This window comes from Somniosus microcephalus, chromosome 3, assembly GCF_052327205.1.
Source record: "Somniosus microcephalus isolate GS21.2 chromosome 3, FLI_Smic_1.0, whole genome shotgun sequence".
Classification (NCBI taxonomy): Eukaryota; Metazoa; Chordata; class Chondrichthyes; order Squaliformes; family Somniosidae; genus Somniosus; species Somniosus microcephalus.
In genome coordinates, this window is record NC_140989.1 from 364,491,449 (window position 1) to 364,552,396 (window position 60,948).

At 47.5% G+C, this 60,948-nt stretch overlaps 1 protein-coding gene and 1 pseudogene across 3 annotated transcripts in view; both read left to right on the plus strand.

Annotated features, from left to right (window-relative positions):
• spata1 (spermatogenesis associated 1) overlaps positions 1 to 4,189 on the plus strand; it is a 97,827-nt gene extending 93,638 nt beyond the window's left edge. Inside the window, exons 11-12 of one of the 2 annotated variants that reach the window (XM_085983514.1) lie at positions 787 to 885; positions 3,614 to 4,189. In XM_085983514.1, the coding sequence (XP_085839640.1) occupies positions 787 to 885; positions 3,614 to 3,742 (228 nt within the window). In that variant the 3' untranslated portion in view covers positions 3,743 to 4,189. The remainder of the gene's footprint in view (positions 1 to 786; positions 886 to 3,613) is intronic. The other variant, XM_085983515.1, reaches the window with a different exon arrangement.
• Positions 4,190 to 19,676: 15,487 nt separating this feature from the next.
• LOC147122393 (di-N-acetylchitobiase-like) lies at positions 19,677 to 60,463 on the plus strand (annotated as a pseudogene). The gene is made up of 7 exons (XR_015075709.1): positions 19,677 to 19,823; positions 32,286 to 32,424; positions 36,963 to 37,159; positions 38,669 to 38,840; positions 38,932 to 39,029; positions 49,208 to 49,369; positions 60,063 to 60,463. The product of XR_015075709.1 is annotated as a di-N-acetylchitobiase-like (transcript).
• The last annotated feature ends 485 nt before the right edge of the window (positions 60,464 to 60,948 follow it).

A 60,948-nucleotide genomic window follows, 5' to 3' on the forward strand; every position in this document is an offset into this window, starting at 1 on the left:
GGAAATGTGGCCTACCTGGAAGTCCAGGGCATGACTGGAGCCAGGACTCTAAAGATGAGGGAAGGCTGGGCTGGGGGTAGGGGAGGGGTTGGGGGAGAGGGTGGCTGAGTGGGGGGAGAGCGGTGGGGGGCTGGGGATGGGGGGGGGCGGCGGGTGTGTTGGACACCGCAGATGTGCCGCACCCCCTCTCCATTTCCAAACCACCAAAGGCCCGCTGCTGACGGCCTCTGCCTTCGGCCTGCAAATTTTGGTGGGATCAGCAGTGGAGTTGCACAGTGGGCGCAATCCTAGATTAATGGATGGCAATTACGCTCCCGCGGATTTTCGCAGCCCTCTATTGTGTTAGCAGCATTCAGTAATGTCGCAGCAATCACAATCGCGTCTAAGATTACTGCGAACAGCGAGGAACTGGTAACCAGATAATAATATGCGTGTGTTCCTGTAAGTATTGGGGTTGGAAATGCTGCGAATCTTCCATTGCTCGAGTGTGCTAAAAGTGGCAGAACTTACGTTGGGGAGGGAGTCCGCGACTTTTTTAATAAGGGGGTAGAGTCTCTATCCCGTCCCAAATAAGACCATTGGCACTAGAGGGTGTGAGGCCAGGCCCTTCCAACGCTGTTTGTGGGATCTGGCTGTGTGGAAAATCACTGCCAAGATTGCCTGTCTAATCAGGGTTACTGGAACTCTCTGCAGAAGCAATTCTTTGTCTGTGAAGCTCTTTGTGATGGTTGGGGAGAAGTGATGAGCAACTATATAAATGCAAACACTAATGACGTTCTGTTCCAGAATGAGTTAATTATTCAGATTACAACACTCGAGCATGAAATTGATCACCTTTATAGAAGAGTGGAAAATGCCAGAATGAAGCTAATTACTGAGATCAAGGTACAGTATTACAGTAATCGACAGAGAGTGACATGAAGGCTTTAAAATGACTTTTATCACTGATTGAAATAATTTCCATGAACACACAATACACTTGTAACACTAGGAATATGTAGTTTAGGTATCTGTTCTTCAATAGGTTTGGTATATACATATTTTTTTTACATGTATCAAATATCTGTAGCTATCTCCAATATATCAAACAATTAGCACAAATCAGTGCATGATTTGATCCGTTGAATAAACAAATCGAACTTGTAATTTCCTTGTCTGATCCATAGAATCGTAGACGCACAGAAGGAGGCCATTGGGCCCATCGTGCCTGTGCCGGCTCTTTGTAAGAGCTCTCCCATAATCCCGTTCCCCCGCCCTTTCTCCGTAGCCCTGCACATTTTGTCCCGCTTCAAGTATTTATCCAATTCCGTTTTGAAATTGCATTTTACTGTTTCGGTTTCAGAGCTTTAGCACATTTTCAGAGAATACTAGAAAATGAATCATTTTTGTCTCTGTGTACTTTCACCATTGTGATATTTCTGATGTGAAATTTGTAGAAGTTATCTGGGCTAATTTCTTTTAACAAAATGTTGTACATACAAGTACAGTACGAACTTTTAACATTCTTTGTGAAATTTTCTGTTTATCAAGGTTAGTGCTGAGGAATTTTCTATATGAGGCATCCAGTGTCAGCATCAAGCACTCCCAAAGTCCGATATAGGACAATTGGATGCAGAGTGTTGTACCCCAACGTTCAAAACAGCACCCCTGCTGTGTCGTTCCCCACACCCGCCATCCTATGGCCTTTGAACGGGATTGCCAGTTTAGTGCTAGTTTTCTCCTGTGGGGCTCACATCGAACAGCAACAACAACTTGTATTTATATAGCGCCTTTAACGTAGTAAAATGTCCCCAAGGCGCTTCACAGGAGCTTTGTCAAACAAAATTTGACATGTATATGGGGGCAATTTTAACCCAACTCTGTGTGGGGGAAACCCACGGGATCAGGTGGAATGCCGATTTTTATACCCTGCCCAATATTACTCTCCAATGGAGCGCCAGCCAATAGAGGAGCCTTTCATCTGGATTTGAACTCAGATTGCAGAGAAGAAAGTCTAACACTGCATTACCAAGTCCAAACATGCACTAGGCGACAAGTACTGGAACAGTTATCATGGAATGATATATGCAGGAGGAGGCCACTGGGCCTATCATGCCTGTATAAAACTTACAGTTCAGCGAAGGTTCACGAGGTTGATTCCGGAGTTGAAAGGGTTGCCTTATGAGGAAAGGTTGAGCAGGTTGGGCCTATACTCATTGGAGTTTCGAAGAATGAGAGGTGATCTTATTGAAACATATAAGATTCTGAGGGGGAGTTGACAGGGTAGATGCAGAGAGGATGGGCTGGATTTTCATTCAGAAGTGGGTTGGAGGCGGGACTACAACTTTCGGGGTTGTAGTCCCGCCTCCATTGAGATGCGGCCAAACCACGCGATTTTAACTTGAGTGACCTTGTTGAGCCCACCCAGCGGGCTCAGCAGGCCAATTAAGGGCCACCCGGCAACAGGTGACGTCACAGACTGAAATTTCATGTCAAGACGTTTTGACAGATGAAATATCGTGTTTCACAGCTGTTTGAAGCTGTCAAACACTGACAGTCTTACTTCTAACCTGAGTCCTTCTACGCAGACTCAGTTAGAAATCTCTCCTGCACAGAAAGCTGCAGGCTGTCACTTTTGACAGATCGCAGCCATTCTGCTTTTTGTGCCGGTTAGATGAGGGACTCCCGAAACCTAGAGAAAGGAAGGCTAAAAAGGTAAGAAAATGTATGTAAAACTTCTTTAATCACTTTAGACACACCAAACACATTTACCTTTGCACTCATGCACCCATCACTCACCTGAACACCGACATCTCGACCCCTCCAAGTCCTTCAACCCGACGGCCCGACTCCTCTAACTTGGCGTGGTTTGGAGCCGTCGGGAATCCCACAGTTCAAGCTTCAAAATAGGGATTAGGCTAAAAACTGCCTGTTAACTACCTGTTAACAGGCAGTTAATTGGCACTAATCCCTTCCTGCCTTGGGGAGGCGGGTCCCAGTGCGGGGCGGGTACCCACCTCCTCTGAAACCGGCATGGAGGCGGGTTGGGTGCGGGATGGGGTCGGGACCACTGATTTCGGGAATTTAACCCCCTGCATGCCTCCAATCCCGACTCCACGGCCCAATGAAAATCGAGCCTGATGTTTCCCCTCGTGAGGAATCTAGAACTAGGGGGCATAGTCTCAGAATAAGGGGTCGCCCATTTAAGACGGAGATGAGGAGGAATTTGTTCTCTCAGAGGGTCGTGAATCTTTGGAATTCTCTACCCCAGAGAGCTGTGGAGGTGGAGTCAGTGAATATATTCAAGGTGGAATTAGACAGATTTTTGAAAAACGGGGGAGTCTAGGGTTATGGGGAGTGTGTGGGAAAGTGGAGTTAAGGCCAAGATCAGATGGGCCATGATCTTATTGAATGGCGGAGAGGCTCGAGGGGCCGAATGGCCGACTCCTCTTATTTCTTATGTTCTTACATTTTTGAATGAGTTGAGTTAGTGCTTTGGATTTCATTTCTGTTGTTGAGTCAAAATACCATATGGCTTCTTTTGAATGCTTGGCTGAGCTGGGTAGTTAAAGTTGGTATTCCGTATCCTAAGTTGACTTTCAAACAATTGTCGATATTTCTATTGCCTTTGCAGCTGAGGAAGCAGACATCGACAGACCTCCGAGCACTCCGCGCAGAACTGGCCCAGAAAAAGACCCAGTCAGCCCTGACACGCCTGCATGGTGCTCCAGTCCCGCACAGCCTGAAGATTTTAGCGACTTAGCCGATTACAGACTATCAGGTCATTTATCTCATCGCCGTTTGCCTGGAAGCTTGCTGTGCGCAAATTGGCTGCCGCGTTTCCCTACATTACGACAGTGACTACACTTCGAAAAGTACTTCATTGGCTGTGTTGCACGTTGGGATGTTCCCGAGGTCGGGAAAGCTGCTATATAAATGCAAGTTCTTTCTTTATCGGCGTCCAATTTTGACAAAGAGAAAAATCAAAACTGAGCGAACCACTGCTGACTTTCTTGCTTTTTTTCAACGGAGAGGCAAATTACTGTAAATTATTCTGTTTTTATTGTAATATATTTGATCCTTTAATATATAAAAGCAAAATCTTACCGTTTAGAATGTTATATTGTAAGCGCGGCCTCACCAATTGCAGCTGCTGAAAGACTGGAATTATTTTCGCCAAATAAGTAATACAGTTTTATTTTACATTGTTTCATTGAGTGTCACCCCCTTTAAGTTTTGTTGTATTGGCAGCTAGGCATGTACAGGAGGAATAGACTGGCCAATCCCAAAGGACAAAATATCTTGGGGGAAATTTTAACCTTAAAAAAAATGGGTGGGTTGGGGGCTCGGGGGTAATTAAAGTCTTAAAAATCTGAATCCCGACTGGAACCCACTTCCAAACCGCCCACATCCGGTTTTAACGGAGGCGGGACGGGGCGGGCAGCCAACCCGCTGCCAGGAGGCGGGTCGTCTATTTAAATATTATAATGAGGCTGGAAGCCTCTGCTTTAACCTCCATTTTCTATTTAACTTTAGCTGGTTGGGTTTTGCAGGCCTCGTGAAACCCGCCAGCTAATGCGAGGCAAGGCCTGCTGGATCCAAAGTCCCTACCGAACCCACCCCCCGTGATTGGAGCCCCCCCTCCGCTCGCCCCCAGGCCTCCAATTTCCACCCCCCCCGCCAAGGTCTTCGGTCCCCCCACGCAGCCTTCCCCCATGCTCCTCAGGCCCCAGCTCAGTGCTGCTCCCAGCCCCCGATCCCTTCAGACCCCCTTCCAATGCTGCTCCGGGCCCCCGATCTTCAGCGGCCGCCCCGGCTCTCCAGTTGCCCTGCAGCCCGCGATCTTCTTCCACCGCCACCACCAGCTCCTCCGCCAGCCACATGGCCCATGATCTTGTTCCGACGCCCCCCCACCACTCCTCCAGACTGCGATTGCTGATAGATTCACCCCCCCGCTCCTCCCAGCCCGTAATCGCGGATATACCCACCCCCCGCACCTGCAGCCATCCCCTCCCACGCGATCCCACCCTCCCTCCCCTGTGCCGCAGGCCTACCCGCTTGGAGTCAGCCAGGCTCTCAATCTGACTGGCTGCGGGTGGGAAACAGAGGCTTCCCATGTAAATCAGGCCCTGCTGTTAAATGAAGCAGGGCCTGCGGGAAAAACCCGGCCCAACCTGCCTTTCCCATTAAAAGTCAGCCCCTTGTGTTCCATTCCTTTTCAAACACCAGTATGCTCCAAAGTGAAAAGGAATCCATCAGTCGTTTGTTTTTATTGATAACACGGTCAAACACTTTGCAGGTGCACGATAAAGTTTGGATTTGTTGTGCGGCACAGTGGAGGAGAACAAAGATCAATTTCCTCCAATCACACTCGGTTCCTCACTTGATCCAGGCGGCAGCCACCGCCTTACGCCACAGGTGGCTGAGAAAAACTGCAAGAGTAGATAGTACCAAGTCACTGTTCCACTGTTTATTGGGCCCAGTCTAACGGGGCATTGGAAGGGGCATAGATGTGTTACCTGCCCCACCCTCCAATGCCACAGGCACAGCCTTCTACAGAGCAGCACCTCGATGTGCAACAGCGGGGGAATTTGAGCATAAGTAACCTTCGCTCAAGGGCCTCATTTCGAATTAAGCTGATCCAAATGTAAGGGTATGCCAACTGAACCCCATAGGGACATACCAATAAGAATTTGGGAGCTTGATTGGCTCATCCCAACCAGACATCCCAACCAGACGGACTTTAAACTGAAATGAACTAAAACAACAAACAAATTTCAAATGGTTCAGAGTCGGACATTCACTCGCGAGTCCACCTGCAGTAAATGACGAGGAAACAGACCACAATATCCTCATTAGGCTAGCTTCCTGTTTGTCAGCGGCTATGCTTCTTTTAAATGAAGAAACGATATTTTTATGAAGTGAACTAATCTTGAAGGCGGTAATTGGCAAAAGAACCAGAAGAGACCTGAGGAAAAATGTTTTTTACGCAGCGAGTTGGAACGCGCTGCCTGAAAGGGCTGTGGAAGCAGATTCAATAGTAACTTGCAAACGGGAGTTGGATAAAGCCCTGAAGAGGAAAATTTGCAGGGCTGTGGGGAAAGAGCAGGGACAGTGGGACTAATGGGAGAGCTCTTTCAAAGAGCCGGCACAGGCACGATGGGCCGAATGGCCTCCTTCTGCGCTGTACCATTCTATGATTCGATGAAGTCCCAAGCGAGGATCGCTTCCCCCATGAAATGTTCTGCTCTGAAATATCAGGAAGTAATTGATGCCCTAACATAGAGACAGAAACGTTCTGCATGAATATAAGTACAATACAGGGCATTGGGACAAAAGGACTAATACAGTTCATATCAAATACTACTTTTTATTTCCTGGCATGTACATTGCAAAAAACAATTTTTAAAAAGTCGACAACTACACAAAATTTGTAAATTTTTGTACAAAGTGGGGTAGAGTTTCCGCTTTGGGCTTGAAATTGTTTTGTTTTTTTCCGAACTGAAGTTATGGTTCATGTTTCCTCCCAAACTCATTTGCATAATCACAAACGTAAACTCGGTTCCAGTTATAGAACGCAGTTGTTTATTTTTCTCTCTTTGCATTAAAAATACTCCTCGGTGTATTTAAGAGCGGAAACCTGGTGCAGTTTGATTGCCACCGCTGCAAATGGGTTTAATCACCAAAAATAAGCATTTTTAATAAGAGTAGGACAGTGACAGGGTAACACAAAGAATTCGACCCAACACAATCGTCGCTAAGCAAAAGGAAAAATATCTGTCATATTGGGCAGAAACAACAAAAACCCAAAGCAAACTCAATTGCTACTTGGCCCTAAACAGACAATACAACATAGCTGATTACCTGACCATGGTAAAGGATAACAAACTGAGAAGAACCTTGACAAGGTACAGACTTAGCGAACATAGCCTGGCGATCGAAAAAGGCAGACACAGGCAGACCAGGCTGCCAAGAGAAGACAGGATATGCTCTCACTGCAGTCAGGGAGTAGTTGAGACAGAGATGCACTTCCTCACAGCCTGTGGAAAATATCAGGGCATCAGAGAGAATTTCTATCAAAAATTCTCACAAATATGCCCTGAATTCAGAAATCTGACTGACAACCAAAAACTCCCATTCCTACTGGGGGAGGAGAGAAGCTGTGTAACACTGGCGGCACACTATGTTACAGCTTGCCATGAACAGAGGGACAACCAGTAAACTAAGACAAGAGTATATATAAACAAGGCGAAAATATATTTATAAACTCAGGGATATACCTGTTTATACACTGTATGAATGGAACCGCGTTTATGTGTTCAACCATAAATGTATTTTGATGCTTTGGCAACATAAGATGTACCTTATCATGCCAATAAAGCGATTTGTATTGTATTGTGTTCAATCCCGATTAACCCGAGTAACCTGATTTAAAATCACCGAAACTTACTTAAAAAAGCTGCACTGAACCATTTAATAGTTTCATTGGTGTACACTAGTCAGCTTCTTAGCAAATTCAGTATTTTTTACCGTGTAAAAGCTTGAAAAACTTGCCGACTAGGTGGCATAAAAAAATGAGCTCAGTTTGAAGACCCTCCTCGGACGGCCGCGGTGGTTGGAAACTCGCCACCTCATTATTTCGATCTGGGGGCGTGGCCACTTATGTGGACGGCGTCGGCTTCGGGGGAAAAGATTTTTTAACCAGCATTAAAAATAGTGGAAACGCGATTTACGCTTGACGTAACTGACGTTTAGAACTCCCTGATCGTTTGCGTGGTTTGGCCGATTTCCCCTATTTTGTGCTGACAATGCCAGCTCAAGCCAGCGGAAACTCTACCCCAGTATCTATATTCGTATTTGAAAATAATTTTTTCTTTTACAGAAAAGTGTGTTCTGAGAAAATAAAGTTAGAATAGTCACTTAATGTGTTCGCAAATTATTTTTCTTCCTTTCCCGTTCCTTCCCCCATTTCAACTTTCACCCATTTCTGCATGCGCTTACGAAGGCTCCCAGACCTGAAACGTTGGCCCCGATTTTCCCCGAGCCGTCGGGCGGGGTTTCAGGCGTGTGGGGGGGGGGGGAAATCCCGAATTTGGGGGTCCCGACACCATCCCGCCCAAAACCCCGCCCTGCGCAACTTTCAGGGGCGGCGGGTACCCGCCCCGCACTGGGACCCGCCGAAACCAGGCAGGAAGGGATTAGTGCCAATTAACTGCCTGTTAACAGGTAGTTAACAGGCAGTTTTTAGCCTAATCCCTATTTTGAGGGGTTTCGTGTGGGATTCCCAAAGGCTCCAAACCACGCCAGGTTAGAGCAGGCGGGCCAAGGGGTTGGAGGGGTCGCGTTTTCGGTGCTCAGGTGAGTGAGGGGTGCATGAGTGCAAAGGTAAGTGTGTTTGGTGTGTTTAAAGTGTGTAAAAAACTTTTACTTACCTTAACAGCCTTTCTTCCTGTAGCCATCGGGAGCCCATCACTCAGCCGGAACGTAAAGCTGAACGGCTGCGATCTGTGAAAAGTGACAGCCTTCAGCTTTGCGTGCCGGTGTGAGTTCTAACTGAGTCTGTGCAGAAGGACTCATGTTAGAACTCAGACTGTCAGTGTTTCACAGCTTCAAACAGCTGTGAAACGCTGATATTTCATCTGTCACAGACGAAATTGCAGTCTGTGACGTCACCTGTTGCCGGGTGGCCCGCAATTGGCCTGCTGAGCCCGCTGGGCGGGCTTAACAAGGTCAATCAAGGGAAAATCACGCAGATTGGCCGGACGTCGATGTAGGCGGGTCAAAAACCCGAAAGTTGAAGTCCCGCCTTCTTCCCGACAGGTTCGGGAACATCTGCCCCGTTGACTCTGTTTCTCTCTCCATGGATGCTGCCTGACCTGCTGCGTGTTTCCAGCATTTTCTGTTGTTACTCTCTCTAATTGTTTTTTGGCATCACGCGGCCCCTTTAAGGGGCTGCGCGCCGCATGCGCAGTTTTTACATTGAAAAACCGGCTGCCCAGGTTCCCTGGAGCGCTGTGCGGCCACACACCTTACAGGGAACGTAGATCAAGAGTCCCTTGTAAACTGCACTTTTAACAGTTTAACAAGTTTGAGCGCGGAGCTGTTTTCGGTGGAAACCATTGCCAAGCACTTGGTCAAGTTGTTTGAAGCCGATACAGAAGCAAATAAATAAAAACAGAAAACGCTGGAAACACTCAGCAGGTCAGGCAGCATCTGTGGAGAGAGAAACCGAGTTAACGTTTCAGGTCGATGACCTTTCGATACCAATCCTAGCTAGTACAGAGTTATCACAGCTCCTGTAAATGGCCGGGTTACAGTTTGGTTTAGTAGGCTGTTATGGGGTTCAACTGGTCTTAACAGACCCCAGTGCCTCACTGTCGGTACGATACCTGCTTATAAACAAACATTCAGCTATCAGAAGGGGTACAGGGAGTTTTACTGTGGATTGTAAACCATTTGATTTCCTGAGAGTAAATTCTGCAAAATTTCTCTCCATTCGCAAAGATCGATACGGTCCCGATACATAAGCCTCGATATTTACTCGGAAACGTGTTGGGAGCGGGGAGTCGAGGGCTGGGGGTGGTGGTGGGGGTGGAAGAGAATTGGGTTCCGTTATTGTGCGGGAAACCTGGAAGAAAGTTCAGCAGGTCTCTCTGTGGCTTTTTAACTCAGCCAGCTCACTATCATTTTACATCTGGGTTCGGCGTCCGATGCGCGACGATGGGTGTGATGGTGACCCGCGTGACGCCATCTCAACTCCAGTATTTAAAGGACCAAGCCAAAGATGGAATTTGGAGGAGTTGGAGTTGGTAACAGCAGAAGAGGAAGTTTCAGAAATGGATCCCAGATGGGCAAAGGCTGCGCCACCCTTCAGTGACGTCTCCCTTGATGTGTTGCCGGGGGCTGTGAGGAGCCAGAGAGAGATACTTTACCCCAGCGATGGGAGGAAGAAACCTGCTGCTGACACCAAGAAGGCGTGGCTGGAGGTGGCCCAGGAGGTGAGCAGCAGGAGCGTAGAGCCACGCTCCCGGATTCAATGCAGCAAGCATAGCCTAACCAGGTCAGGAAAGGTGAGTCCAGTTGCACGTTCACCTACATCCTGCTGTGCGCATCACACCAACCCCTCACTCTGCCTTCTAAAGCCTGCTACCCACATCACTCCCCACACCCACTTACCTTACACGCCCACCCATCCTTCTCTTGTGTTGGAACATGGAGAAGGAAGAGGCAGAGAGCGTGATGGGATATTAAGTCTAGCCGAGCCTATAGTATTGGGAGCAAACACTGCAAGATAGTGCGCATTTGTTTATTAACGTATTTTCTTTCGATAGGTAATTACAATAAACTTTTGAGCCAAATGCAGAGAGCTTGCTGGGAAATTAGAAGTTAGCCTAACACACAAAATAAAATCAGATAACTGAGACGTTAAGATATTGGCCCAGAAATTCGGGTCTCCACAGGTGAGTACACGCGGGGTACTCGTCCGTAGGCCCAACGAATGTGCCGGTTTCATGCGTGCACTGCGCATGCGCGGGAAACCGGAACTTCCGTTCCCTTAAAGGAAGGGGTTCAGAGGTCGAGAGGCAGTGCGTGTGCCTGGAACCTCCGTGTTTTTTTTTTGCAGCTTTCTCCTCGTGCACAGTTTAATTGGCCTAAAGCCCGCGTGCACAGTTGCTGATTGGCTAATTCCCTATCTCCCGTCACATAATCATTTGCCTATAATTCTAGTCTAGCTGTGTAGCGTGAAGGTACCGCTTCCTTTATCAATAAAGCACACGATCTTTCAACTTGTAACCTTTACTCAACCCATATGCATTTCCACTTCTGCATTTTTGCCTCTATGCCCCGTGTGGTTTTTGTGGTTAATACCGCCTGAACACCATAGATGGTGTTCCTGAGCTAGTACCATCTAATCTTGAAAAGCAACGAGACCTTGTGGTCAGCATGTTTGAGCTGTCTCCGCCAGTCTCTGTCTCAACCGTTTCTGCGTTGTTAACCCCTTAATTCCTGAAGGACGCCGATGTTCCACTTCAACCTGCTAAGGCAGCACATTCCAGATCCTAACCAATCGCTGCATAAAAATGTTTTTCCTCATGTTGCCTTTGGTTCTTCTGCCAATCATCTTGGCCGGAATTTTGCGGGGGGTCAGCAGGCGTGATCGGTGGTGGGTCAGGTGGGAAAATGTTTTTTTTCCCCCAATGGGTCGAGACCCTGTTGTGAACCTGCCATCACGTGCCTTTCCCAATGTCGGGTCTGTCAGCGCTGAGCAGACCCGACACGCAGCGGTGGAGGACCCCATTCAGGTAATTAGTGAGATGTTTAGAACCACTTAAGAATGATTTTCAGCTTTTTGCATTTGACAGCTCGTCCACAGCGTCCACACTGGTCGTGGACCACATCTGTCAAGCTGATGCGGGAGTTCAGTGGCCATTGAATCAGCTGTTGAGTTGACGGCATCAAATGTACAGTAAAAGCTCCCACCACAGAGATATCTTCCCTCAGCCACAAGCTCTTCCTCACTGCATTTCCACAACATGCTGCAAGTCTTTACACAAGTCTCCATCCAGTCTGACCTCATTACCTCTCTCACCATTGACAGATTGCTTCAGTCATCTCTACTTCGCCTGCCATCTATTCCATCAGCATGGGTGCCCTTTATACTCTCTCACTTTGATCCTCAGAATCCTACCACAACCAATGTTTGCTCTCATAGAAGCATAGAAACATAGAAGATAGGAGCAGGAGTAGGCCATTCAGCCCCTCGAGCCTGCTCCGCCATTCAATGAGATCATGGCTGATCATCCAAATTCAGTACCCTGTTCCTGCCTTCTCTCCATATCCCTTGATCCCTTTAGCCTTAAGAAATATATCCAACTCCTTCTTGAATACATTTAATGAATTGGCCTCTACTGCCTTCTTTGGTAGAGAATTCCACAGGTTCACCACTCTCTGGGTGAAGAAATTCCTCCTCATCTCTGTTCTAAATGGCTTACCCCTTATCATAAAATAATCTACAAGTGCTTTTGTTTCGAAAAGTTTTTGAAGAATATGGAGGGAGTCGGGGAGAGCCTGGGTGCAGCCCTGCACCTCTGTGCAGTGCTTGTCAGCGTTGGCAGCACCACCGTGCTGTAGAACACTGACAGCACAAATGTCAGTATAAATTGGGACATGGTCCCTTTAAGGAAACTGGTTGATGACGTGCCATCAGACGATATCACCAGACCAGCTTCCTCTGATTGGCCGGGAAACATGCTGGGCGGGGCTTAGCAAGTCCTAGCAACTGAAAGTCATTTGCCAGAGCGGGCTGGAGCGAGCAGCGGGGCCGCGACCTGCTGCCACCATCGCCTGCCTCGGTAAGGAAAATCGTGGCCTTTGTGTCTGTCTTCTCGGAAGAAGACGCAAAAAACTTCCTAGAAATAGTGGAGAACCAAGGCTCTAACGAGAATGAGGAACTAAAAGAAATTAGTATTAGTAAAAAAATAGTACTGGAGAAATTAATGGGACTGTAAGCTGATGGCCTACATCCTAGGGTTTTGAAAGAGGTGGCTATAGAGATAGTGGATGCATTGGTTGTCATTATCCAAAATTCCATAGTTTCTGGAATTGTTCCCATGGATTGGAAGATAGCAAATGTAACCCCACTATTTAAGAAAGGAGGGAGAGAGAAAACGGGGAACTACAGACCAGTTAGCCCGACATCAGTTGTATGGAAAATGCTAGAATCTATTATTAAGGACGGGGTAACAGGGCAGTTAGAAAATAAGAATAGGATTGGGCAGATTCAACATGGATTTATGAATGGGAAATCGTGTTTGACAAATTTTTTAGAGTGTTTTGAGGTTGTGACGAGCAGAATAGATAAGGGGAACCAGTAGATGTGGTGTATTTGGATTTTCAGAAGGCATTCGATAAGGTGTCACACAAGAGGTTATTAAACAAGATTAGGGCTTGTGGAATTGGGGGTAATATCCTAGCATTTAGCTACAGATTTAGCACAGTGGCAATCTGCTCCCACTGCACTCTGGTCTGTTGCCTGGAGGGCCTCCTGGCCCACTATGGAAAGAGGTCCTCTCTCCTGGAGTTGACCTCCTGGACCAAGGCCTCCAGTGCTGCATCAGAGAACCATGGTTCATGCGCTTTCCCCTGTTATGCCAGCATTATAACTTTCTTGTCTACTGTCTTCACAGCCCCTTCAATCAGCAGTTACATGCAGAAGGCACCTCCTTTTTAAGAGGTGCAAACTGCCTTTAAGTGGTGCAGGCTATCTTTAATTGGAGCTAGCCGAGCACAAACTTAGGCCCCTGCTGATTGGTCAGCCACTCAGCAGTATATTCAGCGCGAGGCTGAACGCTACAATCATGAAAATGAGCAGGCAGCGCGGAGTTCGTGTGCTGCCTACAGTCCTCCGAACGGGCACAGGTTGCGATCTCATCACGATCCAGCGCCCATTCTCGGGGGCTTCCAAATTTCTAGGCCACAATCTTTAAACAGTAGACTCACAGAGAAATAAACGATATGGCTGTGTTTTCCTTCCCCGGGTAGAGAAGTTTTTGTTCTTCCTTTCCAATTCTTTTCTCTACAAATTGATCAGAAAAGCTTGAGATCTTGTCATCTGTTTCTCATGGAATACTGTTCGTGCTGATTGATTATAGCATGACAGGTGTTACTGTGGCAAGGCAGGTGTTACTGTGGCAAGGCAGGTGTTACTGTGGCAAGACAGGTGTTACTGTGGCAAGACGTGTTACTGTGGCAAGACGTGTTACTGTGGCATGACAGGTGTTACTGTGGCAAGACGTGTTACAGTGGCAAGACAGGTGTTACTGTGGCAAGACAGGTGTTACTGTGGCAAGACGTGTTACTGTGGCATGACAGGTGTTACTGTGGCAAGACGTGTTACAGTGGCATGACAGGTGTTACTGTGGCAAGACGTGTTACTGTGGCATGACAGGTTACTGTGACATGACAGGTGTTATTGTGGCATGACAGGTGTTATTGTGACATGACAGGTGTTATTGTGGCATGAAAGGTGTTACTGTGACATGACAGGTGTTACTGTGACATGACAGGTGTTACTGTGGCATGACAGGTGTTACTGTGGCATGACAGGTGTTACTGTGGCATGACAGGTGTTACTGTGACATGACAGGTGTTATTGTGGCATGACAGGTGTTACTGTGGCATGACAGGTGTTACTGTGGCATGACAGGTGTTACTGTGACATGACAGGTGTTATTGTGGCATGACAGGTGTTATTGTGACATGACAGGTGTTACTGTGACATGACAGGTGTTACTGTGGCATGACAGGTGTTACTGTGACATGACAGGTGTTATTGTGGCATGACAGGTGTTACTGTGGCATGACAGGTGTTACTGTGACATGACAGGTGTTACTGTGACATGACAGGTGTTACTGTGACATGACAGGTGTTATTGTGGCATGACAGGTGTTACTGTGACATGACAGGTGTTATTGTGGCATGATAGGTGTTACTGTGACATGACAGGTGTTACTGTGGCATGACAGGTGTTACTGTGACATGACAGGTGTTACTGTGGCATGACAGGTGTCATTGTGGCATGACAGGTGTTATTGTGGCATGACAGGTGTTACTGTGACATGACAGGTGTTACTGTGACATGACAGGTGTTACTGTGACATGACAGGTGCTCCTGTGACATGACAGATGTTACTGTGGCATGACAAGTGTTATTGTGGCATGACAGGTGTTACTGTGACATGACAGGTGTTACTGTGGCATGACAGGTGTTATTGTGGCATGACAGGTGTTACTGTGACATGACAGGTGTTACTGTGACATGACAGGTGTTACTGTGACATGACAGGTGTTACTGTGGCATGACAGGTGTTACTGTGGCATGACAGGTGTTACTGTGGCATGACAGGTGTTACTGTGGCATGACAGGTGTTATTGTGGCATGACAGGTGTTACTGTGGCATGACAGGTGTTATTGTGGCATGACAGGTGTTACTGTGGCATGACAGGTGTTACTGTGGCATGACAGGTGTTACTGTGACATGACAGGTGTTACTGTGACATGACAGGTGTTACTGTGACATGACAGGTGTTACTGTGACATGACAGGTGTTATTGTGACATGACAGGTGTTATTGTGGCAAGACAGGTGTTACTGTGACATGACAGGTGTTACTGTGGCATGACAGGTGTTACTGTGGCATGACAGGTGTTACTGTGACATGACAGGTGTTATTGTGACATGACAGGTGTTACTGTGACATGACCGGTGTTACTGTGACATGACAGGTGTTACTGTGGCATGACAGGTGTTATTGTGACATGACAGGTGTTACTGTGACATGACAGGTGTTATTGTGACATGACAGGTGTTACTGTGACAAGACAGGTGTTATTGTGGCATGACAGGTGTTATTGTGGCATGACAGGTGTTATTGAGAACAAAACCCTTACAAAGGATGTATTTCCTACAAAACAACAGATGCCAGCTTGTTTTTATCCTGTTCTCCATTGTCGAATCTCTTATCTCAAAACTGCCTTGGCTAACTGTTTCCCAATGTGGCCATGAAAATAAACGAATCATATATCATATAGTTTCAGCAAAAACGTAAACCCACAATGTCAGTTAAATAGTGCCCTGACACACCAAACCTTAAAACATCCTGGAAATGAGTATCTTTTAACCATTTCATTCAGTAAAAATAAACCAAAATCTATAATCACGACTAGGGTATCTTTCACCCACAGAGGTTGAATCTCCGTGTTCTGTATCTGTACCACAATTGGTAAGTTTACGACATGTCTGTTCTGTCAGGGTTAGTACAGCACTGTTCTTTATCAGTTGGATGGTTAACGACGTCACCAAGGGAGTTAAGGGGATGGGGAGAGAAGAACTTATGCGTGTGGCTCAAGGTCTGAGTAATTCATACTCTTATCTGTTGCCATCACTGAAGCTTTTCACAAACATTTCATTCTTTATGCTAGATACAAAATATACCAGTAAACTTTTCATTCATTATCTAATGCCATTTTGCATCAATGTGAAACATTTTCAGGAACATAACAACAAGGTATTACGTGCTTAGAATGTACAGCACAGAAACAGGCCAGTCCATGGTCCATGCCACATGAGCCTCAACCCACCCCTCTTCATCTAACCCGATCAGCATATTCTTCTATTCTTTCTCCCTCATGTGCTTATCTAGCTTCCCCTTAAATGTATCAATGTTATTCGCCTCAACTACTCCTTGTGGTAGCGAGTTCCACAGTAGTAGCCGTATAACTCAGATGTCAGGCCAGCAATCTGACTGCCAAAGGCACTAATTCAAATTCAAATCGCTTTATTGGCATGATAAGGTACATCTTATGTTGCCAAAGCATCAAAATACATTTATGGTTGAACACATAAACGCAGTTCTATTCATACAGTGTATAAACAGGTATATCCCTGAGTGTATAAATATACATTCGCATTGTTTATATATACTCTTTTCTTAGTTTACTGGTTGTCCCTCTGTTCATGGCAAGCTGTAACATAGTGTGCCGCCAGTGTTACACAGCTTCTCTCCTCCCCCAGTAGGAATGGGAGTTTTTGGTTGTCATTCAGATTTCTGGCAAGTAACGTGAGACACCGTGCGGTCCCCTCTTCCCCAGTCCTACAGACTGTCCCACACCAGCTTGAGTTGGTACGGGCTGCAATATCATTTCCACCTGATGTAAAACAGCATTTTAAAATCCCCGAGAACTTTCAACTTTGCTGTGAAATAATTTTAATGTTCGGAGAAGTCAGACGCTCCCATTCACTCCCTCCCTGTCATCCAACATTAGCTGGCAGAAAGTGGAGATCTGTACCAGCATCCATCCAGACATGCACAGTATTCATTCACGGCTGAGCTCAGTATAACTTTGGTGTGCCCGCTCAGTATCACACTCGGCAGAGACCGGGAGCTTCAGCATAACTGCAGCCTTAGTAACGAGATGTAAAGTAAGAGGCAAATTTAGCACTGATAGCAGGAAATTCAAAGAGTGATCAACATAGGGAATGAATTCCCAGATCCGATAATTGGGACAAAACTCTTGGAATCATTTAAGAAACAACTGGATACTAAACAGGTGGGGGGAATTTGTGGGTTTCTTGGATGGGCCGAGTGGCCGCCCTCATCTGTAAATATCTTGTTTGTGCATTAAATTGATAACATTGTACGAATGCTTCACGTTTGTATTGAATTCCTCTGACTGTCAGTCAACTGTGATATTAGCACACTTATTCTAAAAGGGTTTCATGCCTCTGTTAAAATAGAGCCAAATACATTCCAGAAAGAACTTGCATTCATATCGCATCATTCATGCATTCAGGACATCTCAAGGCACTATACAGCCAAAGATAACATCTTGAAGTGCAGTCACAGTCACTCTGTAAGCAAAATAATCCGGGGACGTGAGTTCAAATCCCACCGCGGCAGCTGGGGAATTTAAATTCAGTTAATTAAATAAATCTGGAATAAAAAGCTAGTATCAGTAATGGTGACCATGAAACTACCAGATTGTCGTAAAAACCCATCTGGTTCACTAATGTCCTTTAGGGAAGGATATCTGCCGCCCTTACCCGGTCTGGTGAATATGTGACTCCAGGCCCACAGCAATGTGGTTGACTCTTAACTGCCCTCTGAAATGGCCTAGAAAGCCACTCAGTTGTAACAAACCATTACAAGAAACACTAATAAGAATTAAACTGTACGGACCACCCGACATCGACCTCGGCACCGGCTTTAGATACGACAATGGCACAGTCGACCCTGCAATGGTCCTCCGCACTAGCATCTGGGGACTTGTGTCAAAATTGGGAGAGCTGTCCAACAGACTAGCCAAGCAATAGCCTGACATAGTCATACCAACAGAATCATACCTTTCTGCCAATGTCCCAGACCCCTCCATCACCATCCCTGGGTATGTCCTGCCCCATCGGCAGGACAGAGCCACCAGAGGTGGCGGCACAGTGGTATACAGCCGGGAGGGACTTGCCGTGAGTGTCCTCAACATTGACTCCAGACCCCATGAAGTCTCATGGCATCAGGTCAAGCAGAGGCAAGGAAACCTCCTGCTGTTTACCAGATACTGCCTTCCCTCAGCTGATGAACCAGTACTCCTCCATGTTGAACACCACTTGGAAGAAGCACTGACGGTAGCAAGGGCACAGAATGTACTCTGGGTGGGGGACTTCAATGTCCATCACCATTAGTGCCTCGATAGCACCACTACTGACCGAGCTGGCCGAATCCTGAAGGACGTAGCTGCCAGACTGGGAAAAACCTACTTGAACTCGTCCTCACCAATCTACCTGTCGCAGATGTATCTGTCCATGACAGTAGCTGTGACCAGCACACAGTCCTTGTGGAGATGAAGACCCATTTTCACACTGCGGACACCCTCCATTGTGTTGTGCAGCACTACCACCGTGCTAATTGGGCTAGATTCAGAACAGATCTAGCAGCTCAAAACTGGGCATCCATGAGGCGCTGTGGGCCATCAGCAGCAGCAGAATTGTATTCCACCACAATCTGTAACCTCATGGCCCGGCATATCCCTCACTCTACCATTAACATCAAGCCAGGTGACCAACCATGGTTCAATGAGAAGTGTAGAATAGCATGCCAGGAGCAGCACCAGGCGTACCTAAAAATGAGGTGCCAACCAGGAGAAGCTGCAACACAGGACACATGCATGCTAAACAACGGAAGCAGCATGCTATAGACAGGGCTAAGCGATCTTACAAGCAACGGATCAGATCAAAGCTCTGCACTCCTGCCACATCCAGTCATGAATGGTGGTGACAATTAAACAACTAATGGGAAGAGGAGGCCCCATGAACATCACCATCCTCAATGATGGCAGAGCCCAGCACACGAGTGAAAAAGACAAGACTGAAGCGTTTGCAACCATTTTCAGCCAGAACTGCCGAGTGGTTAATCCATCTTGGCTTCCTCCTGAGGTCCTCACCAAGACAGAGAAGAAGGTGTGTCGATGCCTCTTTAAAGAGTAGGTGTGGCCATGCGTTGTTCAAAAGAGTATCCATGTTTTATTTTAAGTATATGCAAGTTAATTTACAGGAGTTGAAGGAGATTACACAGAGCTCCTCATGTCTGCAGCCCAACCGATACATAGACAGGAGAGAGAGAGGACAAAGGGAAATCACGCGCAAGTCATGTGATGATGATGCAGACGCTACACACGTACAGCAAACGTGCGCCCCGCGTCACAGAAGGGGGAGAGAGTTTAAGGGTTGAATGTTGGCCAAGACAGGGAGGAAGTGAGGAGCGAGGTTCAAGGATGACTGTTGCCCAAGTTAGGGAGGATGAGGGGATGGGGATAGAGGTGTAGGGATAAATGGTGTAGAAGTTAAGGAGGAAGAGGGGAGGGGATGGAGAGATGTTCAGGGATGAATGTTGCCCAATGTTAGGGAGGAAGGGGGGAAGACAGGTTCAGGGAAGAATCTTGCCCTAGAGAGTTAGGGAGGGTGAGAAGAGAACATCCCTGCAAAGTTGCAATTCACAGTATGAAGCTTGTGTCAACATTTCACTATTACCACACATACCAAGAGAGAGATAGAGAGAGCTAGGAGATGTCATCATCAGTCACATGCCGGTCAGTATAAATACATTATCACGCTGCGTCTGATGGATTTCCATCTCCGGCGGAGAGGATGCGTTGGAGTTTGGCAGTGGCGCAGGCTCTGGCCTTGGTCGCGCTGTGGGTCGGTGGTGGCGGCGCCCAGCCCAGTAGCAGGTGTCCGTGCTCGAATGCGGATCTGTGCCAACCCCTGGCCGCGGACAATCAGGCTCAAGTCGAGGTGGGTTTCGTGGGCCTTTACATTCCCTCGTGAAAAGAGTTAGTTTACTTTAAGTTGTCTTTTGAAGTGTATTGAGCACCAACCCTTGGAATGGTCATTGGGACGTGAGCTCCTTCCTTTCCTCATGTTGTTGAATTCATCTCACCTGCACTGTGGTGGATGTTCTGAGAGATTCTCCTCTTTAGGATGTTCTTTTCCTGGGGGCCCACGTTCTTCACCCCCTCACCCCAGTACTTTCCCCTCAGGGGACCGTGTTGGGGGGCTCAGGCTCTGTTGTGTTGATGGCTCAGGCTGTGCTGGGTTAGATTAGGGGGCAATGGTTGGGTTTGTTTGGGTGTCTCGGGCTGGGGGGCTTGAGTTGGGTTGGGGGGCACAGGTTGCATTGGGGTTTGTTGGGTTGGGGGGTCTCAGGCTGGGCTGGTTTGGGTTGATGCTAGCGGGCTTGGGCTGGTTTAGGTTGGGGGGCACTGCCTGGGTTTGTTTGGGGGGCTCGGGTTGAGTTGGGTTGGGGGCACAGGCTGCATTGGGTTCATTTGTGGGGCTTGGGCTGGGCCGGGCTTGGCTGGGTTGTCTTGGGGGACACAGGTTGCAGCGGGTTGAGTATGGGCGCATTAGCTGGCTTGGGTTGGGGTCTTGGGCTGGGCTCGGTTGGGCTAGTGCTGGAGGGCTCGGTCTGGGTTGAGTTGGTGGGCTCAGGCTGGGCTGGGTTGAGTTGGTGGGCTCAGGCTGGGCTGGGTTGAGTTGGTGGGCTCGGGCTGGGCTCGGTTGGGGGGCTCGGGCTGGGCTCGGTTGGGGGGCTCGGGCTGGGTTCGGTTGGTGGTCTCGGACTGGGCTGGGGCTGGGTTGAGTTGGTGGTCTCGGGCTGGGCTGAGGCTAGGCTGGGTTGGTGGTCTCGGGCTGGGCTGAGGCTAGGCTGGGTTGGTGGTCTCGGGCTGGGCTGGGCTGCACTGGGTTCGCAGGTGACGGGCTGGTTTCAGCACACACACGCTGGGCTTGGGTGCACAGGCTGGGCTGGGCTGGGAAAGAGATGGCACTGGTCAAGCTCCAGCCTGGGGCACGGGTGAGAGGGGTCATTGACCAAGTATCCGGAACAGTGTGGGTTGGGGTTCGGGACAGGTGAAGCTCGTGGAGTGGTGCAAGGGTCAAGTCGGAATATTGTTGAAATGCAAAGAGTATCGTATTATAATCTGTATGTTAAAGTGTTAATATTAATGTTGGTATAGTTACAGCCTGTGTAAAATAGGATCATCCATAGTATCATCCATAGAGCAAAGATATTTTAGCAGGTGCAGCGTCCATAAAATGTGTTTTTTAAAATGTGCAGAGTCTTAAATGATTTGTGATCTAACTCTTAATGCCTAATACCATGGTTTAGGTTTGTGTTTTTCACTGAATATTGATCCCCAAAACACCAGTTAAAAATCCTGGAATCCCATGTAAACAAAATGGGATTTGACTTATTCAGTCATTGTAAAAGTGGGACCCTGGACATAATTAAACTGAATATAACTTATCAGATCTTTAAAAAAGAACATTGGTGGCAAATGACTATAACTGCGATGTAGTTGATGAGGTTAGTATTTACTTCAGAGTAATTACACAGGATTACATGGGATATATGGCACAGAAACAGGCCATTCGACCCAACCACTCCACGCTGACGTTTATGCTCCACACGAGCCTCCTCCCGTCTTTCCTCATCTAACTCTATCAGCATAACCCTCTATTCCCTTCTCCCTCATATGCTTGTCTAGCCTCCCCTTAAATACATCTATACTATTCACTTCAACCACTCCCTGTGGTAACGAGTTCCACATTCTCACCACTCTCTGGGTAAAGAAGTTTCTTCTAAATTCCCTATTGGATTTCTTGGTGACTATCTTATATTGATGGCCTCTAGTTTTGCTCTTCGCTACAAGTGGAAATATTGGCCTAGAAATTCAGTTGGGCGCTGCAAGCTTTGCGCCCAGTTGGCGCCTAAAGAGGGTTTCTGCGCCAGTATAAGAGGTTGCGCTGATATTCAGCGCTGCGGTAATGGCGGCGGCAGCCGGTAGCGCTGCGCCGACACCGATTACGTCATCGGTGTGCGCAGTGCCCCGGTACCGCCCCGCTTCCGGCCCAAACCCCATATTTAGTTGCGGCCGCCTCTTCTGCAGCGGCCGCAAACAACGTTCGTGAAACGGGGCCGTACTGCTGCGCTACTGGGGCGCTTTAAGGTGGAGGTGCGGCCGGCCGCTTTTTTGGCGGCCACCTGCCCGCACCTCCCTCCCCGACCTCCTCCACCACCCCCCCGCGGCATTGGTGGCGGATTCCCGTGAGTCCGGCACTTCTCCGTGGTGCTGGGCTCATTTGCTGGCAGAATCCAGCGGCGATCTCACGGCTGCAGGCAGCTCCTCCTTAAGAGAAGGAGGAGGCCTGCAGTACCCCAGCCTGCCGCACCGCATCGGGTGGCGCAGCGGCAGCTGGAGCGCTGAAATTCACTTTCAGCGCCCCAAGCGGAGGCGGACACACCCTGGAACAGCGCCCGGTTCCGAATTGGGGCGCTAAAAGTGAATTTCTGGCGGTCGCAACGGGCTCCGCGCGCAGCGCTAACTTTTGGGCGTTAGCCTGCTGGCGGGCCTTAACTGAATTTCTAGGCCATTCTCTCTGTAACCACTCTATCAAAATTTTTCATAATTTTAAAGACCTCTATTAGGTCACCCCTCAGCCTTCTTTTTTCAAGAGAAAAGAGATCCAGTCTGTTCATCCTTTCCTGATAGGTATACTGACATGAATCTTGTCATTCATGTGAAATGACTTATGAAATAATACTGGGAGGCCTGCTGGTGGCGCTGTCCAAGGAGAGTATAAATACGCGGGCATAGGCCCAGCTTGCTCAGGACATTCTTTAACAGGAACTAGTGAAGGACGCAACTAGATCTCCATGTTGAAAAACAGTTGATTAAAGCCTTGCTTAATACTCAGACCAAGTTTTCTTACGTCAATTTAAATTTTTTAATTTTTTATTCATTGATGGGATGTGGGCATCGCTGGCTAGGCCTGCATTTAGTGCCCATCCCTAATTGCCCTTGAGAAGATGGTGGTGAGCCGCCTTCTTGAACAGCTGCAGTCCATATGGTGTAGGTACACCCACAACGCTGTTAGGAAGGGAGTTCCAGGATTTTGGCCCAGCGACAGTGAAGGAACGGCGATACAGGTCCAAGTCAGGATGGTGTGTGGCTTGGAGGGGAACTTGTAGGTGGTGATGTCCCCATGCGTCTGCTGCCCTTGTCCTTCTAAGTGGTAGAGGTCGCGGGTCAACTGCAACCCACTCCACGCTCTGAGTGATTTGGGAACAGACAGCTATGATTCAAACTGCAGAAGGGAACTCGGACGTAGTAATCAATCCATCATGGAGAAACTACTCAGACCCGCCCGACTCGACCTGGACCCGAATTCACTTACAGCTGCTAAGGTATGGAAACACTGGTATCGTACCTTCAGCAACTTTCTCTAGGAGTGTGGTGAAAATGTTCCTAATAAGTTAAGAGTGCTTGCCAATTATGTATCCCCTCATGTGTTTGACTATATCAAAGACTGTGTAGACTATGGGGTCGATTTTACCTCAGGTGCGGGGAATTGTCGGGTTCCCCGAATTTAGAGTTTCCCACACGAATCTAAATGGGTGTGTGAGATTTATGCAATTTTAACTCAATTGGCCAATTGATTTCCAACGTGTGGGAACCTTTGGCAAATAAGTATTTCCAGTCAGAAAGTCGCATAATATGACGTCATTATTGCTGCTGCATTTAGGGTCTGCAACAAGCCTTGCTTCTTCTGCAGGCTGCCAACCTTTTGGCATTTGCTGATATACTGAGCTGGAAGCAGAATGGCAAGAGAAAGACCGCGGTCTGCACCCCGTTTTGACGACGTTGCCCTGCAGGCTTCAGTGGAGGGAGCAAGAGTTCACAAGGAGGTGCTCTTCCCTTCATCAGGGAGGAGGATGCCTCCCCAGCAGACAAAGGCTACGTGGCTGCAAGTGGCAGAGGAGGTCAACTCCTTATCGGCTACCCGCAGAACCTGGATACAGTGCAGGAAGAGATTTCATGACCTTCAGCACACTGGAAAAGTGAGTATGAAGTTCCCATCACTCTCAATCTGATCTCCATTGCCTCTCCTCACCAGCACTCAGCTTTAGCAATCTCTTCCTCCACATCCCACTTGACACTGACATCCATGCACCCTTACCCATTCCCTCTCTCCCCATGCTCACATTCACCTAACTATTCGACTATGCAGCCCTCACACTCCCTATCACTCTGATGCTATGAAAACAACTGACAACACACAGGGAGGGCCCTTGGTCTAGCTACCTCACTCCATTTTTGTCTCCTTCTAAGCATCTATGCTATGGATTCTCTACACTCACTCCTTCATTCTCATTCAAACTCCACTTGTCTCCCTCATTGCAGGAAAAGAGCGCTCACAATAAAAGAGAATGAGCGAGGACAGGAGGAGGGCCACCATCAGTAGCCCACCTCACCCCCTGGGAGGAGGCGGTCCTGGAGATCGTAGGACTGGAGGATGAGGCGCAAGTGGGGGACGGACAGATGGGTGCATCACAGCAAGCTGGTGACAGAATAGTTTTCCATCTCTCTCATTGACATTGCATGAGTCGCTGATAATGATTCTGAAGCTATACCATATGGACCTATGATCATGTGCATGTAACCATGACCTCACATAGAAACATAGAAACATAGAGATAGGAACAGGAGTAGGCCATTCGGCCCTTCGAGCCTGCTCCGCCATTCAATGAGATCATGGCTGATCTTCGTCTGAGATCATAGCTGATCTTACCAGTTCAGTACCCCGTCCCCGCCTTTTCTCCGTAACCCTTAATCCCCTTAGCCTTCAGAAATATATCCAATTCTCTCTTGAAAATATTTATTGAATTAGCCTTCACAGCCCTCTGTGGCAGGGAATTCCACAGGCTCACCACTCTTTGAGTGAAGAAATTCTTCCTCATCTCTGTTTTAAATGATTTGCCCGCTATTTTTAGACTGTGGCCCCTGGTTCTGTGCTCCCCGGCCATTGGAAACATTCTCTCTGAATTCAGCCTGTCCAGGCCTGCCATAATTTTATATGTTTCGATGAGATCCCCTCTCAATCTTCTAAACTCCAGTGAGTACAAGCCCAAACTATTTAATCTCTCTTCGTAGGTCATTCCCGCCATTCCAGGTATCAGCCTGGTGAATCGCCGTTGCACTCTTTCCATGGCAAGAACATCCTTCCGCAGATGGGGCGACCAAAACTGTACACAATACTCCAGATGCGGTCTCACCAGCACCTTGTACAGCTGTAGTAAGGTATCCCTATTCCTATACTCGAACCCCCTTGATATGAAGGCCAACATACCATTTGCCTTCTTAATCGCCTGTTGCACCTGCATGCTCTCCTTCAGTGACTGGTGCACAAGAACACCCAGGTCCCTCTGCACTTCCCCATCTCCCAATCTATTGCCATTTAGATAATAATCTACCCTCCTGTTTTTACCCCCAAAGTGGATAACCTCGCATTTATCCACATTATAGTGCATCTGCCACGTATCCGCCCATTCCCCCAACCTGTCCAAATCGCACTGTAGCCTCCTGACATCCTCATCAGAGCCCACCCCTCCTCCTAGTTTAGTGTCGTCAGCGAATTTGGAAATATTGCATCCAATTCCCTGATCCAGATCATTTATCTCTAACTCTTTCCTTTACTCCCCCACAGGACCATCGAGAGCCCCCGTCCGCACTGTCCAGGAGGAAGAGCCTGAGCTTCCAGACTCCTCAGAGGAATTTGCAACCTCTGAGGGCACAGCGTCAGCAGAATTCAGCGCACCCAGCACCAGCGCAGACACTCACACCTTGGTGGGACCTTCGGGACATAAAGTAGTGTTGTCACCTGGTGTATTACAGCTCACAAGTGAGCATCAGCAGATTGTGGAGACAGGGACAGCAGTGGAGAGTGCTAGTCGGAGGGCGCAGGACTCTGCCAGCTCGGCTCAGCTGCCTCTGGGTCCATCCATAAGATCAGCAGGGCTGGAACTCCAGGAACAGATGCAGGAGTCTCTGGCAGGTTTTGTCTCCAGGGTCGATGTGAGTGTGGAGCGAATGGAGGAGTCCATAGCGAACATGAGCAGAGCCTTTGTGGAGTCATTGGTGCATGAACGCATCACCATGGAAAGGATGGCAACCTCCATCGAGGAGATAAGTCACCAGGTTATGGAAAACATGGTGAGTGTTCATAATAGAATGACATCTCTTGAGGAGCGATGGGCATCTATTGAACAGAGAAACCAGACCTTCATGGAAGTCCTTCTGAGTAGGACTGCCAGTGCAGATACGGGTCTCCATGGCCCCCTGATGTGCAGCAAGGTGCTCTCAAGCCACTTCCAAGCGCTGGCCCCTTCTGGCCTGTGCAGCTTCAGGTGGGTGAGCAGCAGCCTGGTGCTCCTGTTGCTGCTGCTGTTGTTCCTGGTTCTGCTGGTGCCGCGGCTGGTGTTCGAGCTCATCTAATGCCCAGAAGGGAAGGAAATAAATGGCTCCCATGCTTCTGGTATATGCCTCCGTTGAGGAAGCGCTGAGTAAAGGTGGTGAGCGGGGTTTCCCAGGCGGTCACACTGGAGATGTGTGTGAGGCTCCAACCTTCCACAGGTGTGGTTAAGCCTGGTAAAAGTTGCCCCAGGCCTGAAACAACAAAGTCCTGCCGCCTGAAAATGATGACTGATCAAATCTCCTCTTTAATGGTTGACCTGCAGCTGATAGTCAGCAAGCCAATAGTGCTCACGCCAGGTTTCACAGGCGTGATCCCCACCAGGCGTGTTTTACGTGGGAAAAGGGTTAAAAGTGCAAAGGCCTGTTGAAATGGGATTATAAAGGCCAATTATTGCTGATTAAGGGCCTTAAAGACCAGTCCCGCCTGTTGGAGGCGGGACTGATTCGGGACCATCAGACACACCTGGGTTAAAATGGCTTGGGGTCAGGAACCAGGCCGGGGGGGGGTCCCGACCCCCAGTTTTTGTGATTTTAACCCCCCACACACCTCAAAGCCCGCCTCACGGCTGAGTTAAAATCAACCCCTACGACTCCGCTATCCAAACACTACAGCAACTATATGTTAAGGCCCCAAATGAAATTTTTGCTCGGCACCTACTGGCCACAACTCAACAACAACCCAGGGTATCACTTGACGAATTCCTTCAAGAGCTTCGCAGGCTCAGCAAAGATTGTAACCGCAAAGCTGTTTCAGCTGAGCAGTACCGGGAGGAATTAATTTGTGACTCTTTTATTAACGGAATTGCTTCTTCCCTCATATGCCAGCATCTGTTGGAAAATAAAACCCTCAGGTTACCAGCTGCCTATAACCAGGCATATTCTCTGGACTTAGCTGAAAAAAATTCAGATGCCTATTTTTTACCATATGCACGAACTGCTGCTACCACTTTTAGTGACTCCCCCGGTAAGCCTCAGGCAGAAGCCCTCACTGATGATGACCCTCCCCTAGCAGCATCTTGGCAATCTAAAAAGAAGTGTTTCTTCTGTGGAGGTGCATTCCATTATAGGAAATTTTGTCCTGCTCGTTATGCAACCTGCAATCATTGCAGTAAGAAAGGTCACTTTTCTAAAGTATGCCGGTCAAGAGCCACTATTAGTGTTACAGCAGCTAACTATAAAACTGCTCCTCCCCCAAGAGCCGCTACTAGTGTTACAGCTGCTATCTATAAAACTGCTCCTCCCCCAAGAGCCACTATTAGTGTTACAGCTGCTATCTATAAAACTGCTCCTCCCCCAAGAGCTGCTATTAGTGTTACAGCTGTTTTTCCACAAAGCCTGTCCCATGCAGCCATGAGGGTTTTGGTAAATGGACACATTTTGAGTACATTAATTGACTCATGTAGCTCTGACAGCTTCATCAGTGAGCGGGCTGTCAGTAAGTTAAAACTGCTTATTTACCCCTCGGACAGGGAAATTATAATGGCTCTGATGACACTGACCACCAACTCTTCCGGCTTTTGTCTTATTGATCTTATTCTCAATGGCCGCACTTATTTTTCCATCCAGCTCGGGGTGCTCAAAAACCTATGCAGTGATGTGCTCCTGGGACAGGATTTCCAGAGTTTGGAGGGCCAAAGCCGGAGTTTACTGTTTCCAAAGTACTGTTTTGTGCGCTTTCGGCAGCTTCGCTCGACGAGCCCTCCTTGTTTGCCAATCTTTCCCCTCTGATGTAAGCCCATAGTCACTAAATCATGACGTTTCAGCCAAGATGATCTATCCTTTATCGAGGCAGAAATCTCTCGCCTTCTAGCTGATGGTATCATTGAGCCATGTTCATCTTCCTGGCGGGCTCAAGTCGTCGTTGTTAAAAATCCTCTGAAGCAACACAAGAAACGTCTTTGCATTGATTACTCGCAAATTATTAACCAGCATACTGACCTGGATGCCTACCCACTACCACGCATCGATGACATGGTCAATAACCTTGCCAAATACAGGGTATTTTCAACTTTTGACCTAAAGAGCACATACCATCAAGTACCGTTAAAGGACTCTGACAAAAAGTATACGGCCTTTGAGGCCAATGGTCGGCTTTACCAGTTTTGTCGCCTTCCATTTGGGGTCACCAATGGGGTGGCCATCTTTCAATGGGCAATGGACAGCCTAGTCAAACAGGAGAACTTAACGGACACTTTTCCATATCTGGATAATATCACCATTGCTGGTCATGACCAGAAGGAGCATGATGCCAACCTCCAGAAATTTCTTGACGTTCTCCATCGTCGCAACTTAACCTTAAATGAGTCCAAATCTGTGAAATCAGTACCATTAGTCAACATCCTTGGCTACTGGGTGGGCAATGGTGTCACCAACCCGGATCCGGAGCGACTTCGACCGCTTCAGGAGCTCCCTCCTTCTACGAATCTCGGCTCTCTTCGCAGGCCCTCGGCATGTTTGCCTATTATGTGAAGTGGATACCCCACTTTTCTGACAAGATCCAGCCCCTGTTTCACGCGAAGTCATTTCCGTTGGACGTGATGGCTATTTCAGCTTTCGACCTCCTCAAGCAACAATTGGAAAAAGCCACACTTCATTCCGTCGATGAAAATCTCCCTTTCGCGGTCGAGTGCGATGCATCGGAGGTGGCGATCTTGGCTACCTTGAATCAAGGCGGTCGACCCGTTGCATTTCTGTCCAGAACTTTGCAGGGTAGCGAGCTCCATTATCCTCCTGTCGAGAAGGAGGCTACGGCTATCATCGAAGCAGTACGTAAATGGAGTCATTTTCTCGCTCGTCGCTATTTCACGCTCATAACCGATCAGCGCTCCGCGGCCTTTATGCCGGATAACCGGAAACGCACTAAGGTCAAGAATAACAAAATACAGCTCTGGAGGATGGAATTGGCCTTTGGCTACACCATACCTTTTCGACCCGGCAAAGAGAATGTGGCTCCAGATACCCTCACGCCTGCATTCTGCTCTTCCATGTCAACTTTGACTCTTACGGATCTTCATACTGACTTGTGCCATCCTGGCGTTACTCGTATGTTGCACTTTGTGCGATCTAAAAATCTCCCATTTTCTACGGAAGACGTGAAAAGAACATGCTCCACTTGTAGAATTTGCACAGAATTAAAACCGCAATTCTTCCGTCCGTCGGTTGGCTCACTCATACACGCTACACAGCCTATGCAGCGACTCAGCATTGACTTTAAAGGGCCATTGCCTTCCTCAACGCGAAACACCTACTTGCTTACTATGGTGGACGAATATTCATGCTTTCCCTTTGCTTTCCCCTGTCCCAATATGCTTACTTCCGCAGTGATCAAATGCCTCGATCAGGTCTTTTCCCTTTGCGGTATGGCCAATTTCATCCACTCTGATCGGGGTCCCTCCTTCATGTCAAGCGAACTCAAAAGTTATCTTTCCCAATGGGGAACCACCACAAGTAAAACAACACCGTATCATCCTATTGGAAACGGACAGGTTGAGAGATACAACGCCATCGTTTGGAACGCTGTTCGTCTTGCACTAAGGTCACGCAACATACCAGACCAGCAGTGGGAAACTATGCTCCCTGACGCATTGCGTTCCATCAGGTCTCTTCTTTCTACATCCACCAACACTACTCCTCACGAACGATTCTTTGGGTTCCAGCGTTGCTCCACTCATGGGACGTCCCTACCATCATGGTTGGCAGCTCCTGGCCCCGTGCTGCTCCGAAGATTCGTCCGACCCTCTAAGAGTGATCCCCTCGTCGACGAAGTGGAACTGACAGATGTCAATCCCACGTACGCGCACGTGCGGTACCCTGATGGCCGGGAAGCCACAGTGTCACTTCGGGATTTGGCTCCCTGCCCAACCGGTCCCATGGACCCAATCGATGGTGGGACCCGTATTAATGACGCCGATACCCTGCGCTCCTCTGAGGATGACACCCTACCCGGGACGTCAAGTGATCTGCCAGCTATTCTGCCGGATCAACCCGGGGAACAGAGCGCTCCCCGTGGGATGGCCACCCGAAGCCAGGACGCCGGTCAGTCACCGACTACTGAGCAGGAAGAAGCCAGCTCTGCGCCGGTGGGGGCCCGCACCCGGAGCCACAATCTCCCCAGTCCCCCTCAGGTCGATCAAGGCAACACGGACTCTACTGGCCTGCCGGTACGAACCAAGCGACCCAGGGACCAAAACACGGTCCGAGGAGACGTGCCTTCCGGCCTCCAATGGAGACCCAAACGACTGCGTCTATTCTTAGTCCGATTAATTCGGTAGAAGGAAGCCGCTGGACTTCCAATCTTTCAGGCGGGAAGAATGACATGAATCTTGTCATTCATGGGAAATGACCTATGAAATAATACTGGGCGGCCTGCTGGTGGCGCTGTCCAGGGAGAGTATAAATACTCGGGCATGGGCCCAGCTTGCTCAGGACATTCTTTAACAGGAATTAGTGAAGGACACAACTAGATCTCCATGTTGAAAAACAGTTGATTAAAGCCTTGTTTAATACTCAGACCAAGTGCCTAGTAGTTTTCTTATGTCATATACCTTCGCATTTCTGGTATCATCCTTGTAAATCTTCTCTGCACCCTCTCCATTGCCTCTATATTCTTTTAATAATATGGTGACCAGAACTGCATGCAGTACTCCAATTGTGGTCTAACCAAGGTTCAATACAGGTTCAGCATAACTTCCCTACTTTTCAATTCTATACCTCCAAAAATAAACCCTAGTGCTTGGTTTGCTTTTTTTATGGCCTTGCTAACCTGCGTCGCAACCTTTAGTGATTTGTGTATTTGTACTCCTAGATCCCTTTGTTCCTCTACCCCACCTAGACTCGCACCCTTCAAGTGATAAGTGACCTCCCTATTTTTCCTACCAAAATGTAGTACCTCATTTATCTGTGTTGAACTTCATTTGCCAATTATATGCCCATTCTGCAAGTTTATTAATGTCCTCCTGTAATTTGTTGCAGTCCTCAGTATTGACTATCCCCCCTAATTGGGTGTCATCTCCAAATTTAGAAATTGTGTTTTTGATTCCAAAGTCTAAATCGTTAATGTAAATTGTGAACAGCAGTGGTCCCAGCACTGGTCCTTGTGGAACACCACTACCCACCTTCTGCCACTGTGAATAGCTACCCTTTACTCCTATTCTGCTTTCTGTCCTGAAGCCAGCCATTCTGCTACTTGTCCCTTGACACCGAATTCTCTGACCTTGTTCATCAGTCTACATTGGGGCACCTGGTCAAAGGACTTTTGAAAATCCAGATAAATTACATCTACTGCATTACCCTTGTCTACTCTCTCTGTTACCTCTTCAAAAATCCAATAAGGTTGGTCAAGCAAGACTTACCCCTTTGAAATCCATGCTGGCTATTCATTATTATATTTTTGGTTTCTAGATGTTCTTCTATTTTCTCATTTAGTAGGGATTCCATTATTTTTCCTACCACCGATGTTAAGCTGACTGGTCTATAATTCCCTGGACATGTTCTATCCCCCTTCTTAAATATCGGTATTACGTTAGCTACCTGCCAGTCCTCTGGCACTACACTACACCTTTTTTGAATGAATCATTAAATATGTGTAGTAATGCCTCTGCTATCTCTTCCCTAGATTCCTTTAAAATGTGTGGATGCAATCCATCTGGACCAGGGGTTTTATCCTCTTTGAGTTTGATTAGTTTATTTAATATATTCCCTTTTTTAATTTTAAATGCACTTACCTCATTACCGATCTCATCAATGTCATGTCCATCTATTCTATCTCCCTGGTAAAATGTTATTAAGTGGGCAGTGTGGCAGCAACAAGAGCTCCACCAATATAACCTGCAGGATAGATGTGTTCACCAGCCCTTCCTTACCACGTAGCCTGGGGACAATTACACTGATGGGGAAAATTTATATTTGTAAATGGCAGTTGACAGCTTTATTTTTGTACTAGGTCATTGTCTTTGATATTGGAGGAACGGATTGGAAGCGTTATGACTGGTCTAAGATCACGACTATTGTAGCCTTGGGAATGTATGACCCTGATCTTATATGTCACGCTCATGCAAATGACGTTCGAGTTGTTCTGAAAGGTAACTAATTGTATCACCAAAAAAACTACAAAGAGATATTAATAGATTATGTAAATAAGCATTTATAAAGTACTTGGCTATGCACTTGAAGTGCCGTAACCAATGTCTATGGGCCAAGAGCTGGAAAGTGGGATTAGAATTTTCTACATAAATGATTTGGATGAGAATGTAAAAGGGATGATCAGTAAGTTTGCAGATGACACGAAAATTGGTGGGGTGGTAAATTGCAAGGAGGAAAGCCTCAGGCTACAGGACGATATAGACGGGTTGGTCAGTTGGGCGCAAAAGTGGCAAATGGAATTTAACCCTGAAAAGTGCGAGGTGATGCATTTTGGACGGACAAATAAGGCAAGGGAATACACAATGAGTGGTAGGACCCTAGGAAGTACAGAGGGTCAGAGGGACCTTGGTGTACATGTACATAGATCTCTGAAGGCAGCGGAACAGGTAGATAAGGTGGTTAAAAAGGCATATGGGATACTTGCCTTCATTAGCCGAGGCATAGAATATAAGAGCAGGGAGGTTATGATGGAGCTGTACAAAACGCTGGTGAGGCCACAGCTGGAGTACTGTGTGCAGTTCTGGTCGCCTCACTATAGGAAGGACGTGATTGCTTTGGAGAGGGTGCAGAGAAGATTCACCAGGATGTTACCTGGGATGGAGCGCCTCAGCTATGAAGAAAGACTAAACAGGCTGGGGTTGTTTTCCTTGGAGCAAAGAAGGCTGAGGGGGGACCTGATTGAGGTGTACAAAATGATGAGGGGCATAGATAGGGTAGACAAAGAGGAACTTTTCCCCTTAGTAGGGGGGTCAATAACAAGGGGGCATAGATTCAGGGTAAGGGGCAAGAGATTTAGAGGGGATTTGAGGAGGAACTTTTTCACCCAGAAAGTGGTTGGAATGTGGAACTCAATGCCTAAAAGGGTGGTAGAGGCAGGAACCCTCACAACATTCAAGAAGCATTTGGATGAGCACTTGAAATGCCATTGCATACAGGGCTATGGACCAAATGCTGGAAAATGGGATTAGACTGGACAGGGATTGATGGGTGGCGCAGACACGATGGGCCGAAGGGCCTCTTTCTGTGCTGTAAAACTCTATGACTATGAGAATGGATAGCTCTTTTTCGGCAGGCACAGACATGATGGGCTGAATGGCATCCTTCTCTGCCATGAACTTCTCTAATTCTCTAATTCTATGACTGTGCAAAATCCTATTAAAAAGGTGACAGGACAGGTATCACTAGATGTGAACACAATTAGAATGGATAAACGATAGCAAAATACTGCAGATGCTGGAAATCCGAAATAACAACAGAAAATGCTGGAAAAACTCAGCAGGCCAGGCAACATCCGTGGAGAGAAATTAGGGTCAACGTTTCGGGTCAAAACCCTTTATCAAGACTAAAGAGGCACAGGGAATGAAATAGATTAAGAGGCCAGGCTGGGAGAGAACAAAAGAGAAGAGACATTAAGAGGTATTCAAAACGAGATGAGATGGTGATAGGACTAGTGGAGACAAAAGACGGCTCTAGATTAGGTGTGAAATGCGCTGGCAGAATGGGAGACAGCTGCCATGTGGGAGAGAGAAAAAAAAGGAAAGGGGGGGGGGGGAAAAACCAAAACAAAGGTGTGGATAAAAAACATAAGAAATGTAATAGGGGCCGAGGTTATGATCTGAAATTGTTGAACTCGATATTGAGTCCAGAAGGCTGTAAAGTGCCTAATCGGAAGATGAGGTGCTGTTCCTTGAGCTTCCGTGGAACAATGCAAGAGCCTGAGTACAGTGAGGTCTGAGTGGGAGTGGAGCGGTGAATTAAAATGACAGGAGACCGGAAGCTCGGGGTCACCCTTACGGACTGAACGGAGGTGTTCCGCAAAGCGGTCACCCAATCTGCGTTTGGTCTCCCCAATGTAGAGGAGACCGCATCGTGAGCAGCGAATACAGTATACTAGATTGCAAGAAATACAAGTAAATCGCTGTTTACCCTGGAAGGGGTGTTTGGGGCCCTGGACAGTGGGAAGGGGGGAGGTATAAGGGCAGGTGTTACATCTCCTGCGCTTGCACGGGAAGGTGCCAGGCGAAGGGGAGGGGGTGCTGGGGGTGATAGAGGAGACGTGGAACACTCTTTGTTCCAGTCCTACTCGGGTCCCCTCCCTCACCTCTTTTTCCGATACATTGATTACTGTATCGGTGCCGTTTCCTGCTCTCGCCCTGAACTAGACAATTTCATTCACTTTGCCTCCAATTTCCACCCTTGACTCACCTTCACATGGTCCATCTCTGACTCTTCCCTTCCCTTCCTCAACTTCTCCGTCTCCATTTCTGGGGATAGTTTATTGACCAATATTCACTACAAGCCCACTGACTCCCACAGCTACTTGGACTACACTTCCTCCCACCCCGCCTCCTGTAAGGACCCTATTACATTCTCCCAGTTTCTCCATCTCCGCCACATCTGCTCCGACGATGCCACCTTCCACACCAGTGCTTCCGACATGTCTTCCTTTTTCCTCAACCGAGGATTCCCCTCTACCATGGTTGACACGGCCCTCGACCGTGTCCGTTCTATCTCCCGCACTTCTGCCCTCACCCCTGCCCCTCCCTCCCGGAACCACGATAGGGTTCCCCTTGTCCTCACCTTTCACCCCACCAGCCTCCACATTCAACGGATCATCCTCCGCCATTTCTGCCACCTCCAAAGTGATCCCACCACCAAACGCATCTTCCCCTCCCTTCCCCTTTCAGCATTCCGTAGGGACTGCTCCCTCCGAGACACCCTAGTCCACTCTATCACCCCCAGCACCCCTTCCCCTTCGCCTGGCACCTTCCTGTGCAAGCACAGGAGATGTAACACCTGCGCTTATACCTCCCCCCTTCCCACTGTCCAGGGTCCCAAACACCCCTTCCAGGTGAAACAGCGATTTACTTGTACTTCTTGCAATCTAGTACACTGTATTCGCTGCTCACGATGCGGTCTCCTCTACATTGGGAGACCAAACGCAGGTTGGGTGACCGCTTTGTGGAACACCTCCGTTCAGTCCGTAAGGGTGACCCCGAGCTTCCGGTCGCCTGTCATTTTAATTCACCACCCCATTCCCACTCGGACCTCACCGTCCTTGGCCTCTTGCATTGTTCCACAGAAGCTCACCGTAAACTCGAGGAACAGCACCTCATCTTCCGATTAGGCACTTTACAGCCTTCCGGACTCAATATCGAGTTCAACAATTTCAGATCATGACCTCGGCCCCTATTACATTTTTACTTATATTTTTCATCCACACCTTTGTTTTGGTTCCCCCCCCCTTTCCTTTTTTTTCTCTCTCCCACATGGCAGCTGTCTCCCATTCTGCCAGCGCATTTCACACCTAATCTAGAGCTGTCTTTTGTCTCCACTAGTCCTATCACCATCTCGTCTCATTTTGAATACCTCTTAATGTCTCTTCTCTTTTGTTCTCTCCCAGCCTCTGTGCCTCTTTAGTCTTGATTAAGGGTTTTGACCTGAAACGTTGACTCTAATTTCTCTCCACGGATGTTGCCTGGCCTGCTGAGTTTTTCCAGCATTTTCTGTTGTTATTTTAGAATGGATAAACTGTTGACATAGAACTTTGATTATAAAGATGAAGGGACATACTGTTTATAATAACCTATAGATAGGTGGACCATTTATTCCCTGACACTGCAGCAGTATGCCACGTATGCTGGAATTAGAATGCAGTTTAATGAAAGTCCTACCCATTGTGTTCAGAGCCTTGGCCCAGTACACACGCTCCACTCTTCTGCCTCTGGCCTATTGAGATTTCTCCTCTTCCACATCAATGGCAGAGCCTTCAGCTGTTACTGTCTTGAACGCTACAATCTTCTTGCTCAGCCTCTTTGCCTTAGTATTTACCTCCCTATCTTCTCAAGCCACCTCAAAACCTACCTCACTGACTGTGCTTTTGGTTACTTCCCTCAAGTGTCAGCTTGGTTCATGGGAAGCACTCTCTCTCTCTCTTTCTCACTCGCTCCCCCCTCTGGGTCAGAAGGTTTTGGTTTACTTCAGGACTGGACACATAAGGGCAGTACTGAGGGGGTGCTGCATTTCCAGAGATGCTGTGTTTCAGATGAGACATTAAACAAAGGTTCCAGCTGCCTATTCAGGTGAATGTAAAAGACCCCATTGGCACAATTCAAAGAACAACGGGGAGTTCTCGTGGTGTCCTGGGCAACATTCATCCCTCAACCAACACAACCAAAGCAGCTTAACTGGCCATTTATCTAATTTTGTATTTGTGGGACCATATTGGGCATGAATTAGCGACCACATCTGCTTGTAAAACAACAGTGAATACGCTTCCAAAATAATTAATTGGCTCTGAAGCTCTGAAGGACATCCTGAGGATGTGAAAGGCACTATGTAAATGCAAGTTTGAGCTAAATCTTCCTCTCCTACTTCCTACTTGATGTTTGCACTTCTGTCCTGTAAAATGCCTTGGGGCTCTATGTTCTATAAATGATGCTGTATAAATGTCAGTTGTTTCTTCATCCTTCATCAGGAGGTCTACGACGACGAGATATAGCAAGCATTGAAAACCGAGCAACTTGGATCCATCGTAAAATGCGGTTGGCAAGAAAGCAATATATGGATGGAATCATTTTGAATGTGCAAGTTGGATCACAATATGAACTCAGACTATCTCAGCTGGTTGATGAAGTTGCACAAATGTTCCACCAAAACATACCTGGATCTCAGGTAAAGGAGACAGTTTAAAAAAAAATGAAGTTAACAATATATTTCTACTTAATTATAAAGGAACATTGATATTTTTCTGGATAAGAAAATTGAAATCATGATTTTTAGCTGCTGTTTATTGGTGCAACATCTTGTCCCAGTCTGCTTTGACCATAGCTGAGGTTAGAAATTAGAGTTTGAATCAGCTTAAACTGGATATGCAGCAAACTTGGTGGTGCACCACTTGTAGCCCAGAATTATACAAGTTACTTGAAGCCGAGCTTCCAGGAATGGCATGGTTCAAACTGCAATTTTCACATAAGTTTTTAAAACAATACAGCACAGAAGGAGACCATTTGGCCCGTCGTGCCTGTGTCTGCTGTCTGAAAGAACTATCCGATTAGTCCCATTCTCCTGCTCTTTCTCCATAGCCCTACCACTTTTTTTCCTTCAAGTATTTATCCAATTGCCTTTTGAAAATTACTATGAATCTGCTTCCACCGCCCTTTCAGGCAGTGCGTTCCAGATCATAACAACTCACTGCGTAAAAAAAATCCTCATGTCACTTCTGGTTCTTTTGGCAAGTACCTTAAATCAGTGTCCTCTGGTTACCGACCCTCCTGCCACTGAAAACAGCTTCTCCTTATTTACTCGATCGAAACCCTTCATAAAGGGAAGAAAAACGTGTATTTCTGTAGCGCCCTATAACATCCTTCAAAAATGTCCCACGGTTTACACACAATGGGTTACTTTGAAATTAAGGACCATTAAATAGGCCAAAAAAGATAGCACTTGCTGCATTTTTATCCAATGATGCTTGAAGCAGACCTTTATTGTTCAGAGGTTTTTATATGACAGACCTTGCTAACCTGGAGTGCAGTGATTTCATTCTTGAGTTTAGGCTCATTAATGCCTTGTGTTAAGGCAGTGAATACATACACCATACAAGTCCTGGTCCATGCTGAGTCATCAGCTGGAATATTGGAGGGCAATATTTACCCCTAGTGCAATGGGTCAGGGAAGGTCAAATGAACCATCTGATTGCTATCTGGAAGCCTCCCACTGAAACTGCAGTGCAGATGTTGGGCAAGGACACCAATTGCGTTTGCTCCTCCCCTCAAGGTCGAATATCCCGCCAGCACTCAATGTCTGGCCTCGCATAAAAACGTGGCCACTTTGGCTCGGTATTGGAGTGTGGCTGACACTTCTGCGATTGCAATTTGGTCACAGCTTGATGCCTTTAGGAGAGGAGGAGAGAAAATTGACAGCAAAATTGGAGGAAGAAGGTGGGTGAACGGTGGGAAATTGGACATGATTAATATTTTGATAACCTAGGATCCTATTAATTCTAACTCATTATTTGCCCAAACTTTATCATTTCCCTTTTAGAACTCCTAGCCTATTAAATTCACAGCTCCCATGAATTGTGTGTGAGTAGGGAGTGCATATAAAAACCATATAACTAACAGTGGTATCCGACACAAAGTATGTGAAAAAATTAACAACTTCTTGTTACTCTTTGGCCCTTAGGTCTCATTTTCCGTGCCTTGGTCTCCGAACTGCATAGAGGGCCAATGCTATGACTATGTCGCCATTGCAAATTCCTGTGACTTTTTGTTTGTGAGGTCCTATAATATGCATAGTCAAATGCTGAACGATTGCTTTGCAAAGCCAAATGCTCCCTATCACCAGACTATATCAGGTACGTACAATAAGATGTTCTGGTTCAGGTTCTATCTGCCCTATATCAATGTTAATCTCAGACCCTCATTATTGTTTTTTTGCCCATTTAGGTATCTCCGCTTATATCAATCTGGGTATTGATTCCAGAAAGCTCGTGTTGGGAGTTCCATGGTATGGATATGACTATCCTTGCATGCGCTTGTTGGAGGTAAGGAGAAATGGTTTGTTTGCATTGCCAAGAAATTGGAGTGAAATCAGTTCATCTGAAACTTATCCCTCTGGTACATTAATTGTTCCATCAGGGCATCTAATTGTATTTTGGAACAGCCTAGTATTTTTGCCTCTGTTAGTTTGCTTTGTAGACTATTTCAAAAACGTTTCTTTTTTTTACGTAAAGAAAGTTTTTAATATCTGTTCTATGTTTACTTTTCACTAATTTCTATTTACATCCGTTGGCTTGCTCTCTGGGCTTAACTTATCCATGCTATTTCATATTGTATTCCATTGAACCCGTTCCTAACTGCATTCTTCTAGGCTGTAAATCTTAAGCTTATCAAATCTTTTCTCAATGCTCACCCCTTTATACATGGGATCATAGGAACAGGAGGCCATTCAACCCCTTGAGCCTATTCTGCCATTTAATTAGATCATGGCTGATCGCTATCTTAATTCCCATCTACCCACCTTGGTTCTGTAACCCTTAATAACCTTGACTAACAAAAATCTATCAATCTCAGTTTTAAAATCTTCCATTGATCTCGGCTCAACAGCTTTTTTGGGGAAGAGTTCCAGATTTCCACTCCCCTTTGTGTGAAGAACTGCTTCCTGACTTCACCCTGAACGGCCTAGCTCTAATTTTAAGGTTAGGCCCCTTGTTCTGGACTCCCCCCACCAGCGGAATTACTTTCTCTCTATCTATCCTATCAACTCCTTTGATCATCTTAAACACACCAATTAGATCACCAGTTAACCTGCTATATTCAGTCGCTGTGATTATCAGCACGAACATCTTTGCGGCCTTTGGCGCATGTGCGCGGTATCCCGGTGCCGCGCATGCTCACCCCATCCCCTTCTGCACATGCACGCTGTTAACCAAAGCTGCGAATTCACAGTAACCAACAGTTGCAGCCTGCACCATGGGCCACGCTTTCCTCGGCTCCGTAAGGAGACGGTAACTGGATCCGTTGGTTGCCGGGGGCTGGGGGGGGGGGGCGGTGAAAGAGAGAGAGGGGGAGAGAGAGAGAGAGAGAGAGAGAGGGGGAGAGAGAGAGGGGGGAGAGAGCGAGGGGGAGAGAACGGGGAGGGGGGGGAGATAATGGGCTGGATTTTGATACTGGGCCGGGCTGGGGTCGTGTAATCCGCATTTCGTGTTAGCCACCCGATTCTAAATCGATGTGTGAGAATCATGCCATTTTAACTTAATTGGCCAATTGAGTTCCAAAGTGTGAGAACCCATGGCCAATGAGTTTTTTCAGTCTGAAAATCGCCTCCGATGACGTCATCATTGCTGCTGCATTTAAGGTCTGCAACAAGCCTTGCTTCTTTTGCAGACTGCCAAGCTTTTGCCCTTGCATGTTAGAGGGACCTGCAGGAAGACTGGCCAGCCAGAGACCTAGGTCTGCACCCCGCTTTGACGACATTGCCCTGCAGGCTTTAGTAGAGGGAGCAAGAGCAAATAAAGAGGTGCTCTTCCCTTCTTCAGGGAGGAAGAAGCCTCCCCAGCAAACCAAGGCTGTGTGGATCCAGGTGGCAGAGGAGGTCAACTCTTTGTCAATAACCCGCAAAACCTGGCTTCAGTGCAGGAAGAGGTTTCATGACCATCTGCGCACTGGAAAAGTGAGTATGAATTTCCCATCATCCTCAATCTGATCCCCATTTCCTCTCCTCACAAGCACTCAGCTTTAGCAATCTCTTCCTCCACATCCCACTTGACACTGATATCCATGCACCCTTACCCATTCCCTCTCTCTCTATGGTCACATTCACCTAAATATTCGACTATGCAGCCCTCACATTCCCTATCACTGTGGTGCAATTACAACTTACAACACACAGGGAGGGCCCTTGGTCTAGCCACCTCACTCCATCTTTGTCTCCTTCTAAGCATCTATGCTATGGATTCTCTACACTCACTTCTTCATTCTCACTCAAACTCCACTTGTCTCCCTCATTGCAGGAAAAGAGAGCTCACAATAAAAGGGAAAGAGCAAGGACAGGAGGAGGGCCACCCTCTAGCCCAGCTCACCCCCTGGGAGGAGGCGGTCCTGGCGATTGTGGGAGTGGAGGAAGATTCCCAAGTGGGGGACAGACAGACGGGCGCATCACAGCAAGCTGGTGACAGAATAGTTTTCCATCTCTCTCAATGACATTGCATGAGTCACTGATAATGATTCTGAAGCTCTAACAGATGGACTTATGATCATCTGCAATATGCAATGTGCATATAACCTTGGCATCACATCTCTGACTCTTTCCTTTACTCCCCCACAGGACCATCGCAAGCACCCGTCCCCACTAGCCAGGAGGAAGAGCCTGAGCATCCAGACTCCTCAAAGGAAGCTGCAACCTCTGAGGGCGCAGCGTCAGCAGAATTCAGCGCATCCAGCACCAGCGCAGACACTCACACCTCAATTGGACCATCACGAGATAGAGTAGTGTTGTCACCTGGTGTATCACAGCTCACAAGTGAGCATCAGCAGATTGTGGAGACAGGGACAGCAGTGGAGAGTCCTAGTCGGAGGGTGCAGGACTCTGCCAGCTCGGCTCAGCTGCATGTCGACCCTCTGCCTCTGGGTCCATCCATAAGATCTGTGATGCTGGAACTCCAGGAACAGATGCAGGAGTCTCTGGCAGGTTTTGTCTCCAGGGTCGCTGCAAGTGTGGAGCGAATGGAGGAATCCATTGCGAACATGAGCAGAGCCTTTGTGGAGTCATTGGCACATGAAGGCATTGACATAAATCGTGCCATTCATGTAGAAATGACTTATGAAATATACTGGGTGGCCTGCTGGTGGCGCTGTCCAGGGAGAGTATAAATACTCGGGCACGGGCCCAGCTTGCTCAGGGACATTTTGTAAACAGGAACTAGTGAAGGATAACTAGACTTCCATGTTGTGAAACAGTCGATTAAAGCCTTGTTTAATACTCTGACCAAGTGTCTAGTAGTTTTCTTACGTCAATTTAATCGACTGCTTGCTGCTCCATGCTCTGAGTGGTTTTGGGAACAGACGGCTACGACTCAAACAGTAGAAGGGAACCAGAGGTAGTAATCAATCCATCATGAAGAAACTACTCTGACCCGCCCGTCTTGACCTGGACCCGAATTCACCTACGACAGCTAAGGTATGGAAACACTGGTATCGTACTTTCAGCAACTTCCTCAGGGTGTGTGGTGAGAATGTTCCTGATAAGTTAGAGATACTTGCCAATTATGTATCCCCTCATGTGTTTGACTATATCGAAGACTGTGTAGACTATGACTCTGGTATCCAAATACTACAGCAACTATATGTTAAGGCCCCAAACAACATTTTTGCTCGGCATCTACTGGCCACAACTCGACAACAACCCGGGGTATCACTTGACGAATTCCTTCAAAAGCTTTGCAGGCTCAGCAAGGATTGTAATCTCAAAGCTGTCTCAGCTGAGCAGTACCAGGAGGAGTTAATTCGTGATTCCTTTATTAACAGAATTGCGTCTCCTTTCATACGCCAGTGTCTGTTGGAGAACAAAACCCTCAAGTTACAAGCTGCCTATGACCAGGCATGTTCTCTGGACTTAGCAAAAAAATGCAGCTGCCTATGACCAGGCATGTTCTCTGGACTTAGCAAAAAATATGCAGATGCCTATCTTTTACCGTGTGCACGTACTGCTGCTATCACTTTTGGTGACTCCTCCAATGGGCCTCGGGTGGAAGCCCTAACTGATGATTACTCTATCCTAGCCGAAGACGACCCTACCCTAGAAGCCCTCACTGATGACGACCCCGCCCTAGCGGCATCTTGGCAATCTGGAAGGAAGTGTTTCTTCTGTGGAGGTGCATTCCACGATAGGAAATTTTGTCCTGCTCATAACGCAGCCTGCAGTCATTGCAGCAAGAAAGGTCACTTTTCTAAGGTATGCCAGTCAAGAGCTTCTGTTAGTAAGAAAGGTCACATTTCTAAGGTATGCCGGTCAAGAGCCCCTGTTAGTTTTGCAGCTGCTATCTATAAAACTGCTCCTCCCCCAAGAGCCACTACTAAGGTTACAGCTGCTATCTATAAAACTGCTCCTCCCCCAAGAGCCACTAATAAGGTTAAAACTGTCAAGGGTAAAACTACTCCTCCTCCCATCACAGCTGTTGTTCCCCAAAGCCTGTCCCATGCAGCCATGAAGGTTTCAGTAAATGGACACATTTTGAGTGCACCAATCGACTCATGCAGCTCTGACAGCTTCATCAGTGAGCAGGCTGTCAGTAAGTTAAAACTGCGTATTTACCCCTCGGACAGGGAAATTGCAATGGCTCTGATGACACTGACCACCAACTCTTCTGGCTTTTGTCTTGTCGACCTTATTCTCAATGGCCACACTTATTCCTCCACCCGGCTCGGGGTGCTCAAAAACCTATGCAGTGATGTGCTCCTGGGACATGATTTCCAGAAACAACACAAAAGACACGCTTTTGAGTTTGGAGGGTCAAAACTGGAGCTTTCTATTTCCAAAGTACCATTTTGTGCGCTTTTGGTGGCTTCACTCGACGAGCCCTCCTTGTTTGCCAATCTATCCCCCCGATGTAAGCCCATAGTCACTAAATCACGACGTTTCAGCCAAGATGATCTATCCTTTATCGAGGCAGAGATCTCTTGCCTTCTAGCTGACGGTATCATTGAGCCATGTTCATCATCCTGGCGGGCTCAAGTCGTCGTTGTTAAAAATTCTCTGAAGTAACACAAGAAATGTTTTTGCATCGATTACTCGCAAACTATTAACCAGTATACCGACCTGGATGCCTACCCACTACCATGCATCAATGACATGGTCAATAATCTTGCCAACTACAAGGTATTTTCAACTTTTGACTTAAAGAGCGCATACCATCAAGTACCGTTAAAGGACTCTGACAAAAAGTATACGGCCTTTGAAGCCAATGGTCGGCTTTACCAGTTTTGTCGCCTTCCATTTGCGTCCACCAATGGGGTGGCTGTCTTTCAACGGACAATGGACAGCCTAGTCAAACAGGAGAACTTAACGGACACTTTTCCATATCTGGATAATATCACCATTGCTGGTCATGACCAGAAGGAGCATGATGCCAACCTGCAGAAATTTCTTGACGTTCTCCGTCGTCGCAACTTATCCTTAAATGAGTCCAAATCTGTGAAATCAGTACCATCAGTCAACATCCTTGGCTATTGGGTGGGCAATGGTGTCATCAAACTGGATCCGGAGTGACTTCGTCCGCTTCAGGAGCTCCCTCCTCCTATGAATCTCGGCTCTCTTCGTCGGGCCCTCGGCATGTTCACCTATTATGCGAAGTGGATACCCCACTTTTCCAACAAGATCCAGCCCCTGCTTCACATGAAGTCATTTCCATTGAAGGCAACGGCTATTTCAGCTTTCGACCCCCTCAAGCAACAATTGGAAAAAGCCACGCTTCGTTCTATCGATGAAAATCTCCCTTTCGTGGTCGAATGCGATGCATCAGATGTGGCGATCTCGGCTACCTTGAATCAAGGTGGTCGACCCGTTGCATTTCTGCCCAGAACTTTGCAGGGTAGCGAGCTCCATTATCCTCCTGTCGAGAAGGAGGCTACGGCCATCATTGAAGCAGTACGTAAATGGAGTCATTTTCTCACTCATCGCCATTTCACGCTTATAACCGATCAGCGCTCTGTGGCCTTTATGCTGGATAACCGGAAACACACTAAGATCAAGAATAACAAAATACAACTCTGGAGGATGGAATTGGCCGCCTTTGGCTACACCATACATTATCGACCCGGCAAAGAGAATGTGGCCCCAGATACCCTCACGCGTGCATTCTGCTCTTCCATGTCAACTTCGACTCTTGCGGATCTTCATACTGACTTATGCCATCCTGGCATTACCCGTATGTTACACTTCGTGCGATCTAAATATCTCCCATTTTCTACGGAAGACGTGAGAAAAACATGCTCCACTTGTAGAATTTGCGCGGAATTAAAACCGCAATTCTTCCGTCCGTCAGGTGGCTCACTCATACACGCTACACAGCCTATGCAGCGACTCAGCATTGACTTTAAAGGGCCACTGCCTTCCTCAATGCGAAACACCTACTTGCTTATTATGCTGGACGAATATTCACGCTTTCCCTTTGCTTTCCCCTGTCCCAATATGCTTACTTCCACAGTGATCAAATGCCTCGATCAGGTCTTTTCCCTTTGCGGTACGGCCAATTTCATCCACTCTGATCAGGGTCCCTCCTTCATGTCAAGCGAACTCAAAAGATATCTTCCCCAACGGGCAATCGCCATAAGTAGAACGACACCATATCATCCTATTGGAAACGGACAGGTTGAGAGATACAACGCTATCATTTGGAACGCTGTTCGTCTTGCACCGAGGTCACACAACCTATCTGACCAGCAGTGGGAAATTATGCTCCCTGACGCATTGCATTCCATCAGTTCTCTTCTTTCTACATCCACCAACGCTACTCCTCACGAACGATTCTTCAGGTTCCAGCGTCGCTCCACTCATGGGACGTCCCTACCATCATGATTGGCAGCTCCTGGCCCCGTGCTGCTCCGAAGATTCGTCCGATCCTCTAAGAGTGATCCCCTCGTCGACGAAGTGGAACTGACGGATGTCAATCCCACGTACGCATACGTGCGGTACCCTGATGGCCGGGAATCCACAGTGTCACTTCGGGATCTGGCTCCCTGCCCAACCGGTCCCATGGACCCAATCGATAGTGGGATCCATATTAATGATGCCGATACCCTGCGCTCCTCTGAGGATGACGCCCTACCCGGGACGTCAAGGGATCTGCCAGCTATTCTGCCGGATCAACCCGGGGAACAGAGTGCTCCCCGCGGGATGGCCACCCGAAGCCAGGACGCTGGTCAGTCACCGACTACTGGGCAGGGTGAAGCCAGCTCTGCGCTGGTGGGGGCCCGCACCCAGAGCCACGATCTCCTCAGTCCCCCTCAGGTCGATCAAGGCGACACGGACTCTGCCACCCCACCGGTACGAACTAAGCGACCCAGGGACCAAAACACGGTCCGAGGAGACGTGCCTTCCGGCCAGCGACGGAGATCCAAACGGCTGCGTCTATCCTTAGTCCGACTAATTTGGTAGAAAGAAGCCGCCAGACTTCCAATCTTTCAGGCGGAAAGAATGACATAAATCGTGCCATTCATGTAGAAATGACTTATGAAATATACTGGGCGGCCTGCTGGTGGCGCTGTCCAGAGAGAGTATAAATACTCGGGCATGGGCCCAGCTTGCTCAGGGACATTTTGTAAACAGGAACTAGTGAAGGATAACTAGACTTCCATGTTGTGAAACAGTCGATTAAAGCCTTGTTTAAGACTCTGACCAAGTGCCTAGTAGTTTTCTTATGTCACGCATCACCATGGAAAGGATGGGAACCTCCATGGAGGTGATAAGTCGCCAGAGTGCAGAAAACATGGTGAGTGTTCTGAATAGAATGACATCTCTGGAGGAGCGATGGTCATCTATTGAACAGAGAAACCAGACCTTCATGGAAGTCCTTCTGAGTAGGACTGCCAGTGTAGATACAAGTCCCCATGGCCCCCCTGATGTGCAGCAAGGTGCTCTCAAGCCACTTGCAAATGCTGAGGGGGACCTGACCCATGAGAGGGAAGTTGGTGGCAGACATCAAGGAAGTGGGGGCTCCTCTCCAAACGCTCACACTTCCATGCCACTGCAGAGCCCTTGGTCAGAGCCCCACCAGAGTCCACACCCAACTGAGATCGGCGTCTCAACCCCTGCACAGCCGCAGGAGCGGCAGACTGTTGACGAGCCCTCACAGGTTCACAACCCCAGAGGACACCCGCCAAAGGTGTTGAGACAGGAGCAGCAAGAAAGTGAGCAAGGGGCCTCCACATCTGCTGAAGCCACAGGGGAAGCACCCCGTAGGAGCACGCGTAAGAGAAAGATACTGCACAAATAGTCACAAGGGTACTCACTTGGGTGAAATTTGATGTTTTATGTTAAAAAGCCATCAGATTGTTACTGTAAATAAAAAATCTGATGGCTACTGCTGTAGTTGTGGCGTGTGTCATTTTGCTAATGGGACTTCCACATCGAGGGCTTAGGATTACTTGGTATATGCCTCAGTTGAGGAAGCGCTCAGTGAAGGTGGCGAGAGGGGTTTCCCAGGAGGTCACACTGGAGATGGGTGTCAGGCTCCAAACTTCCACAGCTGTGCTTATGCCTTCCAAAAGTTCCCCCAGACCTGAGACAACAAAGTCCTGCCACCTGCAAATGATGGCTGATCAAATCTCCTATTTAATGGTGGAGCTGCAGCTAATAGTCAGCAATCCAATTGTGCTCCCGCCAGGTTTCACCGTTGTGTTTCAGAGCAGGCGTGCTTCACGTGGGAAAAGGGTTAAAATCTCCAAGGCCTATCAAAATGGCATTATAGAGGCAATTAGTGCTTGTTAAGGGTTTTAACGGCCTATCCCGCCTCTTGGAAGCGGGACGGAGACGGGACCAGTAGACACGATTTAATGAAAATTGCTTGGATGCGGGATGGAGGCGGGCCAGTTTTTGCAATTTTAACCCCCCACAAGCCTCCAATCCCGCCTCAACGGCCCGATGAAATTCGAGCCCAAAGTGTGGAGTTAGGGAGAGGGGAGAGAGAGAGGGGCGGAGAGAGAGTGGTAGGGGTGAGAGTGAGGGAGGGAGAGGGAGGGGGAGAGAGAGAGGGAGAGAGAGCGAGAGGGAGAGAGAGAGCGAGGGTGAGAGAGGGAGGGGGAGAGAGAGGGAGGGGGAGAGAGAGGGAGGGGGAGAGAGAGGGGGGAGAGAGAGAGGGGGAGAGAGAGAGGGAGGGGAGAGAGAGTGGGAGTGGAGAGAGAGGGGTTTGGAAGGGGGAGAGACAGATTGGGAGAGTGAGAGAGGGAGGGGAGGCAATCGGAGGGGGGTGTCGAGGGGGAGAGCGAGAGAGTGGAGAAAGAGAAGGGGAGAGAGGTGAGGGAATCGAAATGGGGAGAGGGGGAGAGAGAGGGAGGAGGGGGAGAGGAACAGAGAGAGGAAAGGGGAGAGAAAGAAGGGGAGAGAGAGAATTGAAGGGGGAAGAGATAGGATTGGGGGGCAGGGAAGGGGAGAGAAGGTCAGAAACTCAGGGGGGGGTAGTCAGGGGGAGAGGAGGTCAAGAACTCAGTGGGGGTAAAGAGCACGGAGAGCACAGTGGGGCTGGGGGAAGAATGTGATCCAGGTCTAAAGGGGGGGTGGAATGAGAGCGAGAACGCGATCCAGATGGTAAGACGGATCAGGTTCTTCCAACCCCACCCCCTTTACTCCCGCACCACGTTCTCCCTCTCCTCCCCCGAGACCTTCTTGATTTCCTGGAAAGCTCGGTACGTGTGTGGCAAGTGATATCATTGGACTGGATGAAATCCAGAAGTCATGATACTGTCACTGTTCACGTCAATAAACCTGGTAACAATCGGTGACCCACACACAATGCCCCATCTATGGGTGGGGAAGGTCAGGAACTTGTTGAGGGGAGAAAGTCAGGAATCTGGAGGGGGGAGAAACTTGGGCAGGGGGAGAATGTCAGGAAGCGGGGAGGTGGGGGATCAAGGTGAGGAACCCAGGAGGGGGAAGAAGGTTAGGAACTTGGGCATGGAGTGAAGGTCAGGAGCTCGGGTGAGGCGGGGGTGGGTGGTGCGGGGAGGTGGGGTGAAGGTCAGGAACTTTCGGGGTGGTGGGTGTGTAAGGTCTGGAACTTGAGCGGGGAGGGGAGGTCAGAAACTTGGCAGGGAGGTCAGGAACTTGGGCAAAGGGAGAAGGTCAGGAACTTGGGCGGGGAGGTCAGGAACTTGTCAGGAGGCAAACGATCAGAAACTCGGGCGTGAAAGGAACTTTAGGAACTTGTTGGGGTGGGGGCAGGAACTTGTTTGGGGGTGGGAGAAGGTCTTAACCATCGAGGGTGAGCCCTGTCTTTTCTATGTGAGCTCTGTTCTGTCTGGTGCCTGGCAGTCATAATGGCTTGAATTACAATTTACAATGTACTTGATTACTTAGGCAGGTAGGATCTAATTACTCATTCCAGAGAAACTGCTGGGTGTACATTGTCCTTTACACTTGGCGATCACTCATGCTGTTCCTGCATTTTTGAAGTTACCAAATTAACTATATTCACAATAACTATTTTCTCATCCTTTTTATACTTTTCAGCCTGGTAGATGTGAATTGACAAAGGATCCTTTTAGAAGTTCTTCTTGCAGTTATCGTGCAGCACATGTGGTCTTATACAAAGATATCATGGAGCGCATGCCTAAATCAATTACCGGCAAATATTGGGATGATGATTGGAAAGCTCCATATTATATCTACTTGGTAAGATTATCAATCAAAGCAGAATGGAGACCGGTGCATTTAATGTTCTTTGTTAAAGGTGAACATTGCAGTGTTTCATGATTTAATATTCTCTGTGCACAGGATTCAGCTATTTAGATTCAGATTTAGGGAAGGAAATCTATTATCCTTAACCGGTCTGACCTATATGTAACCTCAGTCCCACACCAATGTGATTGACCCTTAACTGCCCCTTGAAGTACCTGGCAAAGCATTCATTCGCTTTCGGCAACTCGGGATTTGCAGCGACACCCACATTCTAAGAATTATTTTTTAAAGAGGTAAAACTGAAAAGAAATGTGTCCAGATTCGATTATTTATGATCTTTCAAATAATCAGGATTGACTGCAAACCGATATGGTGGGAATATTGTGTTTAATCAGAGTTTAAGATAGAATATAACACACTAGTTATACAGCAAAAACACACGACGGTGACAAGTAACTGGTACCGGTCCCGACCGGACAGATGGCTGGCATACGCGAGCAGTCCTCCGGCTTACGGCTTTTCTTCCTTTCGTCAAGAACCTCCATGAATGGGTCCACTCCCAGAAGAGTGTTTGACCAGCTCCACTCTTGTATGGCTCTCCCCTCCACCATCTGTGCTAATGGCTTTTCAGATCTTTCTCTTATACCCTTTTTTCGGGGTGGGCCTGGGATGGAATATTGACAAGACCATTTAACCTGTAAAGATTCCTCTTAAACCAAGGTGCCCAATGGTATGTTGAGTTCTTTGTCTTATCTTTCAGAAGAAAGCCCTCCCTTAAGGGGTCTCATGCTTTTCCCTCACATGTCTTTCCTGTTTATATGTTCTGTAGCCCCTTCCATCTGAATTCCTCTTATCTCTCCCAAGTTTGGAGTCAGACATGCTATTCTCGGCCTTCAGATGTTCGTAGCTGCTTGTTATCAGTTATTTATGTTCAAGCTGTTCATGTAGCTTTAGCTGTGCAGAACTATTTCATTCCATTATCAGACTACTGTACCATGGAATGAATCTTTAAATTCCCAAAGATATCCTCTATTCTATTCTCATACACTGGTTAACTTGTGCATTTTAAAGCAGCTTTGTTAAACAAAGTCAAAATCCTAACTTAGCATTATAATATGGTTATCAGCAATAATGGAAGAAACGTAGGCGTTGAGCCTTAGTTGGTCAAATTAAAGATACATAAAACAAATCGAAATCCTAACTGACAAACAGCAGATAGCCAGCCTGGAGACAAGGCCATATATGACGGTCACACTGCAGAATGTTATAACATCCGCAGGGAACCAAAAACATAAGCAAATTCGAAGCTATTCTGAAGAGACACTTTTGTCTCAAGTTCTGATACAATCATCTAAACAGAGTATTATTTGTGTCACAATTTCATTCACTTAACCATATTCATTTTAAGTCCTCTAATATCTAACAAATGATATTAGGTTTGAAAGTTTGTTGTATATTGTTGACCCCGATATTAATCTGAAGGTGGCTTGTGTGTGGAATTGCATGGGGAAAACCCGGAAATCAACTGAGCGGACTGAATTATGCAAACTTAACTCAATTGTACAAATAGTTTTGACTTCCGGGTTTCACGTCTCCAAGCTGCACAGCGGGCTTGATGCGGATCCGCATGACATAATCACAGCTTTATCTAAAGGGACAGTGCACATATGTAAATTGGAGATGTTCAGGATGGTGGACATTGAGCAGGGACAGCACCCAGATTTAATGATGCCTCACTGGAATTAGTGCTGGGTGCAGTCAGGAGGCGGAGGAGGGACATACCTTTCCCCAGCCATTGGAGGATGAAACCTGCTGCTCTCTCCAAGAAGGCGTAGTTGGAGTTAGCTAAGGAGGTGAGCAGCAGGAGCATTGTGCCCAGGCCATGGATGCAATACAGAAAGCAGTTTAATGACCTCACCGGGTCAGGAAAAGGGAGCACTTTTGCTGAATCAACTACATCCTGTGCTTTAAGCCAAACCTTTTTCACGCTGCCTTGCTAAGAATTCTTCATCACCTCATTCCTCACACCTACTCAACTTTCAGCAGCTCCCAAACTTCACTTTCTATGCACTTCATCGCCTCCTCATTTGTCCATACTCATCCCAATCCTTGGGCAACATGATGCATGTATCTCATAGTTACCCTCATCGAATGCACCTTCACTCACTCACAGGTCTGTTTTTTCACCCCTTGTAGGAGAAGAGAGCACAAAACGCAAGGCAGAGGGACAGGACTGGAGGTGGGCCGCTATAAATAGTACAGCTCACGCATAAAGAGGAGGACTCCCTGGAGATAAGTGGCATGTCTGTGTCCCTCTCAGTTGAACATTGAGACACAGGGAGCTCACAGATAGCTGGTGACAGAATTACAACTATCTCTGACACACATATGCTGACTTCTATTCATCAATGGCTCAACTATGAGAAGACTGAGTTTGGTGATTGTCAAGATTGTGACTTTGCCACAACTTAATCCTATCCCTTTTTTTTGCTTTCAGGGCCTTCACACGTGCACCAAGTGTGATAGGACATCCATGAGCACAATTCCTCAGAGGACCTCATTCCTTCTGAGGGTGCACTATCACAGGATCTACAGCCATGCACCAGCACAAATACTCGCACTTCAGTGGGTTCACTTGGAGAGTTAAGATGAGTTTTCACCTGGTGACTCACACCTCACAAGTGAGCACGAGCAGACACTGGTGGTAGGGGCGCAATACTCCCCAAGCTCTGTTCAGCTGGATACAGATACTGAACCCTGGGGCCTATTGTTGAGAATGAGAATGCTGGAGGTGCATCAGCAACTTAGGCAGGTACTGACAGACGTGCCACACACACTCTCCACAATAGCAGAGAGGATGGAGGGGTCCAACTTGATTGCTCGTGGATTGGTGGTGCAGGGAATTGTGAGAATGTCTGCCATGGAGAGATGGTCCATCTCCATGGAGCTTCAAGCAAGGATCTCAAATGAGTGCATGCAGGCCGCACTTTCTGCCAAACAATTGCCAGAGGGAACTGAGAAAGCTGCAACAAGTGCGGTTTTATTCAGATGGGACAATGACAAGTTTAAATTACCCACCTGAACTGCTGCTCAAACTGGCCTCTGTTTCCCTTGTCAGTCTCCCGAGCCTGGGAAACCTGGTGCTGCTCAAGTGAAATTCGGAGCCAAGTTTAAAAACGATTCTAAAATCTCATTAACGTCTCCTGAGGACGTTAATTGCGTCAATAATACCGTCCGCATCCAATTAGGAAATCCCCGACTTCGGCGAGTAGGTTTCTCACCGGTATCAAAACGCACCTCCGTTAAACACGGAAGTGGGCGTGTTGCAGCGGGTTGCGCACCCGCTCTAAAAATCAATCATTTCTACCCCACCCGCGCCAACCCACCCGTTCTTGGGGGTTAAAATCCCCCCCATGACTGAATGTCCTGTGGAGTTGAATTTCTTTAACCTAGGATGAAGCAGGAGGAATACTTCAGGAGACAATTTTGTTATGAATCAATTTTTAACAATCCTTTTATGTCTAACGTTGCAAACCAGTTTTCTTTGCAGCAATGTATTGTGAGTATACAGCACAAATGTATTTGTAAATTGTACAAAGTGTGCTGCTGTTTTGGATTTTCTCGCTGCTGGTCATCCTGGACTGACGTTCATGCCCTGTAAAGCTGCAAAAGATGTCGCCAGTTGAGGAGATAACCTTTTATCTGAAGGATGCCGACGAATGGTTCATATCAGTTGTGTCATTGTAATGTTCTCATTTCTTCTTCAAACGAAAGTTCCAAGACAATCAACAATCTGTTACTTGGATCTCAAAGTTTACAGTATCTGGAAACCGCAGCATTTTCTTGTTTTATTTAACATCAGATATTTTACATTGAGACCAAGTATTACTTGCTCTGAAACAATTTATCTTGGTCACGTGCAAGGATTATACTTGCTAAAGTATGGGCAGTGTGAGAATCATTAGGTGGCATTTGTCCATTTAAACCTTTTTCTTTTCTTCCCATCCACCTCTTTTCCTCCAATAGTTTAGATTTTTGCTGCCTCAATTATAACTTAAAAGTTGTTCTATGCTGCCCTCGTGCCACCAGTTCCGATAAGCATGGGCCACATGCAGCCAGTGGCTCCTGACAGCTAAATATTTTTGTTTTAAGACTGGTGGGCCATGTAAGAAACAAAAGAAATAGGAGCCGGAGTAGACCATACGGCCCCTCGAGCCTGCTCCGCCATTCAATACGATCATGGCTGATCTTCTACCTCAACTCCACTTTCCTGCCCGATCTCCATATCCATTGATTCCCTTAGAGTCCAAAAATCTATCGATCTCAGCCTTGAATATACTCAATGACTGAGCATTCACAGCCCTCTGGGGCAGAGAATTCCAAAGATTCACCACCCTCTGAGTGAAGAAATTTCTCCTCATCTCATTCCTAAATGGCCAACCCCTTATCCTGAGACTATGCCCACTAGCTCTAGACTCTCCAGCCAGGGAAAACAGCCTCTCAGCATCTACCCTGTCAAGCCCTCTCAAAATCTTATGTTTCAATGAGATCATCTCTCTTTCTTCTAAACGCCAGAGAGTGTAGACCCATTCTACTCAATCTCTCCTCATAGGACAAAACTCTCATCTTAGGAATCACTCCAGTGAACATTCATTGCACCCCCTCTAAGGCAAGTATATTCTGCCTCGAGTACAGACAGCAAAACTGTGCCCAGTACTCCAGGTGTGGTCTCACCAAGGCCCTGTACAATTGTAGCAAGACTTCCTTACTCTTATACTCCAACCCCCTTGGAATTAAGGCCAACATGCCATTTGCCTTCCTAATTGCTTGCTCTACCTGCATGTTAATTTTCCGTGTTTCATGTACTCGGACACCCAAATCCCTCTGAACGCCAACATTTAATAGTTTCTCACCACTTAAAAAATATTCTGTTTTTCTAGTCCTCGGTCGTGCGGGTAACTCAAAGAAGCAGGCTGCAGCAACAGGTAAGTTCTGGACCGAGGATGGTTGGGGAGGGATCCAAGCCCGGGGGTGTCCAATCCCCCGAGGTGTGGTCCGATCGGAGTCACGATCACCCGGGAACTCGGAGAAGGAGGCCGATCCCTGACCCCATGGCCGAATTACGATCCGGGGTTGCTCCAGGCCCGGCTGGGATCCAATCCTGTGGAGTTCGAAACCCAAACCCAGGGAGAGCCAGGCTGATGGTGGGGCAGCCTTGGGGGCCAGGAGGAAGCACTCTTGCACGTCCCGGCCCACAAAGATTGCTCTCCGAGGCTGAGGCCGCCTCGTTGCAGCTACCAGGAATCCCAACTGAATAGATTTGCTACCCTCTCATTTAGATTGGATGAGTGACTGATATGGCATCTGATGTTCATACAGATTGAGTTATGATCATCTGCACAATTCATTGTGCCTGCCTCGTTAATATCACATGTCTAACTCATGCCTTTACTCCCCCACAGGACCATCGAGAGCCCCCCTCCCCACTGTCCAGGAGGAAGAGCTGGACGACTCCTCAGAGGAAGCTGCAACCTCTGAGGGCGCAGTGTCAGCAGAATTGAGCGCACTCAACACAAGCGCAGAGACGCACACCTCGGTGGGACCTTTGTGACATAGAGTAGTGCTGTCACCTGGTGTATAACAGCTCACAAGTGAGCATCAGCAGATGGTGGAGACAGGGACAGCAATGGAGAGTCCTCGTTGGAGGCCATAGGGCGCCCCTAGCTCTGCTTAGCTGCATGTGGACCCTGTGCCTCTGGGGCCATCCAGAAAGAGAGCAGTGCTGGAACTTCAGCAACAAGTGCAGGAGTCTTTGACAGGTTTTGCATCCACGGTAACTGCAAGTGTGCAGAGAATGGAGGAGTCCAGCTCAAACATAAGCAATGCCATGTTAGAGGCAATGGCGCATGAACGTGCCACCATGGAGAGGGTGGCAACCTCCTTGGAGGACATAAGTCACCAGACTCAACAGAGCTTGGTGACTCTTCTAAATAGATGGTCTGCTATGGAGGATAGATGGGCAGCTATTGAGGAGAGACACCAGAGGTACCTGGACGTCCCCATTATGAGGACATTCAGTACAGAGACGAGTCCTCATGGCCCCACTGATGTGCAGCAAGGTGCTCTCCAGCTACTTGCTAGCAGTGAAGTGCGGGCGACCCATGAGAGGGATGTTGGTGGTGGACAACAAGGAAATGTGGGCTCCTCTCCAAGCGCTCATACTCCCATGCCACTGCGGAGTCCTCAGTCAGAGCCCCAGATTCCTCACCCAACTGAGATGGCTGTCTCAGCCCCTGCACAGCCGCAGGAGGAACAGACTGTTGCCGAGTCCTCCCAGTCTCCCAAACCCAGAGGACGCCCGCCAAAGGTGTCGAAGCAGGCGCAGCATGTAAGTGAGCAAGGTGCCTCCACATCTTCTGAAGCCACAGGGGAAGCACCACGTAGAAGCACGCGTAAGAGAAAGTTAACACACAAATAGTCACAAGGGTAGTCACTTGGGTGTTTTGATGTAATACAAATTGAAGATTACAATCGTCATTTCAATTGTAATAAAGAAACGCGATGGCAAACATTCAAAGAGTTGGCCTATGTGTCTATGTGCGCCCAGAAATGGAAGTGTCACAGTGAGGTGTCAGGGCACCTTTCATCTGTAATGATGGTAGTGAGAGTGATAGGAACCCACAGTTTACTGTACAGATGGTGTATGGTGTGTTAAGAAGGTGGCAGCCACATGTGTTTGCTTAGTAAACTTAAGCGAATCTGGCATGGATCAGTGCATCACTTGCCTCACGGCCAGCAATGTGCTCGCGTGCTGGTGGAACTGGCACATCCACCTCCACAAGGTCTTCTGCTCCTCCTCCTCTGAGGAGGAGGCTGTGCACTGAGCCACTTGTTCCTCAGGCAGCGGTAAGCCATGCTGCTGTGTGATGTTGTGAAGTGCACAGCAGACCACGGTGATTCTGGAGACCCTGGCTGGTGAGTATTGTAGGGCTCCACCTGATCTGTCGAGGCATCAGAATCGCATCGTTTGCTCGATGATGGCTCTGGTGGAAATGTGGTTCACATTGTAGCACTCCTCAGCTTCGTTTGATGGCCTCCTCATCGGTGTCATTAGACATGTCTTCAGGGGATAGCCCTTGTCTCCAAGTAGCCATCCGGAAAGTTGAGTTAGCGGATTGAACAGCTGAGGCACAGTAGACTGCCGCAGGATGAATGAGTCATGGCAACTATCAGGGGACTTGGTGCAAACATGCATAATGTTCTTCCTGTGGTTACACACCAGCTGGATGTTAAGGGAGTGGAAGCCCTTGCGGTTGACAAATGCAGCTGGGTTGTGATGGGGTGCCGCTGATGTCTGCTGATGATCCCTGGAAGGACCCTGAAGCAAAAAAATTGAGGGCGGTGGTGACTTTGACAGCCACTGGTAAGGAGTGTCCACCCGCTCCTCTGGGCTCCAGGTGTTGGTGCGGCATTGTGCAGATTTCAGCGACTACCTCTCGCGAAAGTCTCAGCCTCCTTTGGCACTGCTGCTCACTCATGTTGAAGAAGCTCATCCTCGGCCTGTAAACCCTGTGTTGGGGATATCTCCTGCGGCGAGGTGCAGCCCTGCACTGATGCCCTGTGCCCTGTGCAGCATCAGGTGGCTAAGGAGAAGGTCGGTGCTCCTGTTGTTGCTGCAGCTGTTGTGCCTGGTTCTGCTGCTGCCGTGACTGCTCTTCCTCCGATTCTGGGGACCAGGATGAGAGGATATAAATGGTTCCCATTCCGCTGGTATATATCTCAGTTGAGGAATAGATGTTATAAGTGCTCAGTCAATGTGGGGAGAGGGTTTTCCAAGGAGGTCACAGTGCACATGGATCTCAGCTTAACCACTTACAAGCTCAATAGACCTGTAAAATGTGTTCCAACACCTCAAAAAAACAAAGTTCTGCCATCTGAAATTCAGCCATGTTACAGGTCCGCTTTTATGCTGCAGATGCAGCTGTCAAGAATTCAGGTACGTGCTGAACCCGGCGCAATCAGCTGGCGTGTTTTGCGAATGGCGTGCAACTCGCTGAAAATGTCGTAAAATGGGAAGAGCCTGGTTAAAAACAGCTTGTTAACTGCCTTAAGTGCCTCTCCCGCCGCTTGGTGTTGGGTCTGATCGGGGCTCCCAGGCCCAACACTTTGCAAAGCTGCGTGGAGGCGGGTTCCGAACCTGCCGTCAATCAAAATGAATTTAACCTCTGACCCGCCTCCAAGCCCGCCCTCTGAATGCCGGCAAAATCGCGGCCTAAGAGTCTGCAAAGGGATATCGAGAGGTTCAGTGAGTGGGCAAAAATTTGGCAGATGGAATATAATGTGGGAAAATGTGAGGTTATCCACTTTGGTCGAAAGAATAGAAAAGCAAAATATTATTTAAATGGAGAGAGACTACAGAATGCGGTGGTACAGTGGATCTGGGTGTCCTCGTACACGAAACACACAAAGTTAGCATGCAGGTACAGCAAGTAATTAGGAAGGCAAATGGAATGTTGGCCTTTATTGCAAGGGGGTTGGAGTATAAAAGTAGGGAACTCTTGCTACAACTGTACAGGGCGTTGGTGAGACCACACCTGGAGCATAGCATACAGTTTTGGTCACCTTATTTAAGGAGGGATATACTTGCATTGGAGGGTGTTCAGCGAAGGTTCACTTGGTTGATTCCTGGGATGGAAGGGTTGTCTTATGAAGAAAGGTTGAGCAGGTTGGGCCTATACTCATTGGAGTTTAGAAGAATGAGAGGTGATCTTATTGAAACATATAAGATACTGAGGGGGCTCGACAAGGTAGATGCAGAGAGGATGTTTCCCCTCGTGCGGAAATCTAGAACTCGGGGGCATAGTTTCAGGATAAGGGGGTCACCCATTTAAGGCCAAGATGAGGTGTAATTTCTTCTCTGAGGGTCGTGAATCTTTGGAATTCTCTACCCCAGAGAGCTGTGGAGGCAGAGTCAGTGAATACATTCAAGGCTGAGATAGACAGATCTTTGAGCTGCAGCGGTTCAAGAAGGCGGCTCACCACCACCTTCTCAAGGGCAACTAGGGATGGGCAATAAATGCTGGTCTTGCCAGCGATGCCCACATCCCATAAACGAATTTAAAAAAAAACTGTCCCTTTTATTCCATGGGCTTCAACTTTGCTGGCGAGCCTATTATGTGGCACTTTATCAAACGTCTTTTGGAAGTCCATGTACACCACGTCAACCCTCTGTTATCTCATCAATAAATTCAATCAAGTTAGTTAAACACAATTTGCCTTTAACAAATCCCTGCTGGCTTTCCTTAATTAATCCACACTTGTCCAAGTGACTGTTAATTTTGACCCTGATTATAGTTTCTAAAAGCTTCCCCACTACTGAGGTTAAGCTGACTGGCCTGTAGTTGCTGGGTTTATCCTTACACGCTTTTTTGAACAATGGTGTAACATTTGCAATACTCCAGTCCTCTGGCACCACCCCTGTATCTAAGGAGGATTGGAAGATCATGGCCAGTACCCCCATGATTTCAACCTTAACTTCCCTCAGCATCCTAGGATGTATCCCATCTGGTCCTGGTGACTTATCTACTTTAAGTACAGCCAGCCTTTCTGGTACCTCCTCTTTATCAATTTTTATCCCATCCAGTATCTCCACTACCTCCTCTTTCACTATGAATTTGGCAGCATCTTCCTTAGTGAAGACAGATGCAAAGTATTCATTTAGTAGCTCAGCCATGCCCGCTGCCTCCATGCGTAGGTCTCCTTTTTGGTCCCTAATCTTCCCCACCCCTCCTCCTACTACCCGTTTACTATTTATATGCCAATAAAAGACTTTGAATTCCTTTTATGAAGGCGTATTGGTGTCCTTCAGCTGCCTAGGCCCTAAGCTCTGGAATCCCCTTCCTAAACCTCTTTACATCTGTCTCCTCCTTCAAGACGCTCCTTAAAACCTATGTCTTTGACCAAGCATTTGGTCACCTGTCCTAATATCTCCCTATGTGTCTCTGTGTCAAATTTTGTTTGATAACGCTCCTGTGAAGCACCTTAGGTTGCTTTACTGTGTTAAAGGTGCTTTATAAATGTTGTTCTTGTTGTAAAAGAAGCTAAAGAATGGCATTCGTATTGTGCTTGATTGTGTCGATTTAAATCATCCCAAAGTGCGTCACACAATAAGTTTCTTTGAAATGCAATAACAGTTATGTAATTGGCTTGAAATCATGCTGTGGAGTGTTAGCGGATGAACGCTTAATTCAATCAAATGAACAGCCTTGCGCTATTTTAACGGCATCATTAACTAATTAAATTGTTTGTACTCTATCCCACGGTGTAATTTCAAGGTCAATACTTTCATTGACTTTGCCAACTTTAGTAATGTAAAAAATTTAAAAAGTTGACATTTATTCATTTTTGTGGTTCTGTGATCTCAGTGAAGGATCAGTGGTCAGGCTTTTTCTAAAGTTAGTTTCTGTCAGATTGCAGTGGTTTTCATAATCCATTTCAAATAAGGTTTGGAACAATCCACCTTTTTACCTTTATTTTCCTCAGCCCACCTAACCTTGTCTTTTAATGCAAGTACAAGTTTAATGTATTGTAAGTAGTGATGCTGAAGATTTTCAGCATTGTGTCTAGAACTGTGCATTGACCCAAACTTAGCTCCTGTCTGTGTAACTCTCTTTTGTTTTTATGGCAGGATGGGAAGATATACCATGAGGTCTGGTATGACGATCCAGAGAGCATTTCAATAAAGGCATCTATCATGAAGAAATTAAAACTCCGTGGCATAGGCATGTGGAATGCTAATCACCTAAACTACAGTGATGATCCTGTAGCAGCGATGCAAACTGAAGAAATGTGGAATGCTTTGTGCCCTTTCTGAGGAAAATGGCGAGCTTGAACCATTTAATCTTCTCATAATGTGATCATTTAGTTTTGAAAGTAAACTCAGCAAAAAGTGAGCTAGCTTCCAGCATTAGAAATCAAACTAATGTAGATCTAGGAAACAGATTGAACCTTTTATCTAATCAGTGAATTTCTATTCAATGAAAAGCAAATGTACTAACGCGATTTACATTACAAGATGTGGTCACTTCAGGCACCTTAAGTTATTTACAAAATGCACCACACCTATATTAACTATCATAATGCTTAATGATAGTATAGATGAAAACTTCTTGTCACTAAATACTTACAATTCAGGGAACAATTCAGCTTTCCCATTGGGTAATAATCCACTTCTGATATAAGAACATAAGAATCAGGAGCAGGAGTCGGCCAATCGGCCCCTTGAGCCTGCTCCACCATTCAATAAGATCATGGTTGATCCAATCTTGTCCTCAACTCCACTTTCCCGCTCTCTCCCCATACCCCTTGACTCCATTGTAGTTCAAATGCCTGTCAATCTCCGCCTTGAATATATTCAGTGACTCCGCCTCCACAGCTCTCCGGGGTAGAGAATTCCAAAGATTCACGACCCTCTGAGAGAAGAAATTCCTTCTTATCTCCGTCTTAAATGGGCGACCCCTTATCCTGAAACTATGCCCCCTAGTTCTAGATACCCCCACTAGGGGAAACATCCT